The sequence below is a fragment of the Cnephaeus nilssonii genome (assembly GCF_951640355.1).
Source record: "Cnephaeus nilssonii genome assembly, chromosome: X".
In the NCBI taxonomy this organism is placed as follows: Eukaryota; Metazoa; Chordata; class Mammalia; order Chiroptera; family Vespertilionidae; genus Cnephaeus; species Cnephaeus nilssonii.
The window spans coordinates 93680267-93752355 of record NC_137071.1 but is presented as its reverse complement, the minus strand read 5'-3'; positions in this window follow the sequence as shown (position 1 = coordinate 93752355).

Here is a 72089-nt window from a genome sequence, read left to right as displayed (position 1 = left end):
ATACTATCAACAATAAAAAATATTTCTTAAAGAGAACATCATTGATGTGTGCAAACCGAAAATATGATATACTACTTTAACAACTTGCTGAATATAAAAGGTACTTACTAATTAATCTAAGTAAAAGGATTAGGTAAACCACTTGTTTTTGAAACATTCCCCATTGTATAAGAGAGACCACATGAGAATGCAAATAGACTGGATCTAGAACTGACTATGCCGGTAGTTTGATCTTTCACTAGCAATATCAGTATTGTTTTAGAACTTATTAGAAATAAAATTTTTTAGGCCTGTACCTCGACCTAATGAATCAGAAACTCTAACTCAGAAGACTTCTTTAACAAGACCTGCAGGGAATTATGATACAAATTTTAGTGAGTATCATATCATCACCAAGCTGAGTAATTTATATAAATCACAAATGTATGGAATTTCAAGTTCATCATCTGTAAAAGGAAGTAAACATTATCTAAAGTGAAGACACACTTGTCAAGATAATTCAGCGATAATGAACATGAAAACACTGTAAACCTAAAAGATTCAAAACATGAGCAATCTATTATCTATCATATGGAACTTTTTAAAAAGCTCTTGAAACTCATAATGACACTCATTTAATATATGATAAAGTATGCATGTTTGTTATTATTTTTTATCATTTTGATAATCCAGTCCTACATAATAAAGGCTAATATGCAAATAGACCAAATGGCCGAATAACCGAACAACTGAACAACCAGTGCCTATGACATGCGCTGACCACCAGGGGGCACGCACGGAACATGGTGGGTTTTGGCAGCCGGCGGCAGAGCACAGAACATGGTGGGCGTTGGCCACAGTGGGATGGTGGAGCAGTTGAGCGGGGGTGCCAGACCACAGCAGGCCACCGGTCGCTGTCATTGGGGCGAGCCTCTGGTGGTTACTGAAAATTCTTTGCTCCCACATGTTGCGGTCCCACCTGGTGCTCACACCTGCTGCTGGCGCCTGGCACCAGCCCTGATCACTAGGCCCTAATCACCCCTGAGCGCTTCTCCACCTCCCCCTGCTCCTGAGGGGCGATCAGGGCAGCAGCCGCCACTCACACCTGCTGATGGCGCAAGACCCGCTTGCACCCGCTGCTGGTGCTGGTCCCAATCGCTCAGTGCTGTCAGCAGGTGCAAGCTGGCCGGCACCATCAGCGTGTGGGAGCGGCAGTGGCAGGAGCAGGGCTGCCAGCAGACATAGGGCCGGGGGCCACTGCAGAAAGGGCTGGGCAGGGTTGTGGAGGATGGGCCTAGACCTGCCCTTATGCCCCACCACAGCCTCATGACCCAAAATTCCTTTCAAGGTGCACAAATTTGTGCACTGAACCCCTAGTAACAGATATAAAAAAGAAAAGAAAATATTGATTATAAGGACCTTGGAGCTTAAGTTATTGATGTCTATTTAATCTTAAGCTATTGATCCTATTTAATCTTCAGGTCTTGACCTAGTTTTAAATCCCTTATAACCATCACTAAATGGACCAGCTCTAGTGATGACTTTACCTATATGTGAGTACATATTGGGGAAAACCTATACTGGGGTCCAAGTTTACTGGGTTCAAGGACTGGCTCTGCTGTTCATTTACTGTAAGACTTTAGGTAAGTGCCTTCCCCGCTATGCATGTTGATTGGCTTTGGAAGATGAGCTCAATATTTACCTATGCTGGGTAAATTTTACCATCTTAATGCACTCTATCCTCTTCCATTACCAGGGAGAATCTGAGAGTGAATTAATCTGATCCCATTAATATTATGTTAAACTGTTAATAATTCCAAGATAGTACATCTTTCATACAGATTCCAGGGAATTGTGAAAGAGAAATGAATCTGTGAAAGCATTTTTTCTTTAAATATTTTTCAATATAGTTAAACCAAACATTTTATCTCATCAAATTTATAACAGAAATACTTAGAAAAATGCAAGGAGGTGAGATGGCGGCCGGGAGGATGGCAGTGAGGAAGAGAGTGTGAGAAAGTGAGGGAGCATTTCCAAAGAATACTCTCTACAAATGCAGGCACCTTAATGACCATGTGGATTTTTTGAGTCCTTCTGTTTGTCTTTAATAGTTTTTTTTTTAGTTGTTGTAAAATATGCATAACATAAAATTTGCAAATTTAGCCATTTTAACCATACAGTTCATTGGCATTAATTACATTCATAATGTTATACAACCATCACTATTCATTTTCAAAACATTTTCATAACCTCAAACAAAAACTCTATAATTACTAAGCAATCACTCCCAAGTTTTCCAACCATACAATCCTTGATAACCTCTAATCTACTTTATGTTTCTATAAATTTGTCTACTCTCAATGTAAAATATTGTTTTTTAATTATATGTAACTATAAACACTTTACAAATTAAAAAGATTGGAACAATATTATTGATACAACTCCAAAAACTAATTACACAGAGTTGTTATTTGATAAACTCTCAAGTCTGAGTGTAAATAGTGATACCTCCAAATTCCTAGAGTAAAAAATTCATACTCAATCTTATCTAATAAAAGAGTAATATGCAAATTGACTATCACTCCAACACACAAGATGGCTGCCCCCATGAGGTAACAGATGGCTGCCTCCATGTGGACACAAGATGGCTGCCACAAGATGGCCAACAGGGGAGGGCAGTTGTAGGCGATCAGGCCTGCAGGTGAGGGCAGTTGGGAGGGACCAGGCCGGCAGAGGAGGGAAGTTGGGGGCAACCAGGCCTGCAGGAAAGGGCAGTTGAGAGCAGTTGTGGGGGACCAGGCCTGCAGGGGAGGGAAGTTGTGGGGGACCAGGCCTGCAGGGGAAGGCAGTTAGGGGTGATCAGGCCTGCAGGGGAGGGAAGTTAGGGGCAATCAGGCTGGCAGGGGAGTGGTTAGCAGGTGATCAGGCTGGCAGGCAGAAGCGGTTAGGGGCAATCAGGAAGGCAGGCAGGCAAGCAGTTGGGAGCCAGCAGTCCTGGATTGTGAGAGGGATGTCCGACTGCCTGTTTAGGCCCGATCCTACCTGGATTGGGGCCTAAACGGGCAGTCTGACATCCCTTGAGTTGTCCCAGATTGGAGAGGGTGCAGGCTAGGCTGAGGAACACACCCCCGCGTACGAATTTCGTGCACCGGGCCTCTAGTATATTATAAGAAACAAAGGACAATAAACCTATAATGTGTAATGCAGTAAGGAAAAACAAAGGTTTGGGACTTAGAAGGAACTAGACTTAACCTGGCTCTGCAATTCACAAAATACCTGTATATACTTGAGCCAATTATTTAATCTCTCTGAATATCTCTTTCATCAGATGAATAATGGAATAAATTGCTGATGACTGTGAAAGGGAAAAAATACCAAATTCATCTTCATGGATCAATCCTAAGTTAAAAGTAAAGCACAGAAGTTAGTGATAATCTTGGTCATCTAAATCTTTCTCAATCAAGTCCAATAATGCATAAATTTCCTTGCCATTTAATGTCTCTCAAAATGCCCCAAAATTTTAGACCCATAAGTGGGTCAACCTCACTTTCTGAGAAATCCTTTCTATAATTCTCTACATAAAATGTCTTTGAGACAACTACCACTATGACTTGGATGCAGAAAAACTGAAGTTATGATTTCTCATTTGTTTTGTTTCAGTATTTGTTTTGCGTCCTTGTTTTAGTTAGCCATTTTCTTTGAAAAATGCCCACACTGCCCCACAGAGCATTCAAATGATTATATAAAGTAATGAAAGGTTAAAATGCATTGGGGGAAAAAGTTGTTTATTTTGAAGACCAAAATATTATATGTTATGTGCTTAATGAAAAAATCTAAACATATTAAGACTTGGTTTAAAATTTAAAACTGTAAGATATTATAACTAGTGTGTGCTAAAAGGATAAGGAGAGATGAAGAAGAGTATTTTAAGTTTATCATAATATCTCATTTTACCAAGGTACTCATTAACAAACAAACAAAAACACATCCTAAAAGCCCCCAAATTTCATGAAAGTTAGTAAGAGAACTTGTGTTTATGCATTAGCAACAGCAATACAGGAATACTTAGAAGTGGAGTGCTGGAGCCAGCTTGAATAGGCATGCAAGAACAAACATTTCACATCTCTTCCCATTTCCACAGTCAGTGGCATCATGTTGTTAGACTGAAATAAGACATGGTAGGAGTTTTCTCACCAAGGAAATTGGCAAACTACAAGAAACAGGACCTCCCCTCCCCCCAAAAAAAGTCACCACCATTCCACAGGTTCTTGGACACAATTACTTACGTTATGATTACAGAAGGAAGAAATGTACAAGCTGGAGTAACAGATCCCTATTGGACCAGAGATTTTGCAGAAAACTTCTAAAATTTGAAAACACTTTTAGCTATTAGAAACAACAGAGAGGGGGGAGTGTGGGAGGGAAGGAAGGGAAGAAGAAAGGGAGAGAGGGAGGGAGGGAGGGAGGGAGGGAGGAAGGGAGGAAGGGAGGGAGGGGGGGGAGAGAGGGAGGGAGGGAGGCAGGGAGGGAGGGAGGGAGTACGGAGAGAGAGAGACAAAGACAGAGAGAGAGAGAAGAGAGAAGGAGAATAGGGGGGGCATGGATCTGTCCTCAAAACCACATGAGAAAATGACCACAACCTCAATCTAGAAATTCTGAAACAAGCCTATAAAACAATATAAAATATAAAGCAAAACAAGGGAGAAGATTCAGACTTAAGGTACCTCTTTATACCTTTAGAAAGATTCAGAGTTCCTCCAAAATAATTATTGCTATCCTTAATGTTCTATTCAATAATATTTTTGAGTAACTAGATTTAAAAAGATGGGCAGACAAATAGAGAAACAGAGAATACCTCTACAGAAACTCAGATTGTCATTGAAGAATTGCATGGCATGTGGACTTGAAGAAACCATACTGATAAAAATGTTTATTTATGATCTAAACTTATATTCAGCTGGTTTTGCCAGAGGTAAAATGGAAAGAATGACAGAAGGGAAACAATCATCACTGCAGCATACAACAGAGAGTCCACAGTTTAAAGGATTTGCTGTGAAAGACCAATCCCTTGAATCCCATTAACTGAGAGCAAGCATGTTACTTGGGAAAAGGACAGACATTTGTGGTGGTGAAAAGTTTGCCTAGGAAATATATCAAATATATTAGCTTTCTCACATCATTATCTCTGCCAACACCCCAAAAATATAGTTGACCCATTAAAAGATGACTAATAATTTCAAAAAATAAACATTAAACTAGCCAAAGAAATAGAATTTTTTTAATTACAAGAAGGATTTAGACACAAACAACAGGCCAGAAAATAAGATATGTCATAGGAAAAATTATCCAAGGAATCAGAAGTCAGGTTATATAATTATTTCTTTGCAGTGTCAAAAAACTAGAAATAACATGAAGTGTATAAAGAAAATAGAACTCTAATAACAAAACCGAAGTTCAAAACTTATATTTTATGATGATGGAGATGAAAAGCTAGTCTAGCCCAGCAAATAAATGGGAAAAATATCTAAAGAGTATAGCTATAAGATCATATTAGAAACAACATAATTATATACAAACCATTGAAAATATAGAGAGGCATAATGGAAATACATGAATAAGTTACACTAAATAGAAGCAAAAGGCAAAAGAGATTTTAAAATATTAAAAGTAATACCTAAAAGCCAGACAAAAGATTTCCAACTCACTCAGAACTGGTGTTCCTGAAGAATGAAGCAAGACACAAAAAGGCTAAGAAAGACCTTAATATGCAGATGAAAAGGATATATTGTCTCAGGAGAGAAAAATGGTACAGAACATTCTGAGTGAGAACCTATCTGGAAGAAGTTACTAAATCTCAAAAATAAAGATACATTTGGGCATTCAGAAAGAAATGACAAGTGAATTACAAAGAGGGTTCTATTCTCTATTTGCTCTGACAGATTAACTGATACAGGACTTTCTTGCCTAGTGTGAAACTAGAAACCTGAACAAAATACACTGGGTAGCCAGATTATTATTTATTATGATCTCTGAATGCATAATAATCTGGCCACTCAGTGTGTGTGTGTGTGTGTGTGTGTGTGTGTATTTTAGAGGCCCGGTGCATGAATTCGTGCATGGGTGGGGTCCGGCCAGCCTGGCCAGGGGGAGGGGACATGGGTGGTTGGCCAGCCTGCCTGCTGGTCGAACTCCTGGTCGAGGGTACAATTTTCATATTAACCTTTTATTATATAGGATATACACTGAGTGACCAGATTATTATACATTCAGAGATCATAATAATCTGGCCACTCAGTGTATATGACACAATTGTTTCCAGACAGTGGTCAACAATCAGTTTAGGGTTGTGATACCCAAAATAAGGAAAATGAACTGAGCACTAAGGCCACCATAGGTACAGGCCTGGAGGCTTGTTTGGACCACAGAACCAGAATGGAGAAATGAAGCAAAAATAGTGGTCTTGATGATCTTTGCTTAAGGAAGAAAAGTTCAGAGTTTGGGGAGGATGAAACATCTAGAAGAGATTTAACTAGAGAGATAGGATATATACAAAAAAAGAACTGAAGATTTATGCATAGATATCCCTTGAGTTTTCAGGGGAACATTAAGCTATGCAATGTATAGAATAAAACTTAAAGAGGAAAAATAACATATCCTAGAGACTGATAAGTTTACACAGGACATGGCAACTTCTGAGTTCCAACCAGGCAGAATGGAGAAACTATGTTGAAAATCCAGAGCATTAAATAGAGAACCCAAAAGGATTTTGCTTTAGGAGTAGGTATAGAATAGTCCTGGAGTAAGGTTTACTTATAAATATGATGGGAGAAAGCCTAAACATCAGCCTCTGAAGGATCAAGCAGGTCTGCAAATAAGCTATATCACTGCCAAAATATAAATTCACATCAACTTTCTTTTAGGAAGATGTAAAAATCCAGAAACTCAATGATGTAAAATTATAATGTCTAGTACAGTAAAAAAGCTCCTAGACATGCTAAGAAGCAGAAGGGTATACTCGTGACTGGGAGAAAAATAAATCAATAGACACAGACCGAGATATGAAATAGATGAAGAAAACTGCAGAAAAATTAATTAAAGTAGCTATCATAACAATGTAAGAGTGCTTAAAGAAAGACACAAACATAAGAAATAGAAGGTATTAAAATAAATAAAATTGAATTTCTAGAGCCTCCACCTATAACATTTAAAATGAAAAAAATCACTGCATGGAATTGTTAAGAGAAAAATTAAAATGTTAAAAACATTGCTGAGTCACTTAAATTAGAGTCAAGAGGCTATCAGGGAAGTGGGTCCAATGCACATCTTGTGCCTCAGTTCTCAGAGCTGCTATTAAGTTGCTAAATCTGTTTAAGTCAGGTCAAGGCTGAGTAATAAACATCTTGGAATAACAATTTCTGCATGAACACATATGGACTTGACCTCCTCTGAAGATTTTGCCTTGCTCATTTTTATGTTGGAATTAACCAATCCTTGTTAACCTATCCAGCAATCCTGAATTTACTTTAAAGAATTATATTTTGTGGGGTTTGCCTATATAAACCCCTCCCTTCTTTATTTTCTCAAGTGTACAATTTAGGTTGATACTTCAATTTGTGTCCTCTAGGCTGAAGCTTCTTTTGTTTAAATAAAAGCTTTTTATTCTTTAGTATGATCTAAATTCAAATTTGACCCACAGATTTAATGACAGATAAGACACTACCAAAAAAAAGTAACTGAACCAGAAGACATGACAAAGAGAACTATTTAAACTAAACCACACAGAGGAAAAAAACACTGTAAAAATGTGAACAGTGCCTCAGAGATGTATATGGAAATATGTAACAGTCTAATAAATGTGTGTTTATAGATGGAGAAAGATCAGGGGGAAAAAACATGTTTAAAGAAGTAAAGGCTAAGTTTTAAGCAAAAATAGTAGATTAATAACTTACAAAAAGTCTCTCCTCCATAAAATCAATGAAAGACCTGTCCAAAAAAAAAAAAAAAAAAAAGCCAAAATCAACAATTTCAGAATTCTGGAAACTAATAAAAAGGCTTTCAGCAATTCAAAGAGCAGTTATTCAACAAAAATGGCTGAAACTCTACAAGATCAATTCTCCATAGGAGCAATAAGTACACTGGCAGTAAAACTAACAAAAACAACGCTAAATAACTCTAAAAAATTAACCAAAGGCTTGCAACAATCTGAGGAGCATTTATTTTTCAAAAAGCAGAGTGGAATATTGGTAAGAAGAGCAAGCTTTGGCATTATTACTTACTCTATTCCCATACAAAATCATATATGCATATACTTATGTTATTAATACTCATCAGAAAACCAGGAGAAAAACCAAATGTTTATCAAATGATGAATAGATAAATTGTGATAGAAGTTTATCTTCCCATATAAAATGAAACATATTCCAGTATCTAATGTATTAAGAATAAAGAATAAAAAACAGAAGAGAAAAACTTCCCTCATTGGCTTAATTTCTCTAACTAGTAGTACCTTATCTCTGTCTTCTCCTTTATTGACAACTTATCAAGATCTGTTTATAGTGATTGTCTTTTCTTTTTTCTTTCTGTTCATTCCTCAACCAACCCAGTCTGATTTCTGCCCACTCACTCTACTGAAATGCTTCTTGTTAAGTTAACTAATGGCCTTTGTGTTCTTAAACTCAATAGAAACTATTGAAATGTGGTGGGATCTCAAGTTCTCAGCAGCAGGCCATATGTTAATTCAAACATTGCTAGTTATTATTAGAATTAGGGGCCCATTGCAGGAAGATTCCTGCAAGAACAGGGATTCCGCGGGGTGGGCGGGGGCCCCAACTGCCCTGTCCGCCCCGCCTGCCGCCACCGCAGCCTCCCACCCTGCGTGCGCAGCCACCTTGCTTTCTGCTTTCTTCAGTCTTCACTCTTCCCTCCCTCAGTGTATGCAAATTAACCACCATCTTTGTTGGGTTAATTTGCATACTCACTCTGATTGGCTGTGGGCGTAATGAAGGTATGGTCAATTAGCATTTTTCACTTTTATTAGTGTAGATTCTTTAGTATTGAACTAAATATATAGAATCTTATCAATATAATCTACACTAATAAAAAAGAAACATGCAAATTAACCATCACTCCGCTATAGCCACCAGCCAATCAGGAGTGAGTATGCAAATTAACCCAACAAACATGGTGGAAGCCACATGGCTGGAGCAAGCAGGAGGCTTGGGTTGTCCCTGGCGATGGAGGAAGCTAAGCTTTCTGCCCATCCTGGCTGGCCCTGGCCTCTGCTCAAGGCTACAGTTTCAATTATAGAAGATAAATAAAGCCCAGATACCTGCTTCCAGCCAGCCCTGGCCTCCGCTCAAGGAGGCACTGAAAAAAAAAAGAAAAAAAAGAGGGGATGGGAGCTTGGGTCTCCAGGGGGCATGAACAGCCTGAATACAGCCATCAGCCCCTCACCCAGGCTGGCCAGGCACCCCAGCGGGATCCCCCACCCTGAAGGGGCTGTGGCCAGCATGAAAACAGCCCTCAGCCCCTCTCCCAGGCTGGCCATACCCCCATGGGGTGAGGGTCCCCAGTGGGGTGTTTGGCCAGCCTGCAAACAGCCATCAGCCTCTCACCCAGGCTGGCCAGTCACCCCAGTGGGGACCCCCACCCTGAAGGGGGTGTGGCTTGAAGGGGGTGTGGCCAACCTGAAAATGGCCCTCAGCCCCTCACCCAGGCTGGCTAGGCACCCCTGCGGGGCCCCCATCCTGATTCGGGACACCCTTCAGGTCAAAAAAAAAATAAAAAAGGAGGGGCTGAGAACTTGGGTCTCTGGGAGGTGTGGACAGCCTGAAAATGGCCATCAGCCCCTCATCCAGGCTGGCCAGGCACCCCAGTGGGACCCTCCACCTTAAAGGGGCTGTGGCTAGCCTGAAAACAGTCATCAGCCCCTCACCCAGACTGGCCAGGCACCACAGTGGGGACCCCAACCCTGATCCGGGACACCCTTCAGGGCAAACCAGCCGGCCCCCACCTGTGCAATAAGCCTCTATCTATACTAATAAAAGGGTAATATGCTAATTAGACTGGGAGACCTTCCAGGAGACCTTCCGGACGTTCTTCTGGACAAAGCCATGGTGGCAGGGCCAAGGTAGAGGTGGTTAGAGGCCAGGAGGGGGGGCAGTTGTGGGTGATCAAGCCAGGATGGGACGGAAGTTGTGGGTGATCAGGCTGATGGGGGCTGGAGCCGTTGGGGGTAAGCAGACCAGCAGAGGGGTCAGTTGGGGATGAGCAGGCCATCAGTGGGGATCAGTTGGAGGTGATCAGGACAGTGTGTGGGGCAGTTTGGAGTGAGCAGGCCAGCAGGGGGGCAGTTGGGAGAGAGCAGGCCAGTGGGGAGGGAAGGTGGGGCAAGCAGGCAGGCAGAGTGGGCAGTTGGGGGTGTGCACACCTGCATGGGGGCAGTTGGGGGTGATCAGGCTGGCAAGGGGCATTTGAGGGAAAGCAGGCCGGCAGCGGGGGGCAGATGGGGATGAGCAGGCCAACAGGCAGAGTGGTTAGGGGCAATCAGGTAGGCAGGCAGGCAGGTGAGCAGTTAGGAGCAAGCAGTCCCAGATTGCGAGAGGGATGTCCGACTGCCAGTTTAGGCCCGATCTCTGTAAACCAGCAGTAAGACATCATTTGAGGGGTCCCAGATTGGAGAGGGTGCAGGCAGGGCTGAGGGACACCCCCCCTCCCGTGCATGAATTTCGTGCACCAGGCCACTAGTATATTCATAAATATACAATGTGCCAAGTTCTACTGCTAACATTCCTTTAAGGTAATATGAATTATGTTTTTAACAAGTAAAAGTGAGTAGCACTGATACATTTAATCCTGAACCATAGCAACTTTCTTGATTTAATTTCATTGTGCTCTAATTGAATGTATTTTGCATTTATTATATTCAGTGACTGAGGGAATAGAAAAAAAGATTAAATATGTTTACATTCCTCTAAAAAAAAAACTTGATGTCTTTTCGTGGCACACTTTTAGATTGTAAATAACCTGAAGCTTTTTTAAAATTAACCTTTTGCACTCGGATGTCCAGTGTGACTCGACACGGTTAGCATTAGAATAAAGGAATCGAGAAAAAAGCAAGCGAGTGCAAAGGGTTAAGACTTGCCATATTCATACTGAAACTGTTCTGTATAAATTGCATTAGTGTTCTTTTTTTTTGCCAGTAAAACCTTTAAGAATAAATTGTCTTCTTTATAAATATAGTTAATGCTGTAAAAAATACTTGTTTTATTTAATAAACTAGAGGGCCAGTGCATGAAATTCGTGCATGGGGTGGGGTGTGTCCCTCAGCCCAGCCTGCACCCTCTCCAATCTGGGACCCCTTGAGGGATGTCCGACTGCCCGTTTAGACCCGATGGGATCAGGTCTAAATGGGCAGTCGGACATCCCTCTCACAATCCAGGACTGTTGGCTCCCAACTGCTTGCCTGCCTGCCTTCCTGATTGCCCCTAACCACTCCCCTGCCAGCCTGATTGATGTCTAACTACTTCCCTACCAGCCTGTTTGCCCCCAACTTCCCTACTCTGCCAGCCTGGTCACCCCTAACTGCCCTCCCCTGCAGGCTTGATCGCCCCCAACTGCCCTCCCCTGCTGGCCTGATTGCCCACAACTGCCCTCCCTTGCAGGCCTGGTCCCTCCCAACTGCCCTCCCCTGCTGGCCATCTTGTGGTGGCCATCTTGTATCCACATGGGGACAGGATCTTTGACCACATGGGGGTAGCCATCTTGTGTGTTGGAGTGATGGTCAATCTGCATATTACTCTTTTATTTGATAGGATAGAGGCCTGGTGCATGGGTGGGGGCTAGCTGGTTTGCCCTGAAGGGTGTCCTGGATCAGGGTGGGGGTTCCCTTGAGGCATGGGGTGGCCTGGGCAAGGGGCATGTGGTGGCGTACAGGCCAGCCATGCCCCCCAGCGACCCAAGCGGAGGCCCTGGTATCTGGGATTTATTTATCTCCTACAATTGAAACTTTGTAGCCTGGAGCGGAGCCAAGCCTTCTGCTTGCTCCATGGCAGCAGCCATTTCTGTTGGGATTTATTTATCTTCTATAATTGAAACTTTGTAGCCTTAAGCTGTGGCCTGGCCTGGCAGGGGTGTGCGGAAAGCTTGGCTTCCTCCATCACCGGGAAAACCCAAGCCTCCCTCCTACTCTCTCTGTGGCTGCAGCCATCTTGGTTGGGTTAATTTGCATACTTGCTCCTGATTGGCTGGTGGGTGTGGCTGGTGGTTGATTAACCATCACCAGAGTGATGGGTAATTTGCATATTACTCTTTATTAGATAGGATTATAATTATGATGATGATTATGTTTTGTAAAGCTGAAGACCTCACAAGACATTTTGTACTAAATGGCCATGAGGAAGTTCTATAATGTTGTAGGTCTGGTGTGGTTCAGCTCACTTCTTCTGTTCATGCTTGGTAGCAATATAATATTTATAATTATTTATTATAACCAGTTCATATTTCTCTCCTGGAGCACTATTTGAAGTTTATTGTTTGTGTCCCTTTGGGGATATTGTAAAGACAACAATAAAGATTAGCTGAAAAAACTGAATCACTGGAGAAATGTAAAATACTCTTGTTTTTTTATTTTTAATTCATTAGATTTTTTTTAAATAGCACTATCTCATGAGGGTTTCATATATGTACTAGAGGCCCGATGCACGAATTCATGCACTGGAGGGGTCCCTCGGGGTGGCCTGGAGAGATCGGTCCCCAGCTCACAGCCCCACAGCCCCGCCTGGCACCCCACCTTAGCCTGATGCTGCCCCCTCACCTACTCCACCATCCCACTGAGGTCCTGTTCTCAGCAGGGCCCATCAGGGCTGACAGCACCTCCACTGCCACTGGCTGCCAGCTCTGCATTGCCAATGCCTACCTTTTTCCATTCCACCCCCTGGTGGTCAGCACATGTTATAGCAAGTGGTCGAACTCCTGGTTGTGGGGACAATTTGCATATTAAGCTTTTATTATAAAAGATTATACATGACAAGAGGCCAGGTGCATGAACTGGTGCATGGGTTGGGTCCAGCCAACCCTCCCCCATCAAGGCCGATAAGGGCCAGGCCAGCCTGGGAGAGAGGCTGCTAGGGGTTGGCCAGCCAGCCCTATCCCCTATCGGGATGGGGGTAGGGGCAATTGTGGGCGGGGATGTGGGGGGAGGGGCTGTGGGAGGTTGGGCGGGACCAATCAGAGCCCCCATCTGGCAGGTTTGCCGCTGCAGTGCACTTCATAGCGACCAGTAATTCTGGTTGTTCTGCTGTTCCTGTCGCTTGGCTTTTATATATGGTGGCAGGGCCAAGGTAGAGGTGGTTAGAGGCCTAATCAGTGATAGGTTTGCCATCACTGATATATATATATATATATGGTGGCAGAGCCAAGGTAGAGGTGGTCCACTGGTGCACCAGGCCTTTCAGAAGCCTCCGGCTCGGAGGCTTCTGAAAGGCCTGGTGCCAGAGCAGACAGGCACCCAGCTCCCCCACTTTTGATGGTCCGCGGCCACTGAGGGGGGCTACCCTGCTGTTGAGTCCCACCCACTGCGCCTCTCAACGGCTGCTGAGGGGGGCTACCGCAGACACCTGGCTACCCTGCCATTGAGAGGCGCAGCTGGGTGTCTGCGGCAGGCCCCCTCAGCAGCCGCGGATCTGGCCATTGAGAGGCACAGGGGACGGGAGTCCCGCCCTCTGCGCCTCTCAACAGCAGGGTAGCCCCCCTCAGTGGCAGCGGATCCGTGCCTCTCAATGGCCGGATAGGCCACCCCAAGTCCCGCCCCCCAGCCTCCCGCCGCCCAATCGTGGGCATAGCGGAGTGATGGTAATTTACATGTTACTCTATTATTAGATAAGATAACTTTTAAGATTTACTGTGTGTGAGTATAGAAGTCACAATTAGAGAAAGAAGCTAACAGAAAACAGAAAATAGATCAATATGTTTCTCTGATGACATGAAAGAAACATAGATCAAAGAATATACTTTTGAAGAGAAGTTCTTCAGGCCCAGCATCTAGAACCAAGAATATTTATTAGTAACTATAAAACTGCTCTTTTGGAGCCTAATTTAATGTGACTCACTCATCTGATCAGCCCATAAACTCCAAAGATTACATGCACATTTACAGCAGGGCTCATGTTATGGGGACACAGCAAATAAAAATAAAAAATATATATCCTGTACATGATAAAATAGGCTAATTGAATGTACATTATCTCTATATTGAGATGGAAAACTTTTAACATCATTAAGATAAACTGTTTTATTTATTCTTAAATCAAGACATTTAATCTATAAGAATAGTGGTTATCTTCTATTGAACTCTATATATCCAGTTTGTATCATGTCATTTTAAAAAGTTAAGAATTTATTATGCATGATTATATAAAATTATTTCTATAGGAATGTGTATTTGAAGCAGAAGAGAAAATAAAAGTACAGACTTACATCTTGGTTGTGGGTCCTTGCTTTTCATCACTTTGAATATTTCTTGCCAATCCCTTGATGGGAATTCCTTTGTAGGTAACTAACTGATTTTCTTTTGCTGTTCTTAAGATTCTCTTTGCCTTTAACCTTTTGCATTTTAATTATGATGTGTCTTAGTGTGAGCCTCTTTGTGTTCATCATGCTTCATATTCTCTGTGCTTCCTGGAATTGTATGACTATTTCTTTCTCCAGGCCAAGGAAGTTTTCTTTCATAATTTTTAAAGATAGGTTTGCAATTTATTGCTCTCTCTTTTCTCCTTTTGGCACCACCATTATGTGAATGTTGGTATGCTTGAAGTTGTCCCAGAGGCCATTTACACTATCTTCATTTGTTTTTTTGGGGGGTGGGGGGATTCTTTTTTCTTTTTGTTGTTCTGCCAGGGTGTTTTTTGGTTCCTTAATTCTAAATTACTGATTTTATTCTCAACTTCATCTATATCTACTCTAACACAAAGTTATTGTTTAGAATCAAAGGACATTTAAAGAACTTCCCAGACAAGAAAAAGCTAAAGGACTTCATCACCACTAAACCAGTACTATATGAAATGTTAAAGGGTCTTCTTTAAGAAGAAAAAAAAAGTAAAAAAATATGAATAATAAAGTGCAATAAATATATATCTATCAACAATTGCACCTTAAAAACAAAATAGATTGGTACTGGGTGGCCAACAGGATGGCAGTGAGGATGAGACTGTGAGTGAGTGAGGGGAAAAAAGGGGAATGTGTGGATGTGTGTGGCATGTGTGTGCATGTGTGAGTGAGGGAGAGTTATATTCTGTAGGACTTTTGGGGGCTAGCAGACCAGGCTCCCCTATTTGGGCAGCCTCTGCTACCACTGCAATCTTTCCTGGAGCAGCTGGCTCTGCCACAGAGGCCACACCACTTTGAAGGGGAGAGTGGCTGTGACTGGTAGCCCAACCTCACCTCCACCCAGGGAGCCCTCAGACACCACCCAGGACCCTATATCCACAGAGGCCAGGGACCTGCTGCCTCAGCTGTGAACCTATGAATACCGAGACTCCAGCCTCCCCAGCCACAGGCTCCTGGAAAGTTTGTCCAGGGAAGACAAAGTGGTGGCCGAATAGGCAGATGTGCCCTGCACATTCTCACAGATCATATAGAAGAAACAACTAAATTGAATAAAATCTACCTGGAATTGGTGAATTAAACACAGCTGGTGAGACAATTTATGGCCATAAAAGACAGAGGATTCCTGGAGAACATTTGGATCAGGGATCTGGGCTGGATTGTGCAACTGGGACTAGAGGGTCAGGAGGAAACTGCACTGCACCAAGTCCGCATCCCTTGGGGACACATGTAACACTCAACTGCAAAACGGGGTCCACAGGGCTGCTGGCATCTGGGGACTCTAGATCTAAGTCTACAGCCATGAGAGGCTGCACTCAGAAAGGCAGCCTGAAGTTCTGCACTGGCTACGCAGTGCCAGAGGGAGAGAAACGTGCAGCGGTGAGTTTGCACTGTTTTTATATTTTCCTTGCTTTCACTCGCTAAACACAGTACATAGGATTTTTCAATTACAAACACTCATCAAGGCTGCAATGCTGGTGAAGGTGATTTTGTGGAGGCTTGGGAGCAAAACAGGGAGAGGTGACCAGGAATCTAGCTCTGGGACAATCTGGTCCCTCCATCCCTAAATTTCCATTTTTTTCCTGAAGAGCAAGACATTTCTATCAGCGCAGCTGCATCCAATCTTGAGCTCTGCAGGGAAACAAGGATTCTGAATACCCCCAGGGAGCCCTCAGGGACTGGGTTGAAGGGCCATTTGGTCCTGGAAACTATTACAGCAACACCTCAACTAGAGCTCATGTCAGAAATAGATACTTATGTAAATACAACTGAAAGCAGGCAGAAAAACACAGTGGGCAGATTGGTCCCACCTGCCTGAAACCAAGGCTGTGGAGACAGACACAAAAGAATGGTGGATTTCTGGGAACTTTAACACAGTGCTGACTAGCTAATAGGAAACAGAGACGTGGCAGACAGAACAGTATTGAGGGGTTTTAAACCAGCACCCATGGGACATTAACACTCAGCCGAAATGAACAACACTTCACTACTTAACTTTTTTTTTCTCTTTTACTTAAGAAATAAAAGTGGAAAAATTGTTTTATTATTTTATTTTATTTATTATTATTTTTAACCTTTTATTTTTTATTAGTGTTCTACATTTTTTATCATTAATTTACTTTATCTCATTTTTTTCCTTTTTGCCAACCTTTTCTTCCTCACTTCTCCCTTTTTCATTCTATTTCTCTTCTCCTGTTCCTACTTTAGTTTTTCTCTCTCCTTTATTTTCACTCCTTGTTAAAAATTGATCTTCTTTATTTGCTTTATTAACACATTACCATTATAGTAGTCTGTTGGCTTACTCATATATCTGAATTACTCTCCCTTGTTCCAAGTCCATCCACCCTTCTCTTTTCTCTTTCTTTCCTAGCCAATTTTTATTTTATTTTATGCTTTTGTTTTTCCTCTCCTTGCTTGCTCTCTTTTTCTCCTAATTGCTTAAATAGTTTCACTTAGCAAACTCAAGCCCATTTGTTCCCTACTTTATTCGCCTTTTCCCAAAATATATGAATATATAGATAGATAGATTAAAGAAAGGGATTTTTTATTTTATTTATTGATTATTTTCTTTTTTATTTTTATTCTTATACTCTCATTATCTTTCTACCTCCTCTATACTGAACCATGGCCATTCCCCCATTCATTCAATTCCTTTACCTTTCTTCTGGAAATAAGCTCTGCATCTTCAGATTCAGTTCCCCTCTTTTTTGGGGGGTGTTTCTTGTTTGCATTTTTGGTTTGTTTGTTTCTTTTGTGGAGTTTTTCCCCATATATTTATATTTTCCCCTTCTTTTTTGTTCTTTTGATTTTCTCTCTTACCTTTTTTCTGTTTCTCAATATCATCATTTTTATAAGATTTCTCTCCCCTAATACTCTTTTCACTGGTGGTCACCTTTATTGGAGTTAACAGTTTTGTGAATGCATTAGTGTTTTCTTCCCTCTGTGTCATGTCTTGTCAAGTTGTATTTTATGCCTTTTGGTCAATGGGGTAGAAAGTGAGACACATAACCAGACATGCTGAGAGGAGCAAAAATGGAGAGACAAAGGAAAAGCCACCATACAAAAGAATAGGAGTCATCACCATAAAAGGAAGTAAATGAAATGGCGGCAAGCAATTTGTCAGAGAAAGAATTCAGAACAATGATCATAAGGATGCTGAAAAGGATGAAAGACAAATTCAACAACATGTGTAAGAATCAAGAAGAAATGAAGAACCAGGAGGAAATGAAGAATGACATAGCTGCAGTAAAGAACACTATAGGAAGCATCAACAGTAGACTAGAAGAAGCTGAGGACCACATCAGTAAGGTAGTATACAAGGTAGGAAAACACACCCAAGCACAGCAGCAATTGGAAATAAAATTTAAAAAGCAGGAGGAGAGCCTAAGGGATCTTTGGGAAAACCCAAAATGAAAGAACATCTCTATAATAGGGGTGTCATAAGGAGAGGAAACTAAGCAAGGAATAGAAAACCTGTTTGAAAAAATAAAGACAGAAAACTTCCCAGATATAAGGAAGAAAAAAAAACCTCACACTAGTTCAAGAAGTACACAGAGTCCCAAACAAGATGAACCCAAAAAGATCGACAGCAAGACACATCATAATCAAATTGGCAAACACCAAGAACAAAGTAAGAATCTTAATGATTGCCAGAGACAGAGTCAGAAAGTTACCTACAAGGCAACTCCCATTAAACTATCAACTGTTTTCACAGCAGAAACACATCCGCCCAGAAGGGAATGGAATGAAACATACAAAGTACACAAGGGACTGAATCCAAGAATACTATACCCAGCAAGGCTATAATTCAAAATTGAAGGTGAAATAAGGAGTTTCATAGACAAAAAAAGGGCTGAGGGAGTTTATTACCACCAAGCCAGAAATGCAAGAAATGTTAAAGGGACTGCTGTAAAAAGAAGAAATAGGAAGGGAAGAAGAAACACAGGCATAAAGAATAAAAATGGCAACAAACAAGTACTTACCAATAATAACCTAAACATAAATAGATTAAACCCTCCAATCAAAAGACATAGGTTAGCTGAATGGATAAGAAAGCATGACCCATATATCTGCTGTCTACAGGAGACCCACTTTAGAACAAAGGACTCACACAGAATGATAGTGAATGGATGGAAAAGTTTTTTCAGGTGAATGGAAATGAAAAAAAACTGGGGTAGCAATACTTACATTTGACAAAATAGACCTCAAAGTGAAGGCCATAATAAGAGATAAGGAAGAGCACTTCATAATACTAAAGGGAGCAATTCAACAAGAGGATATAACTCTGGTAAAAATATATGCATCAAATGCAGGAGCACCCAAATACATAAAAATACTTCTGGAAAATATCAAGGGAGAAATCAACAGCTATATAGTCATAGAAGGGAATTTTAATACCCCATTGACACCACTGGATAAATCCTATTAACAAAAAATCAGCAAAGAAATATCAATCCTAAATGACTCACTAGATCAGATGGACTTAATTGACATCTTCAGAACATTTCACCCCAAAGCACGGAATATACATTCTTCTCCAGTGCACATGGGACATTTTAAAAAATAGACCACATATTGGGTCACAAGCAAAGTCTCTTCAAATTCAAGAAGATTGAAATCATATCAAGCATCTTTGCAGACCATAAAAGGTATAATATTAGAAATAAACTACAATAAAAACAGCCCAAAAAATTCAAATGTTGGAAGCTGAATAGCATGCTATTAAACAGTGATTGGGTTACAACAGAGATCAAAGAAGAAATTAAAAACATCCTGGAAACTAATGACAATAAAAACCGCAACAATCCAAAATCTATAGGACACAATGAAATCAATCCTGAGATGGAAGTCTATAGCACTATAGGCCTTCCTCAAAAAACATGAAAAAATGGTAATAAATCATCTAACTCTACAACTCAAAGAATTAGAAAGAGACAACAAGTAAAGCCCAGAGTGAGCAGAAGGAAAGAGATAATAAAGATCAGAGCAGAAATAAATGACATAGAGACTAAAAAAAAATTTAAAAAAATACAAAAGATCAATGAAACCAAGAGCTGGTTCTTTGAAAGGATAAACAAGATCAATGAACCTCTAGCCAGGCTCACCAAGAAGCAAAGAAAGAGGATCCAGATAAACAAAATCAGAAATGAAAGAGGCAAAATAACAACAGACTCCACAGAAATACAAAGGATTGTTAAAAAATACTAGGTACAACACTATTGCAACAAAATAGACAACCTGGAGGAAATGGACATATTCCTAGAAAAATACAACTTTCCAAAACTCAATCAGGAAGATTCTAAAAATCTAAATAGGCCAGTAACTATGGAAGAAAGTGAAGCAGTCATCAAAAGGCTTCCAGCAAACAAAAGCCTGTGGCCAGAGGGCTTTACAGGGGAGTTTTACCAAACATTCAAGGAAGAACTAAAACCTATCCTCCTCAGAGTATTCCAAAAAATTCAAGAGAAAGAAACACTTACAAGTTATTTCTATGAAGCCAGCATTACCCTAATACCAAAACCAGATAAAGACAACACAATGAAAGAGAATTACAGGCCAATATCCCTCATGAACATAGATGCCAAAATACTCAACAAAATTCTAGCAAATCATATCCAGCATTACACCATGACCAAGTAGGATTTATCCCAGGATGCAAGGATGGCACAATATCCGCAAATCAATAAGCATGATACATCACATAAGCACATTGAGAGATAAAAATCACATAGTCATATCAATTGATGCAGAAAAAGCATTTGACAAAACCCAACAGTTTCTTGATAAAAAACCCTCTGCAAAATGAGAATAGAGGGATCATACCTCAACATAATAAAAACCTTATATGACAAAGCTACAGCCAACATCATACTTAATTGGCAAAAACTAAAACCATTTCACCTAAGAACGGGAACAAGACATGGATGCCCACTTTCCCCACTTCTGTTCGAAACAGTTCTGGAATTGGTAGCCATAGCAATTACACAAGAAGAAATAAAAGGTATCCAAATTGAAAAAGAAGACATAAAACTGTCATTATTCACAGATGACATGATACTGTACATAGAAAACCCTAAAGACTCCATCTAAAAATTATTAGACTTAATAAATGAATTCGGCAATGTAGCAGGATACAAAATTAATGCCAACAAATCTATGGCATTTTCATACACCAATAATGAACTTACAGAAAGAGAGTCTAAAAAAGCAATCCCATTTACCATTGCACCAAAAATATTAAGACACCTAGAAATAAACTTAACTGAGGAGGTAAAAGACATACACAGAAAACTACAGGACACTGAAAAAAGAGATAGAGGAAGACATAAACAGATGGAAGAACATACCATGTTCATGGATTGGTAGAATCAACATCATCAAAAAGTCCATACTACCCAAAGCAATCTATAGATTCAATGCAATCCCCATTAAAATACCAATGGCATATTTCGCAGACCTAGCACAAACTTTCCAAAAATTCATCTGGAATAAAAAAAAAAAAAGACCCCGAATAGCTGCAGCAATCCTGAGAAAGAATAACAAAGTAGGTGGGATCTCAATACCAGATATCAAGCAGTATTACAAAGCCACTATTCTCAAAACAGCCTGATACTGGCACAAGAACTGACATATAGATCAATGGAAGAGAATACAGAACCCAGAAATCGACAAAGAAGGTATGAAAATACAATGCATTCAAGACAGTCTCTTCAGTAAATGGTGTTGGGAAAATTGGACAGATACATGAAAAATTATGAAACTAGACCACCAACTTACACCATACACAAAAATAAACTCAAAATGGATAAAGGACTTAAACATAAGACGGAAAACCATAAAAATATTAGAGGAATCCACAGGCAGCAAAATCTCAGACATATTCCCAAACAATTTCTTCACTGATACTGCTCCTAGGGCAATGGAAACTAAAGAGAAAATAAACAAATGGGACTACATCAAAATAAAATGCATTTTCTTTTTTTTCAATGTTTTTTATTAAGGTATTATATGTGTACATATCTTACCATTGCCCCCCCACCCCACTCCCATATATGCCCTCACCCCCCAGAGTTTTGTGTCCATTGGTTATGTTTATATGCATAGGAATATATCTTAAGAAACTGGGAACACCAATAAGAAAGGATATATGCACCCCTATGTTCATAGCAGCATAATTTACAATAGCTAAGATCTGGAAACAGCCTAGGTGCCCATCAGCAGATGACTGGATCAGAAAACTATGGTACATCTACACAATGGAATATTATGCTGCCATAAAAAGAAGGAATTCTTACCATTTGCAGCAACCTGGATGGAATTGGAGAACATTATGCTGAGTGAAATAAGCCAGTCAGTGAAAGAAAAATACCACATGATCTCACTCATTTATGGATAATAAAAGGCATTTTGCCCTGACTGGTTTGGCTCAGTGGATAGAGCGTCGGCCTGCGGACTGAAAGGTCCCGGGTTCAATTCCAGTCAAGGGCATGTACCTTGGTTGTGGGCACATCCCCAGTAGGTGGTGTACAGGAGGCAGCTGATCAATGTTTCTCTCTCGTCGATGTTTCTAACTCTCTATCCCTCTCCCTTCTTCTCTGTAAAAATTAATAAAATATATAAAAAAAGGCATTTTCATAGCAAAGAAACCATCAACAAAACAACAAGAAAACCCACTGCATGGGAGAACATATTGGCCAATGTTATCACCGATAAGGGCTTAATCTCCAACATTTACAAGGAACTCATACAATTTTACAAAAGGAAGATAAACAACACAATCAAAAAATGAGCAACGGACTTAAATAGATACTTTTGGAAAGAAGACAGAAGGAAGGCCAAGAGCCCATGAAAACATGCTCAAACTCACTAATCATCTGAGAGATGCAAATCAAAATGACAATGAGGTGTCATCTCACACCTGTCAGAATGGCTATCATAACCAAATCAACAAAGGACATGTGCTGCTGAGGATGCTGAGAAATAGGAACCCTTGTGCACTGCTGGTGGGAATGCAGACTGCTGCAGCCACTGTGGAGAACAGTATGGAGTTTCCTCAAAAACTAAAAATGGAACTCCCATTTGACCCAGTGATCCCACTTCTAGGAATATATTCTAAGAAACTAGAAACACCAATCAGAAAGGACATAGGCACCCCTATGTTCATAGCAGCACAATTCACCATGGCTAAGATTTGGAAACAGCCTAAGTGCTCAGCAGCAAATGAGTGGATTAAAAAACTGTGGTACATCTACACAATTGAATACTACACTGCAGTAAAAAAGAAGGAGTTCTTACCATTTGCAACAGCATGGATGGAAATGGAGAGTATTATGCTATGTGAAATAAGCCAAGCAGAGAAAGATAAATATCACATGATCTCACTCATTTATGGAATATAATGAACAACAGAAACTGATGAACAAAATTAGATCCAGAGACAGAGAAACATTGATCTGACCATTAAACCTCAGAGGGAAGGTAGGGGTGGGTGGGGGTAAGGGTGAGAGATCAACAAAGGTCCTGTATGCATGCATATAAGCCTAACCAATGAACACAGACAACAGGGAGGTGATGGCATGAGGGAGGTTAGGGGGATAATGAGGGAATAAGGACACATATGTAACACAGTAATCAATAAAGAAATTCAAAAACATAAAAAAAGAAATCATAGCAAGCATCTTTTCAGACCACAATGGCAGAAAATTAGGAATCAACGACAATAAAAACAATGGAAAAAAAAAGAAACATTTGGAGGCTAAATAGCATGCAAGTAAACAATGATTGTGTTACCAATGAGATCAAAGAAAAAATAAAAAGCATCCTGGTAACAAATGACAATGAAAACACAACAATCCTAAATCTATGGTACACAATGAAAGCATTCCTGAGAGGGAAGTTCATACCTCTACAGGTCTAACTCAAAAAAACAAGAAAAAATGGTAATAAATTATTTAACCCTACAACTTAAAGATTTAGAAAGAGGGCAACAAGAAAAGCCCAGAGTAAGCAGAAGGAATAAAATAATAAAGATCAGAGTGGAAATAAATGACATAGAGAAAAAAAATACAAAAGATCAATAAAACCAAGAGCTGGTTCTTTGAAAGGATAAACAAGATTGATGAACCTCAAGAAAGGTTCACAAAGAAATAAGAGAGATGACTCAAGTAAACAAAATCAGAAATGAAAGAAGTAAAGTGACAACAAACCCCACAGAAATACAAAGGATTGTAAAAAATACTATGAAAAACTCTATTCCAACAAATTGGACAACATAGATAAAATGGACCTATTTTTAGAAAAATACAAGCTTCCAAAACTCAATCAAGAAGAAAACAACACACCTGAATAGGCCGATAAATACTGATGAAATTGAAGCAGTAATCAAAAAACTTCCAAAAAACAAAAGCCCTGCTCCAGACAACCTTACAGGAGAGTTCTATCAAACATTCAAAGAACTAAAACATACCCTCCTCAGACTATTCTAAAAAATTCAAGAGGAAGGCACACTTCCAAGCTCTTTCTATGAAGCCAGCATTACCCTAGTTGCAAAACCATATAAAGACACCACAAACAAAGAGAACTATAGGCCAATATCCCTGATGAACATAGATACTAAAATCCTCAACAAAATTCTAGCAAATTGGATCCAGCATTACATTAGAAAGATCATACACCATGACCAAGTGGGATTTATTCCAGGGATGCAAGGATGGTACAATATCTGCAAATCAATAAATGTGATACATCACATAAACAAATTGAGAGACAAAATCACCTGATCATATCAATTGATGCAGAAAAAGCATTTGACAAAATCCAACAGCCTTTCTTGGTAAAAACTCTCAGCAAAGTGGGAATAGAGGGATCATACCTCAATATAATAAAAGCAAAAGCCTTATAAGACAAACCTACAGCCAGCATCATACTCAATGGGCAAAAAACGAACCATTTCCCCTAAGAACAGGAATAAGACAGGGATGCCCACTTTCACCACTCCTGTTCGACATACTACTGGAAGTGCTAGCAATAGTAATCAAATAAGAAAAAGAAATAAAAGGCATCCAAATTTGAAAAGAAGAGGTAAAACTGTCATTATTTATAGATGACATGATATTGTACAAAGAAAATCCTAAAGACCCCATCAAAAAACTACTAAACTTAATAAATGAATTCGGACATGTAGCAGGATACAAAATTAACACCCAGAAATCTATCGCCTTTTTATACACCAATAATGAAATCACAGAAAGAGAAACTAAAAAAATAAACAACCCAATTTACCATTGCACCAAAATAAATTAAGATACCTAGGAATAAATTTAACTAAGGAGATAAAAGACCTGTACTCAGAAAACTACAGGACATTGAAAAAAACAGATAGAGGAAGATATAAATGGAAGAACATACCTTGTTCATGGCTTAGTAGAATCAACATTAAAATGTCCGTACTACCCTAAGAAATTTATAGATCTAATGCATTCCCCATTAGAATACCAACTGCATATGTCACAGACCTAGATCAAACTCTCCAAAAATTCATCTGTAATAAAAAGAGATCCTGAATAGCCACCACAATCCTTCGAAAGAAGAACAAAGTTGGAGGGATCACAATACCAGATATAAAGCTGTATTACAGAGCCACTGTTCTCAAAACTGCCTGGTACTGGCACAAGAACAGACATATATACCAATGGAACAGAACAGAGAACTCACAAGTCAACCCAAGCCATTATGCTCAATTAATATTTGACAAAGTAGGCAAGAACATACAATAGAGTCAAGACAGTCTCTTTAATACATGTTTCTGGGAAAATTCATCAGATGCATCCAAAAAAATGAAACTAGATCACCAACTTACACCATAGACAAAAACAAATTCAAAATGGTTAAAGGACTTAAATGTAAGATGGGAAACCATAAAAATCTTAGAAGACTCCGTAGGCAGCTAAATATCAGACATATGTAGTAGCAATATCTTTACAGATATAGCTCCTGGGGCAATGGAAACTAAGGAGAAAAGAAACAAATAAGACTACATCAACATAAAAAGTTTCTGCAAAGCAAAAGAAACCATCAACAAATCAAAAAGAAAGCCAGCTGCATGGGATAACATATTTGCTAATGATATTTCAGATAAGGGTTTAATCTCCAAAATTTACAGAAACTCATACAACTTAACAAAAGGAAGATAAACAATCCAATCAAAAAATAGGCAAAGGACCTAAATAGACACTTTTTGAAAGAGGACATACAGAAGGTCAAGAGACATATGAAAACATGCTCAAATCACTAGTCATCAAGAGATGCAAATCAAAACAACAATGAGGTACCACCTCACACCTGTCAGAATGGCTATCATTAACAAATGAACAAACAACAAGTGCCTGAGATGATGTTTAGAAAAAGAACCCTCCTTCACTGCCAGTGGGAATGCAGACTGGTGCAGCCTCTGTGGAAAACAGTATGGAATTCCTCAAAAAATTAAAAATGGAACTCCCATTCAACTCAGTAACCCCACTTCTGGGACTATATCCCAAGAATTCAGAAACTCCAATCAGAAAGGATGTATGCACCCCTATGTTCATAGCAGCACAATTTACAATAGCTAAGATTTGGAAACAGCCTAAGTGCCCATCAGCAGATGAGTGGATTAGAAAACTGGTACATCTACACAATGGAATACTATCCTATCTAATAATAGAGTAATATGCAAATTAGGCATCACTCCGTGGCAAAATGGCGGCCCCCATACCCACAAGATGGCGTCGCCCAATCCCCTCAGCCCCGCTGCTGAAGTGTCTGGCCTGTCCCACAAGCAAACAGAGCACTGAGAGCAGGGCATGGTTACTTCCTTAGTGCTGTGGCAGTGGGAAGCCGCCAGGCCCTGCACACACGGAGCCGGCGGAGGAACAGGGCCTGTCGCTGCGGCAATCGGGAAGACACCAAGCCCTGTGCACACGGAGCCGGTGGAGGAGCAGGGCATGGCGTCTTCCAATGGTCGCGGAGGAGATGGGAAGACTCCAGTGCCAGCAGAGCAGGGCATGGCAGCTTCCTGATCTCGGCAGCCGGAAAGCCGCCAGGCCCTGCAAAGCTGGGCATGGCAGATTCCTTAGTGGGGCAGTGGCAGGGAAGCCCCCAGACATGGCAGACAGAGCCCAGACAGCAGGGCTTGGAGGCTTCCTTAGTGGGCAGTGGCAGTGGGAACACCCCCAGACCCTGCAGACAGAGCCTGGACAACAGGGCATGGGGGCTTCCTTAGTGTGTCCGTATCTGGGAAGCCCCCAGGCCCGGCAGACAGAGCACACTGCAGGACATTGGGGCTTCCTTCACATGGCACATGGCAGCAGCAGGCAGAGAGCGACAGCAGGGCATGGGGGCTTAATCTACATGGCTGCAGGGAAACCTCCAGGCCCTGCAGAGAGCAGAGAACCATGGGGAGTGGGCTTAATCCATCAGTAGGATATCCTCTGAGAGCTCCTGGATTGTAGAGGGTGCAGGTTGGGTTGAGGGACCCCCGTGCACGAATTTCGTTCACCGGGTCTCTAGTGAAGCTATAAAAAGGAATCAACTTTTACAATTTGCAACAGCATGGATGGACCTGAAGAGCATTATGCTAAGTAAAATAAGCCAGTTGGAGAAAGATAAATATAACATGATCTCACTCATATGTGGAATATAATGAACAACATAAACTGTTGCACAAAGATAGATCCACAGACAAAGAAACACTGAACAGACCATCCAACCTTGGAGAGAAAGCAGAGGAGAGAGGGTAAGAGATCAACCAAAGGATTTGTATGCATGCATATGAGCATAACCAATGGACATGTACTAGTACACTGGGGTGGTGTGGGCTTGACCTGGGGGCGGAAGTGTTGGGGGGGAGGTTAATAGGGAAAAAGGAGACATATGTAATACTTTAAACAATAACAAAAGAAAGAAAATAAATTAACAAGATGAACAAGCAGAACAGAAAGAGACTCATAGATACAGAGAACATTTTGAAGGTTGCCAAATGGGAGGGAGCTTGAGGGTATGGTTTACAAAAGGTTAAGGGATTAAGACATACAAATTGGTTGTTACAAAATAGTCATAGGGATGTAAAATACAGTATAGAAAATATGATTAATAATATTCTAATAACTACTAGAGGCCTACTCAACACGGTTAGCATTAGAAAAAAGGAAGTGGGTCTCTCAGCCCGGCCTGCCCCCTTTCATAGTCCGGGAGCCCTCAGGGGCGGGAAGTGACCCGGCAATCAGGGGAAGGTGATATCCCCATCACACCTCTGCTGCTGCCACTGCTGGCAGCGCAAGCCTTGGCCAGCCCTGGTTACCTGCGCCTTGGGCTGACCCTGGGCCGCTGGACAGCTACCATCCAAGGCTTGCCTGTGCCTCGGGTCAGCCCTGGGCACCTGGGGAGCTGAGGAGACTTGGAGACTCCGGAGGCAGTCACACAGAGCATCCGGAACCACCTGGGGGCAGGCCCGGCCATGCCGCGTGCCTGCTGCCCCAGCAGGGCTGAGGGACTGGGCACCACCATCTTGTGGCTGTGGGTGCTGCCATCTTTGAGGGCGCAGCAGTCAATTAACATATTCCCTCCTTATTGGCTGTGGGCGCTGCCATCTTTGCAAAGGCGAGAGGGTCAATTAGCATATTCCCTCTTTATTAGATAGGATGTATGTTGTCACATGGTTATGAGATTTATCGGGGTGATCATTTAGTAAATTGTATAATGGCTAACGACTGGGGTGTCCACCTGAAACTAATATAATATTGTATGTGAACTGTAATTGAAAAATAAAAATATTATTTACAAAGTATGGACTTACAAAATAAGCTTGGGTTAATGTCTCACACCGTTTGGGGTAATATATATTTGTTGATCAAATAATGTTTTTAATCAGAGCTTTCAAATTTATCAGCTTAGAATAGTACATGCTTATTATCATATTTTATTTGTGGCTATAATACTGATCTTTAAAAAATAATGAATCTTCTATATCTCTACACTTTCACTTTTATTTCTTCTTTAAAATTATTTATTAGCCGAAACCGGTTTGGCTCAGTGGATGGAGCGTCAGTCTGCGGACTCAAGGGTCCCAGGTTCGATTCCGGTCAAGGGCATGTACCTTGGTTGCGGGCACATCCCCAGTGGGGGGTGTGCAGGAGGCAGCTGATCGATGTTTCTCTCTCATGGATGTTTCTGGCTCTCTGTCCCTCTCTCTTCCTCTCTGTGGAAAATCAATAAAATATATTTAAAAAAAAAAAAGATAAAATTATTCATTAGCCGAAACCGGTTTGGCTCAGTGGATTAGAGCGTCGACCTGCGGACTCAAGGGTCCCAGGTTCGATTCCGGTCAAGGGCATGTACCTTGGTTGCAGGCATGTCCCCAGTGAGGCGTGTGCAAGAGGCAGCTGATCGATCTTTCTTTCTCATCGATGTTTCTAACTCTCTATCCCTCTCTCTTCCTCTCTGTAAAAAATCAATAAAATATATATTTTTTAAAAAAATTATTCATTAATTTGTTTTTTCATTGCTATTTTCAAAACCCTGATCCATTTATTTAGTGATCTCACAATTTTATTCTCTTGGTAATTCAATTCACGAATTGCTCTGGTCTCTTTTTCAAATCTTCTTGTTATCATTAAGTTGATTTTGTTTCCTAGCTTCTTGAATTGAATGCTTAATTTATTTGCACATCTTCCTGCATTAAAATAAGAACATTTAAAGGTATTGATTTTTCTCCAACTATAGAATTTTTCATATCCTCTTGATCTTTTATAAAGTCAATGATTAAAGTTTGGGTTACTGCTTTATTCCAAGAGTTACAAAAACATGATAGGTTTCATGATTGCCTAATTTCTGATATTAATAAAAATGTTTCTACTATTTTGCAATTGAATTTGTTAGGGAAGTCTATTCCTATGTCACCAACAATGAAAAAAACAAAACAAAAACAAAACAAAACACCTGAATTGACTTCTTAATATAGTGAATTACATCAATATATTCATACTTTCCTGGTATCAAATAATCCCTACATTATAAGTAAATCCTATTTAGTTGTGAAAAAATAATCTTTTAATGCACCACTGGCTTCTTCTACTACTATTTTATTTAGGATTTATATATTAAAATTGTCTGGGATTTTCTTCTTGTCTGCGATGTTTGAGTTGAGCATTTTGCCAATTTTCTAAAACAAATTGGCAGAGCTCATTCTTTTTCTATGCTTTGGAACAATTTAAGTAGCATCAGCCTGATTAGACCTTTTAGTATCCTATCTAATAAAAAGGGAATGTTCAAATTGACTGTCACACCATCACAACAATGGCGGCCCCCACAGTGGAGGTGAGGTTTCCATAACACAAGATGGCTGTGCCCCCACAGCAGAGGTGGGGTTTCTGTAACACAAGATGGCTGCACCCACCGTGGAAGCTGAGTTCCTGCAAGGAGCCTTAAGAAGGAATCAGCCGGGACCTGAGGCTGCGTGGCGCTGGGCCTAGGCAGGGGACCTGAGCCTGCGCCCTCTGCCTGGTAGGGCTTGACGGGGGACCTCAGGCTGTGCCCCCCACCGGACAGGGCTTGATGAGGGACCTCAAGGTGCTCCCTCTTCCCTGGTGCCGGTCCAGGGAACCTGAGGCCATGCCCCCCACATGGCAGGGCTTGACGGGAGACCTAGGCTGCTCCCCCTGCCCTGGGCTGGGGGACCTGAGGCTGCGCCCCCACCCGGCACTGGACCGGGGGACCTGAGGCTGTGCCCCCTGCCAAGTCAGGCTTGAGGGGGGACCTGAGGCTGTGCTTCCCCAGGTGTGGTTTGATGAGGGCCCTGAGGCTCCACCCCCCTTCCCAGTGGGGCTTGACAGGGGACCTCAGGTCACACACCCCCCGGTGCCAGGCCGGGGTACCTCAGGCTGCGTCCCCCGCCCTGTGGGGTTTGACCGGGGACCTCAAGGCACACTATCCGCCCCAGTGCCAGGCCGGGGGACCTCAGGATATGCCGCCTGCCCTGGTGCTGGGCCGAGGGACATCAGGCTGCGCCCCCCGCCCCGCACTGAGCTGGGGGACCTGAGGGTGCACTGGAGGACCTGAGGCTGTGTACCCCACCTGGTGGGGCTTGACAGGGGTGGGGCCAGCTGGGTCTGGATCTTGCCCAATGCGGGTGGGTACAGCCAGGTCTGAGTCTTGCGTGATTTCGAGGCACACGCTGGTGGGGAGGGACTTGACTCTGGGTCCCACGGTGTGCCCCAGACTCTGACAGGAGGAAGATTTTCATATACATTTTACTAATTTTCTTTCATCTCTGACACTGCTATTATAGAGAAAGAGCAAATAGCAATATTAAAATATTTCCTCTAATTAATTCCCTTTTAATGTTCATGAATTTTGTGCACCGGGCCACTAGTTTGAAATAATTCACTGTGAAGTAAGCTTGACTAGGTAATAAATTTAACCCTTTGCACTCACTTGCTTTTTTCTCGATTCCTTTATTCTAATGCTAACCATGTCGAGTCACACTCGACATCCGAGTGCAAAAGGTTAAGGGGAGGGAGGGAGTTCTTGTGATAGATCCTGAATCCAATTTTATGAAACCCTTCTCCAATATTTTGGGACTGAGAAGAAAAGGGAAATTTTAAGGTTATTATTTAGTTTATGTAGTTCTATTTATTTGCTAAATTTAAGTTATTAGACAAATCTGAAGGCCTCTTTTCCATTATAAGTAGTAGGAGAACAAGCATGGAGACAAACATATATCAATGAACTCAAACACTGTGCTAAATTAAAAATTCATTAATTTAAGAAATACTTATTTAGTACATACTAGACATTATGCTATTTGCTAGAGACAGAGTGATAAAATAGATATGATCACTGACTTCATAAAGTTTAGAGTCTAGTAAAGGAGACAGTCATTTAACAAATATTTATACAAACAATGACTAATTGCTAGAAGTATTGTGAAGTAATGAAATAGGGTTGTCTTAAGCAGAATCCTAAATTTGGAGAACACACTTGAGATTGGGTAGCTGGACTATTTCTTGGTGAGTCAGTGATAGTAAATTGAGATTTATATAATGACTAGAGGCCCGGTGCACAAAATTCATGCATGGGGGAGGTGTCCCTCAGCCCAGCCTGCACCCTCTCCAATCTAGGACCCCTCGGGGGATGTCCGACTGCCAGTTCAGGCCTGATCCCGCTAAACCGGCAGTTGGACATCTCTCTCATAATCCGGGACTGCTAGCTCCTAACCACTCACCTGCCTGCCAGCCTGATAGCCCCCTAACCGCTCCCCTGGTGGCCTGATTGACACCTAACTGCTCCCCTGCTGGCATGATCATCCCCAATTGACCTCCCCTGCTGGTCCAATCACCCCCAACTGCCTTCTCCTGCAGGGCTAAGGGAACTGGGGGACTGAGGCTGGATGAGGCTGGATGCTGCAGGGACTGGGTGAGGCAGAGCTGAGGGGACTGGGGGACTCCAGCAGGATGAGGCAGGGCTGAGGGAACTAGGGACTGAGGCTGAATGAGGCGGGGCTAAGGGAACTGGGTGCCACCATCTTGTGGCTGTGGGCGCTGCCATCTTGTGAGGGCATGGCAGTCAATTAGCATATTACCTCTTTATTACATAGGATTAAGAGTTGCAAAATAGCCGAAACCGGTTTGGCTCAGTGGATAGAGCGTCGGTCTGCGGACTGAAAGGTCCCAGGTTCGATTACGATCAAGGGCATGTACATTGGTTGCGGGCACATCCCCTGTGGGGGGTGTGCAGGAGGCAGCTGGTCAATGTTTCTCTCTCATTGATATTTCTAGCTCTCTATCCCTCTCCCTTCCTCTCTGTGGAAAATCAATAAAATATATTTAAAAAAAAAAGAGTTGCAAAATAACAGTGGAAGAAAGAGAACTCTAGTTAGTTAGAATAGCATGGGAAGGGTCCCTAGTTGGAAAACAACTTGGTGTTCTCAAAGAGCTGAAAAGAGTCATAAAGTCTCCTCACAATGAACAAATACAAGTAAAAGAGTGTGTTAGATGAGACTGGAGTGATAGGCAAGGGGTAAACTTCAAAGTTTTCCTCTCCCTACCTCTGAACTAGAGTTTCTGATGCTGGTTCAAGCCCTCTTCCCTGACCTTTGGCAGGCAGTAAAGAAGTCAAAGAAGTCCACTCCAGGAAAATGATATTTAAGCTGAACACTCAAAATAATTGTAGTATATAATTACTCTTTTTTTCTATGGAAGTTTGCAGTGAGTTGGAATAGTATTTCCATTATTTAATTCAAATGGCTGCTCATGTTAAGAACCCATGAGGGCGGCATGAAATGCTGGCATGTCAAGAAAATGCTAAGAGGTAGAAATGGATACTCACTCCTGGTGCTCTCACTAGTATAGATGACCCAACATTCCACCCTTTCCTCTAGGCCAGTGGTCAGCAAACTCATTAGTCAACAAAGCCAAATATCAACAGTACAAAGACTGACATTTCTTTTGAGAGCTGAAAACCGACTTCTGCCTATGGGCCACGAAGTTTCAATCGCACTGTACGTGAGCGCCCGCACGTGGTATTTTGTGGAAGAGCCACACTCAAGGGGCCAAAGAGCCGCATGTGGCTCACAAGCCGCAGTTTGCCGACCACTGCTCTAGGTCCTGCTGCTCTGAGGTTGGAGCTCTTTTAGTGTTCTGTCTAGTACTTTATTCACTTATACTCCAGGAAGACTCTATTAAAAGACTTACTGCTCTTCTCACAATATTTTATGTTCTGAAGAAAATAATCAATATTATGTACTTGTGGATAATAACTTTCTCTAGTTTATATCTCTGATATTTTTTCTTAATTTATATTTCTTTTAAGTTTAACAGGGATTGGGAGAAAATAAGAGTTAAATATATTTTTCAGTTGGTTATTTTGAACTACAAGTCTGAAGACCATCAAATTTGAAAAGACATAAAAGAGAGAAAATGAAATACAATGGTTTCTCATTCAAATAGGAGAAAGTATATATTCTCAGAAGGAAGAGTTGGAAATTGAGATGAGACAACAGATTAAGAAGCACAGGATATTGGACAAGATAAGCAATAAACCTGGATAAATTATAAACAGCATGAAATAATTTAAAATTGTATAAGATTTAGTATTAACCAAAAATATCAAATTTGAAAAACTTTTGTAGAAAAAAAAACTGAGAAGCAAAAAAATTACAGAAAAATATTATAGAGGAAAGATTATGACAAAAAGGAAGATTACAGAAGTGGGTGAATACAGAGAGTCAACATATGAATAATCCATGTTCCTACAGAAAAGACTAGGATATATTTTATGGAATCAATTTATGTAATTTTTGTTTTTTTTGTTTTTTAATATATATTTTATTGATTTTTTTTTTTACAGAGAGGAAGGGAGAGGGATAGAGAGCCAGAAACATCGATGAGAGAGAAACATCGACCAGCTGCCTCCCGCACACCCTCTAAAGGGGATGTGCCTGCAACCATGCTACATGCCCTTAACTGGAATCGAACCCGGGACGCTTCAGTCTGCAGGCCATGGTTCTATCCACTGAGCCAAACTGGTTAGGGCAATTTATGTAATTTTTGTAATAATAAAATAGTTATAAACATTTTTAAGCAATGAAAATCATGGAGGAGGGAAGGAGAGAAATTGAGATAGGAGAAAGCAGGAAAAGGAAGATACAGAAACTAGATCTCCAGTAAGATTCTTATATTAATACTCTGATAAAGCAAAACCTATATTCTCAGGTTGTCAAGGTATGCTTGGTATTCTAAGTTTTCCCCATTTGCCATATTTTTAAAACTGAGTTCATTGTACAGTATTTGTTTCATTGAAAAATTAAGAAAGTATAATATGTAGAATAAAAGGCATCCATAATTCTAATTTCTGTTCTAATTACATATCTGTAATTAATTCGGATCAACCTGCAAATACAAGTTTTTATTATGATTTTCAACTTTCTTAATTTTGCAGTTCATCAACATTCTTTACAATGACTGCTGAGTTTTCCATTGTGTGTAATTACAAAATACTACTTAAGTGTTCCCTTTAACATTAGCTTTACTCAAATTGAGCACCTATCTTAAGGCAGCAGATTTTTTTCTGAATAACTTGAGGAGTTTCTATTGAAAAGTGCAATGGAACCTTCTATCAGCATGAAAAAATGCCTGTAGGGGAAATAATGATGTAGTTTACTTCTATGATAAATGATTAATGCATCAATCAAGGAAAATGGTTGTGTAACATTATTTCATCAATTTAAGTAATTTAAATTATTATTCATTCAAATCAATGGTTTAAATCTAAAATTGTAAATGGGCAAAAACATGAAGTGGTCACTTTTGAGCATAGAATAGCAAATACACAGAGGTTAGATGGAGGAGTTTCATATGCATTACCTAAAACAGGAAACATATTTAACTTCCAATAAAATAGTCCCGAACCAAAAGTAATCATTTACTATCTAATAAACCAAAGGAAACTCAGGAATCTTACCTTATAATAGAGAAACATGCAAATTGACCGCACCTCCGCTATGCCCACGATTGGGCCTGCAGGAGGCTGGGGGCGGGACTCTGGGTGGCATATCCGCCCTTGAGAAGATCAAGATGGCGGTGCCCAGTGGCACCCCGGGGGAGCGTGGCCGGACCCATGCCGCCGCTCCCAGGGGTGCCTGGGGCGATCTGCACCCCGGGGGCGTGGCCAGGCCCATGCCGCCACTCCCTGGGGGTGCCTGGGGTGATCGGCACCCCAGGGGGCATTGCCGGGCCCATTGGCACCCCGGGGGGGGCGTGGCCGGTCCCATGCCGCTGCTCCCGGGGGTGCCTGGGGCGATCGGCACCCCGGGGGGGGCGTGGCCAGAACCATGCCGCCACTCCCCGGGGTGCCTGGGCCCATCGGCACCCCGGGGGGCGTAGCCGGGCCCATTCAGCCGCTCCCGGGGGTGCCTGGGCCCATCGGCACCCCGGGGGGGCGTGGCCGGACCCATGCCGCAGCTCCCGGGGGTGCCTGGGGCGATCGGCACCCAGGGGGGCGTGGCCGGGCCCATGCTGCCGCTCCCGGGGGTGCCTGGGCCCATCGGCACCCCTGGGGGGCGTGGCCGGGCCCATGCCGCCGCTCCTGGGGGTGCCTGGGGCGATCGGCACCCCGGGGGGGCGTGGCCCTGCCCATGCCACCCCTCCCGGGGTCCCGGGGCGATCGGCCACCCGGGGGGCGTGGTCGGGCCCCTCCCGCCCCTCCCGGGGGTCCCGGGGGGCGATAGGCCACCCGGGGGGGCATGGCCGGGCCCCTCTCGCCCCTCCCACCCCTCCCGGGGGTCCCGGGGGTGATCGGCCACCAGGGGGGGCGTGGCCGGGCCCCTCCCGCCCCTCCCGGGGGTCCCGGGGGTGATCAGCCACCTGGGGGGGCATGGCCCGGTCCCTCCCGCCCCTCCCGGGGCTTCCGGGGGTCAATCGGCCACCTGGGGGGGCATGGCCGGGCCCCTCCCGCCCCTCCCGGTGGTCCGGGGATCGATCATCCACTTGGGGGGGCATGGCCGGGCCCCTCCTGCCCCTCCCAGGGGTCCCAGGTGTCGATCGGACACCTGGGGGGGCGTGGCCGGGCCCATCCCGCCCCTCCTGCCGCTCACGGGGTCCCAGGGGTCAATCGGCCACCTGGGGGGGCTTGGCCGTGCCTATCCCGCCCCTCCCGCTGCTCCCAGGGGTCCCAGGGGCCGAGGCTTTCCGGGCCTTGGGCACCAGCGGGGAGCCTTCACCGATCGTAGGAAACCGCTGGGGGTCGGCTCCTGTGATTGGTAGCAGGGACGCTGGGTGCAGAGAGCCCAAGGCCGGGAAAGCCTGGGGTGGAGGCTTTCCCGGCCTTGGGCACCAGTGGGCAGCCTGCATGGATCACAGGAAACCACTGGGGGTCGGCTCCTTCGATCCTTAGCAAGGATGTTGGGTGCCGCCGAGCCCAAGGCCACCACCCGGGGCCAAGCCCCGACCCTGAAAAAGGCAGAAGGCGCCATGGCCTGGGTCCCTGGTGCCGGCAGAAAACTGGTGCAGGCAGCCAGGTGAATGAAGGTCTATTGCACGAATCTTCGTGCAAACGGGCTACTAGTACATGTGATAATTTTAAGTAAATACTTCCTTTGAAATCTAGATGTAATACTTTAAAGGTTATATTCAAAATAATTTAAATCTGACAATTTTAAATTTATCATTTCTTCTCAAAATGACATTATAATTTAATAAATGGTCTAATATTCCATCTTGTCATGTGCATAATATTTAATTTTTTAAAGTCATCAATACATGTGATTAGAGTCCCAGAAACATTGCTTACTGTTCTCTGATATACGGAGAATCACAAGTTTTCTAAGAAGACAGTATGGTATGTATAAACTTTAGAAGCATGCACACCTGTATTTTAATCCAAATTTATCAACTAAGTAGAAGATATTGGTAAAATTCTTTAACCTCTATGAGTCACATTTTCACCATCAGTAAAATAGAGATATCCTACCTCATGATGTCAATTGTATGCATCATTCTATATAATAAAGAGGTAATATGCAAATTGACCATCACTCCAACACACAAGATGGCTGCCCACATGTGGTCAAAGATGGCCGCCCCCATGTGGACACAAGATGGCCGCCACAAGATGGCCAGCAGGGGAGGGCAGTTGTGGGCAATCAGGCCAGCAGGGGAAGGCAGTTGGAAGGAACCAGGCCTGCAGGGGAGGGCAGTTAGGGGTGACTGGGCCAGCAGAGGAGGGCAGTTGGGAGGGACCCAGGCCTTTAGGAGAGGGAGGTTGGGGGCAACCAGGCTTGCAGGGGAGGACAGTTGGGGGTGACCAGGCCAGCAGGGGAGAGAGTTAGGGGTGACCAGGCCAGCAGGGGAGGGCAGTTAGGGGTGACCGGGCCGGCAGGGGAGGGCAGTTGCAAGCAACCGGGCCTGCAGGGGATGGCAGTTAGGGGCAACCAGACCTGCAGGGGAAGACATTTGGGGGGGACCCAGGCCTGCAGGGAAGGGCAGTTGGGAGGGACCAGGCCTGCAGAGGAGGGCAGTTGGGGGGGACCAGGCCTGCAGGGGAGGGCAGTTGAGGGGACCAGGCCAGCTGGGGAGGGCAGTTCGGGGCAGTCAGACCGGCAGGGGAGCAGTTAGGCATCGATCAGCCTGGCAGGGGAGTGGTTAGGGGGTGATCAGGCTGGCAAACAGAAGCGGTTAGGGGCAATCAGGCTGGCAGGTAGGCGAGTGGTTGGGAGCCAGCAGTCCTGGTTTGTCAGAGGGATGTCCCAGATTGGAGAGGGTGCAGGCTGGGCTGAGGGACACACCCCACCCCGTGCACGAATTTCGTGCACCGGGCCTCTAGTATAAAATAAATTGTTTGCTCAAGGGACTGATACTGTACCTGGAACATAGTAGATATGCATTCATTACTAATGGTGCCCTCAGTTTCCTAGTCTGTATTTAGTCACATTGAAAGAATTACATTAAAATATTTATAACAACTAAAAAAACACCATGCTAATATATTTTAATAGCATTGCTATAGAAGAACACACATACTTGTGTGCACACTCATGCACACATACAAAAAAAAAAAACTCGTATGGAGTAACAAACATTCTAGCCAAATACACAACTTTAAATATGCACATGAACATAATAAATGCAACTGAAATGCATCCACCAAGCCGTTGTCAGTTATCCTTTCCTGTTATATCCATTGCACAGATATCTTCATGATGAATAGCCATGTTAACGTAAATTATGTATTGAAAGCAGTAAAAAGACAGATATAGCCCTTCATTCACTTTCCATTCTGTTGCCATACACCTACTCCTTGGAATTTCTAAAGTAATGTGACTTCTTATTGTCAGATAGCCCTCCAAATAGGAGGGAAGAGAAAACTAAAGAATGCCAAGCAGCAATTGAGATTGTATTTAAAAGTAAAAATAAAGGACTTTATCTGTAAGTGGAAAACTTCTAGAATGTAAACACATATCCAATTTTTATTTAACCAACTCTAAATCTTTATTTAACACTTCACTAGAATTGTTTGATTTATAGTAGCATAGTAGATATTTTTGACAATCACACTCAGTTTCTAGGCATTTTGTACTAATTTTATAAGGTATCTTCATTTTCATAACAAATCCACATAAATATAGCATGCTAGTTATATCCTAGTTTCAAAATGCCTGTAAATTTTACTTATAGTGTATGCAATACATGGGTCCATATAATGTATTTGAAAAATTAATTTTCTGAATGTTCAACACTGACTACCTTATTGTTCATTTCATTTCAATAGTTCTTACTAAAGCCACATTGATATTTACCCATATTTTTCCCTCTACCTAGATTTATTTTTTCATGTATGACTTAAACTGACAATTTCTTATATGCTCTTCAAACCACAGACTACATGTTCCTTCCTTAGGAAAGATTTCACTGACATCCCTGTAAATATCAATTGTTTATTGTATACTCTTTAATCATGGAACACTCACTGTAATTTCATAGAAATTTTTTCATCATTTGTTTAAAGTCTGTTTCTAACACTAAATAGTAAGCTGTATGAAGGCAGGGACCATGCCTGCTATTTTAGCTCAAACATTGTATCCCCAGAAACTAACACAAGTACAGCCTAGAGTTGGCAGGCTTTGTCATAAATATTTGATGAATGAATGAATAAATCCTATATAATAAAAGCCTAATATGCTAAGTGTCCAGTCATCCATTCAACCAATCAAAGTGTAATATGCAAATGATATGCTAAGGACATTCAACCGCTTGCTATGATGTGCACAGACCACCAGGGGGCAGACATTTAACTGGTCAATCAGTTGCTATGATGTGCACTGACCACTAGGGGGCAGGCAGTCCACTGGTTGACCAGTTGCTATGATGTGCACTGACCACCAGGGGAAGATGCTCTGACCAGTAGGTTAGCTTGCTGCTGGGGTCCAGCCAATTGGGACTGAGTGAGACAGGCTGGACAAGCCCTGGAGCCCTCCCGTGGTTCCTCCCTGGCTGGCCAACCTCCTGTGTCCCTCCCTGGCCCAAACGTGCACCAGTGGGGTCCCTTGGCCTGGCCTGAGCCCTCTTGCAATCTGGGACCCCTCCGGAGATGTTGAAGAGCAGGTTTCAGCCCGATCCCACAGGCCAGGTTGAGGGACCACACTGGTGCAGGATTTAGTGCACCAGGCCTCTAGTTAATTAATTAAAGTGATATAAATATCAGTGAAATGTAGTACCTTGTATGTAAATTGAAGATAGTAATACCCACCACAAAGGGATTGTCTTACTATTGATCTAACTATAATACATGTGAAAAAATATCAGAGTACCTAAAATAAATGGGGGCACCCATTAACCTCTATACTTATTGAGTTCAGAGTTGAATAAGTAAGACAGACAAGTAAACAGGCAATTGCAAGTGTGATGAGCATCAAAGAAGAAGTTCAGAAGAATAAGATGCTATGGGAGTTTACAATCTAAGTAGGAGTGGATCTCCCTGACCAAAAAAAAAAAAAAGATAATGGTAAATTAGCGAGTTAATGAAAGAATAAATGAATAAATGAAGACCATGAATATTAGACATCATGCCAGGTGGGGAAATGAAGATAGTCACAGTCTCTCTACTAAAAAGATTATAGTTTATTGATCTTTTATATTAACACTAGAGGTCCAGTGCATGAATTCATGCATGGATGGGGTCCGGCCAACCTGGCCCCAATCAGGGCAGATTGGGGCTGGGTCTGTCAGGAGGAGGAGATGGCGGGAAGTTGGCCAGCCCATCCCGATCGAGGCCCAATCAGGGCTGGGCGGCTGGGGGAAAGAGCTGCAGGTGATTGGCCAGTGGACCCCACCCATGATTGGGGTTGGGGGGCAGATTGGGGGCAGGGACAGCCATGGGGAGGGGCTGTGAGTGGTGGGCCTGTGGCCCCACCCCCAAATGGATTGGTGGGGTGCCGATCAGGGGCCAGAGGCCTGGGGGAAGGACCATGGGTGGTTGGCTGGCTGGCTCTGCCCATGATCAGGGTGGGGGGCCCATCTGGGATGGGGCCAGGTGGGGGGAGGGGCTGCAGGAGATTGGCCAGGCGGCCCCACTCCCTATTGGGATGGGGGGGTGCGATCAGGGGCGGGCTGACTGGGGGGAATGGTGGGGGCATTTGGCTAGCGGCCCACTCTTGATCAGGGTGGGAGAGTCCAATCAGGGGCAGGCTGGCAGGGGGAAGGGGCCATGAGGTAGGCCAGCAGGTCCCACCCCCTGATCGGGCCAGTTTGCTGGCCACAGTGGGCATCATAGCCACCGGTCATTATAGTCGTTATGGCTGTTACAGTCTCTGACTTTTTATTTATTTTATTTATTTTTTCTGAGAGTTTATCATTGTATTTTATTTTTTTATTTTTTTTAATTTCTTTATTGATTAAGGTATCACATATTTGTCCTCATCTCCCCATTCCCATCCCACACCCCTCCCCACACATGCCCCCACCCCCCTGTTGTCCTTAACTGCTGGTTAGGCTCATATGCTTGCACACAAGTCCTTTGGTTGATCTCTCCCCTTTACCCTCACCCTTCCCTACCCTCCCTCTGAGGCCCGACAGTCTGATCTATGCCTCCTTGTTTCTGGGTCTGTTCTTGTTCATCAGTCTATGTTGTTCATTCGCTGACTTTTTATATATATAGATTTCCTATACAAGTTATCTTCAAAACATAGGTATCTAGTAGAAATATTTTCTAAATAAATTCTCATATATCCTACTCTTATTTTTAAAAGTTAGAAATATGGAGTTTAAAATGTTAGCTTATTTTGACAACGTATTGCCATATCATTCACTTGATTGATTCTTTCCATATTTTTTTGGTGTTGGGTAGTCACAGGCTTTGTCATAATTTGGAGAAACTGGAAAAAAAATTACCAACAGAACATTCCTGTAAGGTAAAAATTTAGACAAAATTGCCCAGTCCTTAATAAAATGTTTTCCTTATAAATTATGGAGTGCTTATATCCTTTATCACTGTAACTAAACAAAATAGTTTCAGAAGAACAAACCAGTAATCTTTCTTAGACCCTTGAGTATATATATTAGGCACAAATCTTTACTTTTCATGCTTGATATAAATTATAGCATTTGTTTAATTAATTAATATATATTTATTATATTAAAAAAGGCAGACTTCTTTGCTTGTTTTAAACTTTTTAAATTACAATTGATATTCAATTTATTCAATATTATTTTATACTAGAGGCCTGATGCATGAAATTTGTGCAAGAGTAGGCCTTCCTTCCCCTGGCTGCTGGCATTGGCTTCCCTCTGGCACCCGGCAGGCACCCAGGACCCAGGCTTTCCTCGCAGCCCCAGCTTAATACAGAATGACATCCAGAAGGACATCCCGTCTAATTAGCCTATTGCACTTTTATTATTATAAACTAGTGTTCCCGTTGCAGGAAAAATCCTGCAATAGGGTTTCCTGCTGCACTCTACCCCGCCCTGCCTGCTCTCCTCCCTTGTCCCCCGCCCCGCGTTCTCCACCAGCCCCCCTGCTTTTCTAACTTCTCCCCCAGCCCGCTCTCCTTCCTTCTCACCCAACCCCGCCTCCACTCCTCCCTTCTCCTCCCACCCCCCCGCCGGCTTGCTTGCTTCTCTGCAGCTTTGCTCCCTTCTGCAGCTCTTGGCTTCTTTCTATGCTGTCTTGATATGCAAATTAGCCACCATCTTTGTTGGGGTGATTTGCATATTCGTCCTGATTGGGCGTGGCTTGGGTGTAGCGAAGGTGCGGTCAATTTGCATATTTGTCTATTATTAGATAGGCTTAGATTCAGGTATATAGAATAGTGATTAGACAATCATATACTTTAGAAACTGATCCCCTAGTACTTCAAGTACCCACCTTGCATTATACCTAGCTATTCCAATATTATTGACTATATTCCCTATGCTATGCTTTACATCCCTGTGACTATTTTATAACTATTAATTTGTACTTCTTCATCTCTTCACCTATTTTACCCAGTCCCCCTAACCCCCTTTCCCTCTGGCTACCATTGGTCAGCTTCCATTTTGTTTGTTCATTTAGTTTGTTCTTTAGGTTACTTATATAAGTGAAGCCATATGGTATTTGTCTCTTTCTGACTGACATATTTCATTTAGCATAATACCCTCTAGGTCCATCCTTGCTGTTGCAAAAGGTAAGATTCAATTATTTTTATAGCCAAGTAATATTCCATATATATGTATATACAATTTAATATTACTCAATCATAAAAAATAAAATCCTTTGTTAACTATGAGTTTCCATGTAATATTTTATTATGTAGGAAGTTGGTGTTAAGATATATGCCTTTGGGAAAGAGTACAAGGAATATACATATATATATATATTATTTAAATTTGCTCCATTGCACATTATTTAATTTCAGCATGTACTGTTGAGCAACACAAATAAACCATCTGTCATGTTACCATTAGTAAGGAGTTCATTTGAAGTTATTTAAACAATTGCTGGTTCTCTCAAAGGTGTAAACTTTTATCCTTGCTATCAGTACTAATTATTAGAAGGGCAGGGCAAGAGGATACCCTTTTTATCTTGACCTGTATGATGAAAAAGTTATTTCTTAATCTATGAGAAAACATTTAAATTATTATTTTAACAACTCCCTCACAGATATAGCAATACATTCCCACTGCTTACCTTATCTCCTTCTCCAACCCAGGTAATATATCAAAATTAGAAACTTACATACCTTAATATAAAGAAAACATCCATAATCCATAATAGATGTTTTAACATGAAATTAGGAGACCCCTACATAGTACCGCATTACATTAACACTGAATAAAAGATGAATGTGGAAATTCGATTTAAAAAACAACAACCACGCTGCCGGAAACAGACCATTGTCTTACTAATAGAAAAGATATAAAAGGCTGGTCAACCTTGAAGCTCTGAAAGGTCAGAGCCAACCACTCCCTATCTAATTGAGACAATGGTAACTGAGGCAACTTCCCCATCTTGTAATCATGTAAATCCTTACTGATATGATAATACTAAGGGCTTTGGGTGTATCCCAAACCTGCTTAAGGGTAATGGGTGTATCCCATAGTCTCAATAAAAGGGATAGCAAGGCCAGAGCCTAGCTGTAGTCCTCCCACTAGAGGTGGGCTCCCGCCCGGCCCCCCCATATCACCAAATTAAATTTATTCTAGTCTCTTTCATTTGTGTGTGGCCCTTCTGTAGAACCCGAACCCAGAACCGGAACCCTGAACCACGTGGGACATGAAAGGGGTTCCCACACCACACCGTAACTGGTTTGGCTCAGTGGATACAGTGTCAGCCTTCGGACTGAAGGGTCCCAGGTTCAATTCCGTTCAAGGGCATGTACCTTGGTTGTGGGAACATCCCCAGTGGGAAGTGTGCAGGAGGCAGCTGATCCATGTTTCTCTCTCATCGATGTTTCTAACTCTCATTCCTCTCCTTTCCTCTCTGTAAAAAATCAATAAAATATATTTAAAAAAATAAAATAAAAAACACAAAATCTCTTAACTACAATGAAACATAACAAAACACAAAAACAGTAGATTGAGGGTAGATACATGTATTTAAACTTCTATATTGTTATTGAACCATGAAATAATATAAAATCAAAATATATCATGAGTCATTGTTAAAATGTCCAGACTTATTTAAAAATGCTTATGTGTTTTATTTATAGCAGCCACAAACTGTCCATCACAAATGTTCATCAACAGGTGAATGGATTAAATAACTCTGGTATATCCATACAATGGAAAACTACTTGGCAGAAAAAAAATTCTAACATGGGTGAATCTCAAAATCTTTAGGCTGAGGGAAAGGATCCAGATGGAAAGAAGTACACACTTGATTCCACTTATCTAAATTCCTAAAAATAAATCTATAGGGCCAATAAGCAGATCAGAGGTTGCATGAGGAAGGGGACGGGTGAGAGACGATGGCAAGGAAGAATTATAAATTAGCATGAGAAAACTTTCGGTGGTAACATATACATATTCATTACATTAATTGTGGTTATTGTTACACTAGAGGCCTGGTGCACAAAATTCATGCACGGAAGTAGTGTCCCTCAACCCGGCCTGCACCCTCTCCAATCTGGGACCACTGGCTCCTAACCAATTGCCTGCCTTCCTGATTGCCCCTAACCACTTCTGCCTACTAGCCTGATCGCCCCCAACCACTCCCCTGCCGGCCTGTTCGATGCCTAACTGCTCCATTTCCAGCCTGATCACCGCAGCTGTCCTCTCCTGCTGGCCTGATCACCCACAACTGCCCTCCCCTGCTGGCCTGATCGCCCACAACTACCTTCCATTGCCGCAACCTGCCTCCTCCTCCAGGACCCGCCTCCTCTGCGTGAGGTGGCAGAGACACCGGGACTGACCTCCTCTGCACCACACAGAGCCGCGGGAACCCAAGGCCTCACCAAGCAGAGCGAACACTGGGCACCACCTCCATTGTGAGTGCGGCCATCTTGTGATAGCCATCTTGTGACGATGTCGCGCAAGGGCATCGTGCAAGGGTGTGACGCTACCTAGGCTTTTATTATATAGGACTAGAGGCCCTGTGCACGAAATTCATGCATGAGGGGGTACCCTCTGCCCAACCTGCACCTTCTCCATTCCAGGTCCCCTCGGGGGATGTCTGAATGCCTGTTGAGGCCTGATCCTTGGGATCAGTCCTCAACCAGCAGTTGGACATCCCTCTCATAATCCAGAACTGCTGGCTCCTAACTGCTTACCTGCCTGCCTGCCTGATTGTCGTTAACTGCCCCCTTCTGCCAGCCTGATTACCCCTAACCACCTCTGCCTGCTGGCCTGGTCACCCCCAACTGCCCCCTGCCAGCCTGGTCACCCCTAACTACCCCCACGCCGACCTGGTTGCCCCCAACTGCCCCTTCTGCCGGCCTGGTCACCCCACATAGCCTGCTGTTCGGTCATTTGGTCATCCTTCACTAACCCCCCTGCTGGTCTGGTCGCCCCATGCAGCCTACTGTTCAGTCGTTTGGTCATCCCTCACTAACCCCGCTGTCGGCCTTATTGCCCCACGCTGCCTGCTGTTTGGTCATTACTATTACTGTGATGGTGTCCTGGACAATTTTCATATTCCTCTATTATTAGTATAGATGTGAATGTGTGTGCATGTGTATATGCCAAACTTATCGTATTATATACTCTAAATATGAACAGTTTATTTTAGGCCTATTTTACTTAACAAAACTATAAAAAGTAATAATTAATAACTTAATTACATAAATCTAATAAAAGAGAAAAAAATAACAAAATTTCACTTGTAAGCTATTAACTTCATTGAAGATATTTTTCTGATTCTCACTTTCCCAACATTTAAAAGGTGAAAGTAATAGTACAACTCCATAATATTGTCAGGTGTATAATATATATTAAAATAATAATTTTATTTTGCCTGTTTGATCTTTTAAAAACCCAAATATACTCAATGTATTCATTTGTATCTGGCTTTACTCTTTCATCATTAATTTTAAGAATTGTCCAAATTGGTCCTAGCCGGTTTTGCTCAGTGGATAGAGCATCGGCCTGCAGACTGAAGGGTCCTGAGTTTGTTTAGTTACAGTGATAAAGGATATAAGCACTTGATTCTAGTCAAGGGCACATGCCCAGTTTGTGGGCTTGATCCGCAGTAGGGGGCATGCAGGAGACAGCCAATCAATGATTCTCTCTCATCATTGAGGTTTCTATCTCTCTCTCTCTTCCTCTTTGAAATCAATATCTCTATCTCTATCTCTATCTCTATCTCTATCTCTATCTCTATCTCTATCTCTATCTCTATCTACTAGTGGCCCAGTGCACAAAATTCATGCACGGGGTGTTCCCTCAATTCAGCCTGCACCCTCTCCAATCGGGGACCCCTTGGGGGATGTTCTCCTGATGGCTTAGGGGAGCGGGGAGTGGGCCTAAGCTGCAGACTGGCCTCCCTCTGTGGGAGGCAACCAGATGGGCGATCAGGGGATGGCGCCAGCCCCCATCACCCTGCCACTGCTGATTGCCGCTGCCCCTCCCCACCTCATCACCATCCCCTCCCTCTGCCTGCTGGCATGCACCTTGGCTGGCCTGGCGACAGCTGCTTGCCAACCCCCACTGACCTGTTGTTCTGCCGTTTGGTAGATTTGCATAATTACACTTTTATTATATAGGATTGCTTTACTTGGAGGGAGATATATCCACCAAAATGAGCTCTAGATGGAGTGTTTTTCACGGTGTGGTCCTAAATTTTAACAGGCAACCCAGGTGAGTGTTATGCATTGTATTATTTGAGAGGATCTCTTTTGAAGTGTGACACTTCAGTAGAGACATTAGCTCATTAAAATTATGCCTCTGGCATGACCACATTCAGTATCTAATTTTTATTGTTAAAAATTGAGCACCCAATATCTCTTTATCAATCTATATGGGCTCATAATGTTTCCACATCTTGAAAATCCCCATACTCACAGAGCATTGAATGGCTTTGATAAGTATTTTTAAGGGATCATGCAGGAATGCTAATTTAGGTGATAGGAATGTGTAGTAGATAGATAATAGCCTAGATTAGGAGAAAAGATGGCACATTAGCCTTACATGGTGGTGCCTGAAGGCAGAAAAACAAAAGTTGCAGTGAAGAAAGAGCACTAAATCTGTCTTCTGTCCTAATTGTTTGGCTATTGTTGAACTAAGCAAGCTCCCTTACACTGTTCCTTTTTCTCAATACCTTCTCCCAATTATTAGAATCACCCATTCAACAAAGTTGCCCAAACTGGAAAACCCGGGCTAATACCATTTGCTTTGTTTGCTTTCATCCCTGTGTAATCAGCCAAATAGTTCCATCAGGTTTCCTCATAAATATGTCTCTGATCCACTCCCTCTATCTAGTCCTCATTACTACCATCAGTCTCTCTTTTTCTTGGGCCGAAAAACACTGCAGCTGTCTAAATTGATCCTTCCCACAGCCACCAGAATGGTTCACTTAAAATGAAAGCAAGACCAGGATGCTCTCATGCTTGACATTCTTCACTTTTCCTCCTTCTGTGGAATAAAATCTAAGCTCCCTGCTATGGTATATAAGACCCTCAGTGCTCTGTCCTCTGCCTACTTCTCAGGCTGCCACAGAAGTCAGGCCTGACTGGCACCGTGGGTGCCCAGGACCCAGGCCTAACTTGCACATCGCCAGTCGCTGTGGACCTGGGCCTGACTTCCCCTCCAGGCCCCTCCTGCCCCCCTGCCTGTGTCTGCTCCAGGGCCACCTGAGCTGCCACGCAGGCTCGGGCAGGCCCTCCTGTCTCTGTCTCCGTCTCTGCTCTGGGCCTCATCTGAGAGCCCAACCTCCTCCTGATTGATCGTGACAATTACAGAGTCCCAGCCTAATTTGCATATTGCCTCTTTATATATATAGAATATCTATATATCTATATATCTATATCTATATCTATTTCTATACCATCTATATCTATCTATAGATATAAAGAATTGTCCAAATTGTTACATGTAGTTGTCACTCATTTGCACTGCTGTTTTTTATGCCATTTATAAATATACTAAAGTTTATTGATTCAACTACACTTTATGAGCATTTGCATTATGTCCAGTCTGTAGCCATAATAAATGATGTATCTATGCATACTGTAGTATTATACATGTGCCTCATGCACATATGCCCCCATTTATCTAGAAAATTTACTTAGGGGTGAAGTTTCTAGGTTTTTGATGAACATATTTTTAACTTTACTAAGTAATATAAACTGTTTCTAAGCTAGTTATACCAGTTTATATACTCCCGTATGCCATGTATGAGAATCCCCATCACTATACATTTTCGCAAACACTAGATAGTGCCTGGTCTTTATTGGAGTACAGATTTGAAACAAGAGTTAAAAAGGTTAATCTAAAGAACCTATATAAAACTGTGCCCCGCCCTAGCTGGTTTGGCTCAGTAGATAGAGCGTCAGCCTGAGGACTGAAAGGTTCCAAGTTTGATTCCGGTCAAGGACACATGCCCAGATTGTAGGCTCGATCCTCAGTGTGTGGTGTGCAGGAGGCAGCAGATCAATGATTCTTTCTCATCATTGATGTTTCTATCTCTCCCTCTCCCTTCCTCTCTGAAATCAATAAAAATATATTAAAACTGTACCCCAAATATATTACTGAAAGCATACAGAGCATATACAATAATTGAGCAGGCTATAAGCTATAAAGTCTCAATAAAGTACAAAGGATTATTATACAGATCACATTGTTTTGCCACAATGCAATTGAACTAAACAGATCAAGAAAAAATAGATTAATAAAAAAAGACTCAAGAAATTATGGAATTTTTAAATATATTTCTAAGTACTTCATGGGTCAAAGAAGCATTCATAATGGAAACTGGAAAACCTTTAGATCTGAATGAACATACAACACATCAAATGAAAATGTTACATTTCAAAACCTGTGGAATGCAATGAAGTAAAGCAAATGTCCAGAGGAAAAACATGGCCTTAAGTAATTATGTCAGATAGTAAAAGCTGAAAATTCATGAGCCAATTATCTAACTTATGAGTTATACAATATCAATCAATTCAACCCAAGAGAATGAAAGGAAACAAAGACCAAGATATAGGTAATGAAATAGAAAAAAAATGATGACATGAGATCAACAAAGGCAACAGCTACTTCTTTGGAAAGACTAGTGAAATAGACAAATCTCTGTCATTGTGAACAAAATGATATTGAAAATGTAAAGGACACATAACTACAAATAAAGCAGTTATTAAAAAATGATGATCCAATATTATGATTAATTCTAACCCTATAACTGTGAAAACATACAAATGAGCAGTTTCTTTGAAAAATAACTTATAAATACTGACAAGAAATAGAAACCCAAATACACCTATAAGCAACATGGAAAAACAGACCAGTCCTTAAAATTATGTGCCAACTCTCTCTCTCTCTCTCTCTCTCTCTCTCTCTCTCTCTCTCTCTCTCTCACACACACACACACACACACACACACACACTCACACATACACACATTCAGGTATATTATATAGGTATAATCTACAGATATTCAAAGAACATATGTAACATATTACTTTTACAGAGAATAAAAAAAGAGGGAACAATTGAATCAGGGCAGCATACATAATACTAAAACCTGACAAGGGCATAAGAAAAAGAAAAGAAAATCACAAATCAACCTCTTAAACATAAAAGGAAAATACTTAACTAAAAAAATTATACAAACACATAATGACAAAACAAAAAATATATATACTGGTTGTATCCTAAGAGATCCTAACAGTTCAAGGATAATATTAACATTAGAAGAAAACTTAATGTCATATCCTATATTAACAATAAATGGAGAAAAGTCAAATAATCACACCAATTTAAAAAACCTAAGATTCTTACTTCATACCAAGTGTTTTACTATCTGAATCCATAATCTGGCTCCATCATTATATTAAATTTGAGCTAATTACTGATGCTAACAATTTAGCAATATAAAAATAATAGTTTATAAATTAGTGAATTGAAAATTTTATGAATAATACTCACCTTGGCCTCATAGATAAAACCAGCCTGTTTGCCTTGTGAGGTACAAAAGCATACAATATAAAATGTAACATTTCATTTTCTTGCTGACAAAATATATTCTTTGCAGAACATCAAATTCATTGTGATAAAAATGTTTTCTTTTTCATTCTTGGGCTGCAAGGGACTTTATTTAAAAAATTCTTTAAAAATGTAAACATATATCTCTAAGCAAAATACATTTGATAAAGATAATGCATTGTTGAAACAACTGATGAACACATATTTCCCAGAAAACACAGAGCAATTTACAGAGAAACAGCTACCTGTTACTCTATTGTCACCAACGGTTCACTGCTTTCTTGCTCAGGAGTTTGAGTTTCCACTTTATATAAAATTGTGTTAAACAAATTAATCTTATGAAAATGTAAATAAAAGTTATTTAATCTGAACATTAGAAAATTGATTTTATTCTTTGAAATAGATTTACAGATTCCTTGCTCAAATGAGAAAAAAAAGTAATTTCTCTTTTTAGCCAGTCTTCTAGTAGATAATATCATCTTTAAAACCAAGGCTCTGCTGATTTTCTCATAATGATCATGTGTCTTGAAAGATTTTTTAAATTTCAGCTCCATACCTAGCCTGGGAACAGGCAGACTGTAATAAACTTTCCTGAGATGGGGAATGAGTCCCAGGACTATACAGGTTAGAAGGCACATAATTTGGGGCTGAAATGGATAAATACTTATATGTCCAAGGGCACAGTTGATGACTTTGGGCTTTGGAGCTACAATTAACAATCATCTCATGTAAGATTTGATTTTCTTTAACTTCAGCTAATTTCAACAAACCAGAACATGTATATATTCCTGATGTCAGAAGACAAGGCTATTAGTTGTGATAAAAGATTTCAAGGTGACTATAGTCAGAAGGCACATGGTTTTTGGGGCTCTCTGGAAAATGGAATTATCTTCTACAACAAAATGTTATAGAAATTAATATTTAAATTATAATTTTCTTAAGTCATAAAACCATAGATAAAAACAATTCTTACAGTGACCTGAGAAAGGGGTTAATTAAATGTTACAATCTTACTTATATAAATGGCACTTAAGAGCTGAAAAATACTTTCCTTCCCATGTAATCCCCATTTTACGTATGGAGAAAACTGAGGTTCAGTAACATAATTATAATAATACGATTAGTATTACTCTGATGCCTAGCTAACATTTATGTAGTGAGTCCTTACAATGTGCCACAGTTTCATTGATTTTACCAGTAAGGAGACAACAAGTAGAAAAGGATTCACTTTATGACTTACATAGAAAGCAAAAGTAAAATCAGCATGGTGCCACCTTCACATGTCCTTGGACCCTCAAGATGACACTGAATCAGACAGGCTGGATAACAGATGGCTCGAGTGGTGGTTCACTTTGTTGTAGAGGAGTCAAACAATTTTGTAGATTTACAAAGAAGCTTGATTCTGTACCCTCATGGGCAGGGCAAAGTAGAAAGTACTATGCTTCAGCAGAACAAGAGAAATAGATGATAAACTGCCTTATAGAAGCCTTCTACAAGATAGGGAGCCTCCCACAAGAAAGGGAGGAGGGAGAGAAACGGATTTGTGACAATTTCCACAAGACTCCTATCTTGCCATATTCCTGGGAGAATCACAGAATGTTCTGCCAAGATTCTGATCAGACATTGGTTGAGCTGTGCCTAAATGGCCTATGTGGAAACATGCACGGTCACCAGGGCCCTATGGTGGAGTCATTCCTTTATACATACATTACATAAATTAATATGCAAATTTAGTTAATATAATTATCTCTATTTTAACAAGAAAAGACCTGAGGCTGAAGTGGATAAATACTTATAAGTCCAAGGCCACAATTTATGACTTTGGACTCTGGGAGCTACAATGAACAAAACAGAGGCTTAAACAATGGAAACATTTAATTTTCTTAGCAAGAGGCCTGAGAGTTGGTGATTCCAGAGTTAGTCTGGCAGCTCAATTGTCATTAAGAACCCCTTTTGTTTCACAATTCTACTCTGTCCCCTTTAGTGTGCAACCTTTTTGTCCTCACACTTTTTGCTTCATGGTCATGAGATAGCTGCTGAAGTTCCAAATATCACATCATTAGAGGATAGTGATCAAAGCAGGAAAGCCAGGAATAACACAGAGAATGAGGGAAGGTGCTGTCCTAACAAAGTCAGATTTCTACTAGTGAGGAAGGAAGGGAAAATGGTCATTGGGCTCGCATCCAACAGTGTCTGCTACACACAAGGAATTAGTGTTGGAATTAAAACTAGAGGAGGAACTCATATTTTTATAATTTAAGTCTACCACTCCCAAATATGACACTTGTTTCCTACATGCCTATTTGTGAAAGCAATGTCTGATTTCTTCTATCAGTGGCAGTCACTAAAATGGATAGAATAGATTTAAATATCAATATTCCTCACTTTTTTTTTCTGTAAAGAATCAGATTTTCGGCTTTCTGTGCCACATACAATCTGTCAAATATGTTCAGCTCTGCCCTTGTCATGCAAAAGCAGCAGCAGACAATACATAGATGGATTAGTGTAGCTGTGTTCTAATAGAACAGATGGTGGGCCAGATTTGGCCCACAGGCCATAGGTGCCAAAGTGGTCATGAATTAATAATAATGCTGGCCAGGATGCAAAGCAATGTTCTAAATAGTGAAGTGTCCATCATCTTGTATTCGTGATTGAGGATGATGTGGAGGTGACCACCCAGTAAAGCCAAGATGGATGTTTTACAGGGGCAAGAAATAAACTTTGTTTTTAGCTCACTGAGATATTTATTTGTTACCATATCATGAAGTAGCCCACCGTGACTAATACAACATATTTATTCCTTGTTTAATTAATTGAATTATATTATTTCAGTAATAAAGAGAAAATATTAAAAGTGAAATATTTAAGAGCGAGAGAATTAGGAAAGCTTCTTAGTTGCCAATATCCAATGTTAAACCATTACCAGTACTGCAAATGGATATGATTAATTAATTAGTGTTTTGGCCTGACCCAGATTTTCCATTTTATTTTCAAATTCCTTTTTTGAGTACATGATTCACATGTACAATCCCATTTAATATTTATAACTTTAGGATAGATACTCAAATGTCTCTGATCACAGAGCCCATCTGTAAGGGAGAAGAGAATGTTGAAGAAACAGATCTTGAAATCAGCAATAAGCACAGTTAATGCTGGAAACTTTAGTAACCATATTAACATATTTTATTAATAACATTCTCTTATTTTCTATAATCTTCATAATAACTGCAAATTAAGTAGTATTCCCTTAAGCTATGGATATTATATCTCAGAGAGGTCAATTAAGCTACCTAAGAACATATGACCAGTAAATGGCAGAGTGAGGATCCAAACCTGAGGCTTCTTAATTCCAAAATCTGGGTCATAAAATTGTTTTATTCCATACCTTATACCGTGGTTCTTCGCTAGGGGGTACCTTTGTGTCTCGGGGGACATTTAGCAATGTGCAGAGAGACATTTTTGTTGTGAACACATGGTAGTGTGAGGGTTGCTACTGGCACTCCCTGGGAAGAGGTCATGAATGCTATTAAATGTCTTACAATGCTCAGGACAGTACCCCAATAAAAAGATCTCAGCCAAAAATGTCAGTAATCTGTAGAATGAGAAACCTTGCTCTATACCTTATTTCCCTTAGCACAAATACAAGAGCAACAGGTGCTGATTGATTGTTGAATTGAAAAGAGTGGCTCCTGCCCTGGCCGTTATGTCGCTCAGTTGGTTAAGCATTGTCCCATGCACTGTAAGGTCGCCGGTTTGATTCCTGGTCAGGGAACATACCTAGGTTGGGGGTACAGCCCAAAGCTTCTTTGGTTGGGGTGCATACAAGAGACAACTGATCATTTCTTTCTCACATCTATATTTCTCTCCCCCCTTTCCCATCTTCTCTCTAAAAATCAATAAAGCCATATATTTTAAAAAAGAGTGGTTTCTGTTTCACAGAATAATTTTTATTTAAAGAAAACCTTGAAAATTGCCTTTCCATGCTGGGTTTACTGAAGATCATCTTCAAGTACTACTTGGTAGAACCACTGTTGAATAACATCTATTTTTTCTGGTAATACATAAACAAATACAGCAGCTTTATCTAACTCCCATAAATCACAGTATGGGCATATGTTTTATTTACCTTTCCTTGCCAATGCTCTCCAGGCACTTTAATATTCAGTATTAAGCATTTTAAGACAGTTAAAACATTTACATGTAGCAACAGACCAATATTTTTAAACTTAATTTTAAATGTTCCAGCAAACTGAGTATTCCAAATACCAATAGCTTGCTCATGCTGCGGTAGATTCCCATAGATGCAATGTGTTCTGGCCCTTGCTGACACAGGATAATTAGCAAATACTGGGGAATCAGTTCATTCTTACCTAAGTAAATACCTATGAACTTACAGAGACCAAAAGATAAAATGCTGGAGTGGCTGTGATAAAAATAGGTTTCCATAGACAATGAAATAAACCTTCCCAGAAACTAATATAAATAGGTGTGTTGAAAATTCTGGATAGCTAACATCCCACTACATCCAGGATCTGCCTCCCTATTGCTTCTACAATATCCATATCTATCTTTCCCACACCCATCCACCATAGTGTGGCTTGATGAATGGGATTGTCCAGAAATATCACTTATTTGTTTTAAAGTTTTGACCATGTAATAAAATATAAACTCTTTAGACTGGAATTCAAGGCCATTAACAATATGGTCTCTTTCCCTTAGCCCACTTTATGCTTTAGTAATTTTCCATGTACATACCATGCCCCCTTTCCTGACTATTTCCTTTAACATACTTCCAAAGCAGGTTTCTCTCAACCTGAAGTACCTACCCAACATTCCAGGCTCTGGCACTCTTAATCTTGATGAATTCATTAGAGCAAAGTGCTGTACTATTTGTCCTTTTAATGATGACCATAACAAATTGACACTCAGGAGACACTCAGGAACTAAATTTTTAAATATATAAATAAAGTAATGAAATATAGAAGTTGATAGAACCATTCATGGATAAATACTGTAATGGTGTATGAGGTGCCAAGGATTATGATTTAATGAATCCTTAATAAGACAGATAAAGATAAAAAGAAAGGCCCTAACCTGTTTGGCTCAGTGGATAGAGCCAATATTGGCCTGCAGACTGAAGGGTCCCAGGTTCGATTCTGGTCAAGTGCATGTACCTTAGTTGCGGGCACATCCCCTGTAGGAGGTGTGCAGGAGGCAATTGATGGATGTTTCTAACTCTCTATGCCTCTCCCTTCCTCTCTGTAAAAAATCAATAAAATATATTTTTAGTAAAAGATAAAAAGAAAGAAGAAAAGAAAGACATTGTCTATATTATTTTAGCTATTAGAATATATTAAAAACTGCATTCAAGATAAAACAAGAAAATAAATGTTTTTGAGATGTAATTCTCTTCATAAAGAGGCAGTGGACTGGGACCAAATGAATTAATAAGATCTTGTATGAATTTTAGAGGCACTGGTAGAAAAACAGACCTTAAATTTAGAATTTGATCAGAGATAATCTGTATAAATAAATAAATATATATATATATATATATATATATATATATATATATATATATATATTAGTATTATATATATATATATATATATATATATATATATATATATATATATATATATATAACATTTTATTAAACATTAAGTCCTCTTTCAGTAAAAAATAAAGAAGTTAAAATGAGTAGTAAGGATTATTTTAAGCATTTTCCCTAAACATAAAAATTCCTTCAAGGAAAAGTAAAGAAGCTAGGAAAATGGTACATTTAACTCAAATATGTTATCAAGTAAAAAAAAAAACAACAAACATTAAAACAATAAAACAGGATTGTAATCTTACCTAATAATAGACAAACATGTAAATTGACCATACCTCTGCTATGCCCACAGCCAATCAGAGTAAGTATGCAAATTAACCCAACAAAGATGGTGGTTAATTTGCATATGTACCTGGGTCCCAGGAACATCCTAGGCACCCAGGTCACTCTGAGCAGGCCATCAGAGGGGCAGGGGTCCCCCTGCCCAAGCCTAAAGTCTTTGGCCGAGGCTTTAGGCTTGGGCAGGGGCCAAGCTGGCAATCGAAGGGGCAGGGGCCAAGCCCGTGATCGGAGGGGTAGGGGGAGGAACCTGCCCAAGCCTAAAGCCTTGGGCTAAGGCTTTAGGCTTGGGCAGGGGCCGAGCCGGCAATGGGAGGGGTGAGGGGCCCCCTGCCCAAGCCTAAAGCTTTGGGCCGAGCTGGTGATTGGAGGGGCAGGGGCTGAGCCTATGATTGGAGGGAAGGGGAAAAAAATCAATGGAAACATATCTTCAGGTGAGGATAAAAAAAATAAAGAAATGTCATATCCTATGATAGACACATCTTGAAAATGCCTAAAGAATGTTGTTATTTTTTCATGGTGAAGGGATTGGAGTCTGTGTTGATAAAAATACCTTGGCTGCTGGGGTGACTGGCAGTGGCTGCAGCAGCATGGGGATGGGGCTGGCGCCTTCCCCTGATCAGCCCTGACGCCTCCCACAGAGGGAGGCCAGACTGTGGCCTAAGCCTTCAGTAGGACATCCCCTGAGGGCTCCCAGTCTGTGAGAGGGGGCAGGCTGGGCAGAGGGACTCCTCCCCAGTGCACGAATTTCATGCACTGGGCCCCTAGTAGAATAACTGTGAACTGATTCATTATAATGATGCCACACATTGACAAAGATTCTTTGTTTAATCAAATCTTAGTTAAGCTCATGAACCTTCTAGGACAGTAATGGACAACCTTTTGAGCTTGGTGTGTCAAACTTTGCCAAAAAACTGAGCATAACTCGGGTAGTGTGTCACTTTGAGGAAAAAACATTATTTCGCGATATTTATAGTTTAAATAACATAAATGTATAATTGTTATATATAATTGTATTTAATAAACCAAAAACTAAATATTTAACTTATCTGCTTAGTGACTTCTTTGTTTATCCGTCAGTCAGTTTCTTTTGTTGGTCTTGATATTATTTAGCTTGTGTGGGGTGCCGTGAACTAAGATAAGTGAGGGGGATGGGGAATTCTTTAACTAACCTGCCTATTAATGACTTTTTTGTTGCTGAATTTCATTGGCTAAATCTTTAATTAAAGGTTGGTATTTTGTACACTTCAGGCCCAAGCAAGAGCTACTAACTTCATCTGTCAATCTGTTTCTTTTGTTGGTTTTGATATTATTTAACGCTGAGAATAAGGCCTCACAAAAGTATGTAGAGGGAAAAATTGTGAGTAAAGCCATTGCTATATTTTTCAGGGTGCTAAAAGTGGCTGGTAGTCGGTTCTAGGCACTCTAAATTTCCTGTTGGTAGTGGCACTCCTCTTGATTCTCCAAGCGGCACCTTTCCAGATTCTCAAGCTTTGACCTCAAGTGGACAAACACCTGAGCCCAGATACTGTCTTGAAATTCTGCAAGTTGCATCTCCAAATCATCAATTTGCATCCATTGGAAACCATTTAATTCCAAACTACTGTAGACTACTACATCAGGATACTTAATTATTTTCATGGTCTGTTCTAGACTTCTAAATTGACTAAATCTATCACTAAACTGGTCAAGTAATGAGTCTAAAACATGCTGGTACTTCATATGCAAGAGTTCCATTTCATTTTGTACAGCTGCACTGGCCTTCTCAAAATACTTTGTTACTCGAGGAAAATACTTATAAGTTTTAGTTTCTACATCTCACTTGAGAATTTTAACTTTACTTTCAAAAGCTTTTATGTATCCAAACATAAGATCAATACTTTTGCCAAAACCTTGTAACTTTAAGTTCAGTTCATTAATATGAACAGAGAGATCTGTAAAAAACATCAGGGTGTTGACCCACTTATCATCATTAAGCTGAGGAAAGTTTCCCAGATCCTTATCGTCAAGAAATACCTTAATTTCTTCAAAGCACTCCACAAAGCGCTCAAGAACTTTGCCTCGGCTCAGCCATCTTACATTATTGTACATCAGCAGTCCACTGTAGGTGGAATCAACCTCCAGTAAAAGTGCCAAAAATTCTCACTTGTGAAAGGGGTGAGCTGCTATTAAATTAACTATTTTTGTAACAACTGACATTAAGTCGTTTAAGTCGGTGAATCCTGCCTTGGCACATAAAGCCTCCTGATGGATAATACAATGAAAAGGCACAATCGGATGTCCAATAGCTTCTGTAAACAATTTGACAAATCGACTTTTTCCCCACCATATTTGGTGCCCCATCTGTCATAACTGACACAACTTTAGAGATATCAATGCTTAGGTCACGAAATGTTTGTATAACAACCTTATATATTTTGCTTCCTGATTTACTTGTTGACACTGATACTAACTTTACTAACTCTTCTCTCATTGTGAGACCATCAGAATATCGACCAATAATGGCCAACTGAGCATGTGATGTGACATCAGTAGTTTCATCAAGAGAGATCAAAAAATATTTACACTTCCTTATGTCTCTCTTTAATTGATGTTGTACGTTTGTGTTCAGTCTCATTATTCGGTCTTTTATGATATTTCTACTGAGTGGTAACTCAGATATTCTCTTAATAATTGCATCTTTATTCTGCATATCGTGAAATAGAACTGGTGCACATCTTAGGAGAGTTTCTTTAATAAATTCTCCCTCACTGAGCGCTTTTCCATGCTGAGCTATAGAGTGAGCAATGCTCAAACTTGCAGATGTTAAATTTGTAGAGCCTTTCATAAATTTAAGGATGGAATTAGATTGGCTCTTATAAAGGTGTAGCTGCCTGGAAATGTATTCCTTCCTTTCATCCTCACTTTTTTCCAAGAGCTGGGAATGATTAGTTTCAAAATGTCTATTTATATTCCACGTTCTGCTTACTACCGTTTCAGTACATAGAACGCAAAACGATCTGCCATTTTTTTCTATAAAGCCATACATCTCGGTCTATGTCTCTTGAAAGGGTCGGCCACTGCTACTACCACTTCCTTTACTTAACCTTAGTTTTTTATTTTTTGGGTTCTCCATCAGGGGGGCAGTGACAGAAGATAGAATTATAGATAGCTTATTAGGCCTGCAGACAATTAGGGGTTAACTAGCCTAACTAACCACAAAATGGTGCATAGAACTGTCTTTTAAGAAAGGGCAGGGTTAACAAACAGAAATAGGGGTTAATAAGGATGCACAACAGTAATAGTGGTGAAATGGAGTCTGCACTATGGAGCAAGATGGTGTTCCTTATGTGAATCAAAATGGCTGCCGCTATTTCTAATGGTGGGAAATGGCACCCATAGCATGCCACAAACCCTCGCCTCTCCCAGCTTCCCCCTCACTTATCTCAGTAATGATGGATTAGAAATCCATGACACCCCAGAACAGTAGATAATGGTTGCTGTGGTTAACTGTTATTTGGTTACTGGTAATGGCAGGGCTCCCAGAGTTGCGTCATCCGCTGCGTTCTGCTGCTCCCTGCTCTGCCGGAAGGAAGTGAGGGCAAAGATCCCGGCTTAACTGGAAGTCCCAGAACCAGACGCTCTGTGCCGGACTTCTGTTGTTTTGGCCTACAGACCTCTGGCACAGAGTGTCTAATAGGGGAGGATGAAACCTTTGCGACTAGAGTCTTGGAGTTAGTCTAACTCCAAGACTCTAGTCGCAAAGGTTTCATCCTCAGGAACAGCAAATGTTTCATCCTCAACATGCTGCTGCCTCAGCGGCCGCGTGTCATCAGAAATGGCTACGTGTGTCGGTGCTGACACGCGTGTCATAGGTTCGCCATCACTGTCCTAGGCCCATCTGTTCACTTTCTTGCAAAATTCAGTTTTAGCAACAACTCTGCTAAGTCAATTTAACCAGAGCGACTCTCCCCATCCTAAATATCTGATCAACCTTGATATCTGAGGTCTGATTACTCTGACATGTCTTCAGCAAAGAATCCTGTTAGGTTGGTTTAGTCAAAATCCCCATTCCTCCTGATTTCCTCTTAGTAATTTCCCATTTACTGACTGTGAACTCCTCCTTGGTTATAATTTCCAGTTGTATATGCTATAATCAGAGTTGATCCCAATCTCTCTTAAAATCCCATTGCAGTGGTCCATATATCTAGCATGATGGTCCAAAAAAAATCTGCCTTACCACCTTTAACAAGTGTCCTATGATATTTTTGTTTAACAATAATTCATGGCAAACAATGATATTAGCAACTTTTTAAAAGAACCAATGGACACAGACACCAGGGGGTGAGGGCATGAGTGGGGGGGGGTGGGGAGGCAATGGGGAGATAAGGACACATACGTAATACCTTAACCAATAAAGAAAAAAATAATAAAAAAAGAACATGAACAGGCCCTTCTGTAATTGTGTCAGCAAAGGAATAAGAAATAAATAAGTTTAAATTAATTTAAAGATTTTAATGTATCTCTCCTTTCCAATAAGAGTCCTAACACCAACCCAAAGAAATATATAAAGCAATATTTTCCATACTACTCTTTCAAGTGATTTAATTTATTCCAAGAAAATTTCTTAAATGGAAATTTAAAAACTGGTGTTGACAGTGAACCATAAAAGTCAAAAGCATTTTGAAGATAAAACTTTTAGTTATATTTTGCTTCAATTTTGTATCATTTTTCTTGCAAAGTATGGAGAATTGACTTCAGATACTGATATCCCAGCCTTCTAGCTAACTCCATATTATGATTGTTGTTATTTATTTAAAGTGGAAACATTGCCTACCTTGAAAGAAGGGCATCACTGAAATAATGCTGACATGATCAACACATCTGAGTAAAAATTTTTAAATGTCATTAATCATACACATATTTCTCTTCCCCATACAGTGTCTAATATTATAGGAAAATATATAACATTGAGTATTTTACTGTTACATGATCATTTATAGAAAGGATACGTTTCCAAATAGAAAAAACGGTGTACTTAAATATGTGCACTCTTTATATGTGAGCATGTGTTTAAGTTATAAAAGTGTTTGTACACTGTTAACTCTTTAACTATGTTTAAATAAATAACTTATTTGAAAACTACATACACTGTTTCCTTTAAAACATAACTTTTGTCTACTTGGACAGACTAGTTTCACAGCTTTTGTGACATATACTTGAATCAAATCTCCAATCATTATCAGTTTACATGTCAATGAAAATTAAATATTTTATGTGATTTGAAAGTTCTGCTAGTCTGAAATATAAAAAAAGAAGAAAAACAATTTTTAAAGCTCTACATTACAGAGGAAACATCACAGAGTAGATTATTTCAAAATAAGAAAGACTTTTCTTCACATAATAGATGTGCAGATTTATGTCATTGTGGTAAAATAGACATAACATAAAACCTACTATCTTAACCATTTTTAAGTAAACAGTTCAGTGAATATTAAATATATTCATATTGTTATGCAACCATTAGCATCATCTATCCCCAAAACTCTACAAGTGTACTATTAACTTCCTATAGTCAGTCATTTATAAAGGAATACATTTAAAAATTTAAAAATAGATATACAGAATCTAAAATGGGGGAGTTAACATGCAAATGAAAATCTATAAATGACTGACTTTACTCATGGAATAAGGTAGTTTTATTTTTATAATGAATCACTTAAAATGGGGTTTAGGAAAGTTGAACAGTGGGTACTGAATGGAGACTTAATATTTATAGGCAATTTGAAAACCATATGTAGTTAGTGAGCTTCAACATACAGGAGCAGTTAACTAACATGTCAACATGGATAACTATTACAATGTTTAAGTGATGAATGGCCTTTGATTGAACTGATGCATTTTGTGGGGAAAATAAAATGCAAGATCTACTTCAAAATCTGAGAGAAGGATTTATTTTTTTAAATGCTATTAAAATAAAATTTATTTTTAAATGCTGGGATGGAATAATTGAAATATTATGTACAAGTAATTATTGGCGCAAAGTACTCTAAGGGGTATATATAATTTTAAGATTCTCCATTAGCCTTTGCTCTTTACAGTGTTCTTGAAATAAAATATCTAAAATATTGTTTATCCATTTGTAACACAAAAACTGCTTCCACATTTCCAGGATAATATAGAAGTGTTATATGGAAAGTAAAAAATTCAGTTTTATTTTTGTATGTATATGTATTTGGATGTGTTTGATAATTAGCATAGCTAATGTTGATGCTTGTACTAATTATCATGGATTTTACTGAATCATGAAATATCAGAATTTAGACAGGACTCTAGTGATCATTAAGTCCATTTCTTTTCAAACCTTATAAAGCAATAGAATAAAATCTGTCACAGAAGCCTAATATTTACTAGTGATAAAAGTAAAACTATTGCATTGAAAACCCAGTCTGTACCACTGTGTTCTTTGTGAGAGCTTCATATTTCACTGAAAACAAAGCTACTTCACTAAAGAAAACAAATTCTTCTCCCATCTTTTCCTATTTTCAAAATCTAGCAGTGTACACCACACTGTATGTCTTAGAATGAGCTATGATTTTTGTATCCTGAAGAGAGAGCAAAAAATTTACATAAGTGTGTTATCAGTGCCAGACTGTTTGCACCATCAGCTGCATTAGATATTGATCTATCACCCTTTATGCAGAAAAATCAACCCAGGAAAAGCAATAGCATTTTACATACAGACACAAAAACTTACACACAGAATTCTGTACCCAACACCACACATTTACACATAAAAATGAATAAAACTTTGTTGTATGGCAAAAATGGCTTTCAGGGACATTATACTGAGACAGATCAGACAGAGAAAGACAAATACTGTATGACATCACTTATATGTGGACTCTAAAACAACTGAGGTTACAAAACAGAGAGTGGCCCGGCTGGTGTGGCTCACTGGTTGAGTATCCACGTATGAACCAAGAGGTCACGGTTTGATTGATTCCTGGTCAGGATACATGCCTGGGGTGTGGGGTCGATCCCCAGTGTGGGGTGTGCATGGAGCAGCCGATCAACGATTCTCTCATCATTAATGCGTCTATCTCTCTCTCCCTCTGCCTTCCTCTCTGAAATCAATAATCCTACCTAATAATAGAGTAATATGCAAATTGACTGCACCTTCGCTATGCCTAAGCCACGCCGACCAGCCAAGCCACGCCCACCAGCCAATCAGGAGCAAATATGCAAATAAACCCAACCAAGATGGCTACAGCCACCGAGAGCAGGAAGGAGGCTTGGGTTTCCGAGGTAACAAAATAAGCCATCCTGTTGCTGGCCTAAGCCTCCACTCAAGGCTACAAAGTTTCAATTACAGAAGGTGAATTAACTCCAACAGAAATAGCTGCTGGCCGCGGAGCGAACAGCAGGCTTGGCTTTGCTCCAGGCTACAAAGTTTCAATTGTAGAAGGTAAATAAATTCCAGACACCAGGGCCTCCTCTTGGGTCGCCAGGGGGCATGGCCGGCCTGCAAACCCCACCCTTCAGGGCAAACCAGTCAGCCCCCACCCATGCACCAGGCCTCTATCCTATCTAATAAAAGAATAATATGCAGATTGACCATCACTGCAACACACAATATAGCTGCCCCCATGTGGTCAAAGATCCTGCCCCCATGTGGACACAAGATGGCCAACACAAGATGGCCAGCAGGGAAGGGCAGTTGGGAGGCACCAGGCCTGCAAGGGAGGGCAGTTGGAGGCGCTCAACCCTGCAGGGGAGGGCAGTTAGGGGTGACCAGGCCGGCAGAGGAGGGAAGTTGGAGGCAAACAGGCTGGCTGGGGAGCAGTTAGGCATCAATCAGGCTGGCAGCAGAGTGGATAGGGGTGATCAGGCTGGCAGGCAGAAGCGGTTAGGGGCAATCAGGAAGGCAGGCAGGTGATCAGTTGGGAGCCAGCAGTCCTGGATTATGAGAGGGATGTCCAACTGGCCGTTTAGGCCCAATCTGGGATCGGGCCTAAACGGGCATTTGGACATTCCTTGAGGGGTCCCAGATTGGAGAGGGTGCAGGCTGGGCTGAGGGACACGCCCCCCCCTCCGTGCACGAATTTCGTGCACAGAGCCTCTAGTAATATATATTAAAAAATAAAACAGAGAGTATAATGGTGTTTACTGGAATATGGGGTAGGAAATTAGGGAGATAATGTTTAAAGGTAGAAATTTACAACTGGTAGGTAAGTTCTGGAGATCAAATGCACAACATGTGATTATAGTCAACAATACTGTATTAAAAAATTCAAAGTTATTAAGAGATTAGATCTTAACTATTCTCACCACAAAAAATAATAAATGTGTGACATGACAGAGGTGTTCTCATTAATAACACTATAGTGGTAATCCTATAGCAATGTATAAATGTATTAACCAACTTGTTGTATACTTTAAACTTACTCAATGTTATATGTTAATTACACCTCAACTTAAAAAATGGCTTTCAGGGATTTCCATTTATATGGTCTTCATTTGACTTGCCCATTCATATCTCATTTAAGTACTTACTATGCATCAAAAACGGTGAAAGACATGGTCCCTTAGCTCACAGATATTACATTCATTGAGTTCTTATTAGGTGTCTCCCTTTAGAACTGTCCAAAGATACAGTCCTACAAAGCATGCTGAAGAGATAGGTAATCTTATATATCTCACAACCCCACAATACATCCACAATCTTCCAGTTGATAAGGACAGAAGTACCATATGTTTAGCTGATTCAGAGGGAGATAATTTACTGATTGATCAAAATAGCAAAGTTTTTCACCTGAGTCTTGAGACACAGAAAACAGGAGTCAAATAATGGTAGTGGCTTAAATTGAACTACTTGAAATAGGTTGTCCTATGCAGATTGGAGGGAGGTATTTGGCAATTCATATGGTCTTTGTTTTTTGGTCAAACTTTTTTATTTCAAAATTGCTCAGAAATATTAGTTAATATAAAGTTTCTTCTTTTTTATTGTTTGAAGTATTACATATAATATTACATATGTTTCCTTTTTCCCCCATTGACCTCCCCCCAGTCATCTGCACCCCCCTGCCGGCACATGCCCTCATCCCACTAGTATCTGTGTCCATTGGTTATGCTTATATGCATGCATACAACTCCTTTGGTTGATCTTTTAACCCCCCTTCCCACTGAAGTTTGATGGTCTGTTTGATGCTACTCTCTGTATCTATTTTTGTTCATCCATTTCTGTTGTTCATTATATTCCACAAATGAGTGAGATCATGTCATATTTATTTTTCTCTGACTGGCTTGTTTCGCTTAGCATAATGCTCTCCAGGTCCATCCATGCAGTTGCGAATAGTAAGAGTTCTTTCTTTTTTCAGCAGTGTAGTATTCCATTGTGTAGATGTACCACAACTTTTTAATCTACTCATTTGCTGATGTACACTTAGGCTGTTTCCAAATCTTACCTATTGTAAATTTTGCTGCTATGAACATAGGGGTGTATATGTCCTTTCTAATTGGAATTCCCATTTGACCCAGTAATCCCACTTCTAGGAATTCTTGGGATATATTCCTAGAAGTGGGATTACTGGGTCAAATGGGAATTCCATTTTTAATTTTTTGAGAAAACTTCATACTGTTTTCCACAGTGGCTGCACCATTCTGCATTCCCACCAGCAATGCATGGGGGTTCCTTTTTCTCCATATCCTAGTCAGCACTTGTCATTTGTTGATTTGGTGATGATAACCATTCTGACAGGTGTGAGATGGTTTCTCATTGTTGTTTTGATTTGCATCTCTCAGATGATTAGTGACTTTGAGCATCATATAATAAAAGCCTAGGTGGCTTCACACCTTCACGCGATACCCTTGCATGACATCATCACAAGATGGACACCACAAGATGGCCACGCACACAATGGAGGCCGGTCCTGGTGTCTCCACTGCCTCACGTGGAGGAGGTGGGTTGCAGCAGGGGAGGGCAGTTGTGGGTGATCAGGCCAGCAGGGGAGGGCAGTTGGGGGTGATCATGCTGGCAGGGGAGCAGTTAGGTGTCAATCAGGCTGGCAGGGGAGCGGTTAGGGGGTGATCAGGCTGGCAGGCAGAAGCGGTTAGGGGCAATCAGGCAGGCAGGCAGGCAAGCGGTTAGGAGCCAGTGGTCCCATATTGTGAGAGGGATGTCCAACTGCTGGTTTAGGGCCAATCCCTGAGGGGTCCCAGATTGGAGCGGGGATCCCACCACCCTGATCGGCCCTCAGCTCCTCGCCCTGGCTGGCCAAGCCCCTGATCACCCCCCCACCCCAAAAGGAGGCGTGGCTGGCCACCAACCACCTGCAGCCCCTCCCCCACTCAGCCCCACTCCAGATTGGCCCCCCCACCCCATCAGGGGCAGGGGCAACCAGCCAACCACCCTTCCCCAGGCCACTGGAACCCAATTGGCACCCCTCACCCCATTAGGGGGCAGGGCAGGCCAGCCCACTTCCCACAGCTCCTCCCCATGGCCGGCTCCATCCCCAATCTGCCCCCCAACCCCATTCGGGGGTGGGGCCCACTGGCCTATTGCCCACAGCCCCTTCCCCCAGCTCTTATTGGCTCCAATTGGGCCAGACCCCACTCATGCACCAATTCGTGCACTGGGCCTCTAGTTTTACTCTATTAGACAGAACAATATTCTGGGGATTCTTAAACATACCACACCCAACTTTTTTGTAATAGTGTTTTACATCAACCAGCCAGGCAACATTTTTAAAGACAGCTGTAACTGTCAAATAATTTGCAGATATTTCTAACACTTTGAAAAGTGTAGACAAGGATAGAACAAAGACAGCCTGTGAAGATCTAAAATCATCTCTCAGGCAAGTTATCTTCTTTGGAAAGCTAGAGTTTGCTTTGCTGTAATAACCTATATTCAAGGACAAATAGTATAAAAATATAATTCTCTGAGTAATATTATGAAAAATATATGATTACATTCTCATTAATGTTAATATATAGTATAATTACATTCTTCATAATATTAATTTTAATGTGTAATGTAATTACATTATTCATAATATTGGTTTTTCAGCAAGACATTCTTCAAAACTTTTTGAAAGTAACAACAGAATTCTACTTGTTTTTTAAAAATCCATGGTGTCTTCCAATATACACTGTTAACCTACAATTGTCTATGGGTACATATATATGTAAAGAAAAATACTGCAAAGAAAACTCCTAACATTGAAATATGTAGCATCTTATTTTATTTTTTAATATACTCTTTATTGATTTCAGAAAGGATTTTTTTTATAAAGGGCCAAATAGCAGATATTTTCAGTTTTCTCTGTCACTACTACTCAACTTGCACAACTGTAGCACAAAAGCAGCCAGAAACAATACCTAAATAATTTAATTTGTCTGTATTCTTATAGAATTTTATTTACAATAGCAAGTGGGAGGCCAGATTTAATCTGTGCATCATAGTTTACTGACCTTTGGTCTACAGCAATCACCCTTTGATGTTCTAAAGTCTTTATCAGGCAACCAAACAAATTTAAGTTTGACTATTGCAAGGACGGAGAGCTCAATATCTCTGAAGAAAGATCCTTACGCTTTAGGACAACACTGAATATTACTCATGAAAACAACTTTGACACCCCCTTTTCAAAATATGAAAACCTGTTATTAAATACTAGAGGCCCAGTGCACGAAATTCGTGCACTGGGGAGGGTGTCCCTCAGCCCAGCCTGCACCCTCTCCAATATGGGACCCCTTGAGGGATGTCCAACTGCAGGTTTAGGCCCGATTCCACAGGCCTAAACTTGCAGTTGGACATCCCTCTTACAATCAGGGACCGCTGGCTCCTAACCGCTCACCTGCCTGTCTGATTGCCCCCTAACTGCTGCCTTGCTGGCCTGATTGACACCTAACTGCTCCTCTGCAGGCCTAATTGCCCCCAAATACCCTCACCTGCTGGCCTGATCACCCCCAAGGCTTTTATTAGTATAGATATGACCCTGCGCAGAAAATTTTACTAACCCTGCTGTACAATAAGGGCTTGATGATTGAATCATTAGGACCAGACACCAAGATTTCCTTTCTTTGAATAGTGGAGGGAATAATTATCTTGTCTTTAAGTTGCCCAGAAATTAAAATGAGATAATGACTTAGAAAAGTATAAAAGTATAAAAGCACCATATAAAGACAACTCTTTAAAATGAAAAACACAATTTTTATTCTCCCCTTCCTTCCTTTACAGCTTTTATTTAAACTTTGAAATTTATAAAAATTTCACTCCAATTTTCATTTCTTTACATTCAATATTATTTTGTATTGGTTTCAGTTTTTATATTAGTTACAGAATAGAGGTTAGACAATCATATACTTTACAAAGTGTTCCCCGATGTCTCTAGTACCCACCTGGCATCATACCATCATTACAACACTGTTGACTATATTCCCTATTTAAGTGACAATGGATTTACAGGTTCCTTTCAGTCTTTCTTTTGTGTTGCTCATCCTTCCTTTTCTTTCTCACTTCTTCCCTCATTTTCTTTATATAGTATCTCAATTGGCCATCAAAGCTCAGTGAAGTCCCACAGGCTTCATCCATTTTACAGACCAGGAAACTGAGGCCAATTCCAGTTGGCTGTGGAACTTGACTCAGCACACAGGAAGCCCTCAGAGCCATGCTCTTTGCGCTTCCTAAGGGGCAGCCACCCAGCAAACAGAACAAACCTTCCAGTCAGGCTTCGGAGCCTCTTTCTCGAGCACCTCTTCATTGCAGATGCTCCACATTCTTTCCTCTCCCCATACCCTGACCCCATTCTTTACTGCCCCCGCTTCTCCGGAGCAGGTGGAAGGCTTCGCACTCACTGCATAGGCATGCTCTGCCATGGGGCAGGGCACCGCGGGCTTGCTTTTGGGTCAAGGCAGGAGCAGAAGTCACTGCATCTGAAGTGTGAAGGCCGCCTGAGCGAGGCCCATTAGCACTGGGAGCTTCTCTGAATCACATCAGTCAGTCCAGTACCCTGCAGTGCAGAACCCCTCCACTGAGATGGCACCACCCCTCAACCTCTGCCTCAGGGGTGAGGGACCTTGCCCATCTGCCCAGGAGTCCTTCCATGCCCCTTGATGCCTGGCTGGGCCCACCCGCGTCTTGGGGGCACTGCAGAACCTCTGTCTCTCTGCAGATGAGGCAGATCCCCTTGGTCTCCTCGAAGCTATGAATCTGTGGCCAGAGGCTAGGTCTGGGTCTCAGCAACCCCATGCCTGCAATGTTCCCAGAGAACCCTGGGAGCGGCTAGGCAGTCCGGCCTCACCTCCCCGGGGTGGTGATGCTCCCAAAGCCCCATGGGAGCTGCTAGGCAGTCCGGTCTCGACTCCCCAGGGCGGTGATGCTCTCAGGGACCCCGGAAGCAGCTAGGTGGGTCTGGCCTTGCCTCTCCAGAGTGGCGATGCTCCCAGGGACCCCCGGGAGCGGCTAGGCAGTCCAGCCTGCCTTCCCGGGGCAGCGATGCTCCCAGGGACCCCCGGGAGTAGCTAGGTGGGTCCGGTCTCGCCTCTCCAGGGTGGCGATGCTCCCAAAGCCCCATGGGAGCAGCTAGGTGGTCTGGCCTGGCTCCCCTGGGTGGCGATGTTCCCAGGGACCCCCGCGAGCAGCTAGGCGGGTCCGGCCTCACCTTCCCGGGGCAGCAATGCTCCCAAAGCACCATGGGAGCGGCTAGGCGGTCCGGCCTGCCTTCCCGGGACGGCAATGATCCCAAAGCTCCATGGGAGCTGCTAGGCTGTCCGGCCTCGCCTCCCCAGGGCGGCATTGTTCCCTGGGACCCCCAAGAGTGGCTAGGTGGGTCTCGATGAACCTGGACCCCTCCTGTGCCGTCTGGCGCTGCCCACCCCACCGCCTCCCCGGCCATGGACTGGTACCTTGTGGGCCGTGTCTGGCGCTGCCTGCAGGGCCTCCTCCGCTCCCGATGGACCCGTACCCCTGGAAGCAGGCCATGGTGCTGCCTGCCCTGCCTTCGTATGGAAATTAACCACCATCTTTGGTAGGTTAATTTTGCATACTCACTCACTCTGATTGGCTGTGGGTATAGACAAGGTACGGTCAATTTACATATTTGTCTATTATTAGGTAAGATTGCTTTCACCTATATATATAAAAGGCTATTATGCAAAGTGTCCCCTTGGGAATTTGATCACTTGCTATGATGTGTGCTAACCACCAGGGGGTGGTGTGGAACGAAGGAAGGCCCCAATTGGCAGTTGGGGAAGGGCGGCCCTGGCCAGCAGCCAGAGGGAAGGCCTCAGCTGGCAGCCAGAAGGCCCTAATCAGCCCTGATCACCAGCCAGGCCAAGGGATTCAACACGTGCACAAATTTCATGCACTGGGCCTCTAGTTTAAAAATAATTCAGCATCTATTATGTGCAAAACCAATATAGCATTGGAAGACATAGCTTTATTTTATTAACTAAATATTCTGATTTTTGAGGTGCATCAGCCCTGTGCAGCCTGCACTGGTCTGAGGAGCAGCAGTCAGATGCAGCCTGCACCTGTCCAATGAGCAGCAGCTGGGTGAGCGGCCCGCCCCCGTCAGAGGAACAGCAGCTGCACGTGCAGTTGTATTCTCATATTAATATTTCCCCATTGTAAATATATGTAGTGTATATTAGCAAAATGGCTGACAATGTGTCAACTAGTAGTGCTGATGCACACAAGCTGGCAATTTAGTTCCCATGAAAGGATAAATACAGGGGAGGGCAAAAGTAGATTTACAGTTGTTTGCATGGAAAACAATACAATAATTAATAAATAATAATTTATATATACACAAGCCTAAGCAACCATTATGACTGGAAAACTGGAGACCAGATGACCGGGCAGTAGCTATGATGTGCACTGACCACCAGGGGGCAGACGCTCAATGCAGGAGCTGCCCCCTGGTGGTCAATGCACTCCCACAAGCCAACCTCCCTCAGCTGGCCAACCTCCCTTGGTCCCTACCCCTGGCTGGCCACCCCAATCTGTCCCGATTGCTGGCCAGGCAGAAGGACCCCACCCATGCACAAATTCATGCACTGGTCCTCTAGTGTAAGAATAAACTGTTCCACATATGCACAACTTTAAACCTATTTTTGCCTACCCCTGTATACCTTAATGTGGTGCTTTGAAGAAGTAGTAAGTACAGAAAGAAACAGAAATTTATATATTCATGCCACATTAAGGCTGAACACTTTGTAATTATGGGCACATTATATGCTCTGCACACATTTCTACTCAAATGGGTATTGACTATGGATGCAACAAAGCAAACTAGACACTACAGCAGAAAGAGAATATTTCTAGAAGAATACCTATCCTCAAATAGAGTAGAGGACAAGAAGTGTTTGTAGAAGGAAAGAAAATGATCTAGGAAAAAAGTTAGTAAGAAAAATGCCTAGTGAACATAGAGAGTTATGAAGGCCAATGTCATGTGATTTGTGACCCTATGGATGAAAGTGAGAAAGAAAAAAAGAAGAGAAAATTATGCACCAAAAGAAATATAAGACAGGTATGAAGTTCTGCTTATGGAACATGAGTCCAGATTCTAGAGCAGTGGTAGCACAACTCATATAAAATATCAAAAATGAAAAATAAACCCTTAATGTAGGTAGTGTCACATTACTAGTCCCAGAAGGAAGAAAACTATGTGGTTTTTACAAAAGTATCTATCTATAGGTGGGGAATATCCTATATAATAAAAGCCCAGAGACTGAAATGGCAGAATGACCAGAAACCAGAACCACAACGGCCCCTCCCCCAGGCTGGCCCTGCACCCCCAGCAAGCTGTTAGGGATAATCAGGCAGGCAGGTGAGTGGTTAGGGGTGATCAGTTAGGCAGGTGAGCAGTTAGAAGAAATGAGGCAGGCAGGCAGAGCCCCATGATCTATCGCCTCAAAGAGGGAGACCCATGCTGCCCACCACAGTCTATGGGACGGACACTCAGTGGCTGCAATGGGAGGCGCTGGTGTTGGTGGAT